The 72,089-nt window shown below is 42.4% G+C and overlaps 4 protein-coding genes across 5 annotated transcripts in view; 2 read left to right on the plus strand and 2 right to left on the minus strand.

Annotated features, from left to right (window-relative positions):
• Positions 1 to 6,101, plus strand: part of LOC308311798 (intermediate filament protein ON3-like) — a gene marked incomplete at its 3' end in the record, with an annotated part of 6,758 nt that extends 657 nt beyond the window's left edge. The window contains exons 2-10 of the mRNA XM_080758575.1: positions 942 to 1,016; positions 1,228 to 1,361; positions 2,605 to 2,665; positions 3,342 to 3,437; positions 3,712 to 3,876; positions 4,339 to 4,464; positions 4,831 to 5,051; positions 5,257 to 5,288; positions 5,941 to 6,101. Of these exons, the coding sequence (XP_080614701.1) occupies positions 942 to 1,016; positions 1,228 to 1,361; positions 2,605 to 2,665; positions 3,342 to 3,437; positions 3,712 to 3,876; positions 4,339 to 4,464; positions 4,831 to 5,051; positions 5,257 to 5,288; positions 5,941 to 6,101 (1,071 nt within the window). The remainder of the gene's footprint in view (positions 1 to 941; positions 1,017 to 1,227; positions 1,362 to 2,604; positions 2,666 to 3,341; positions 3,438 to 3,711; positions 3,877 to 4,338; positions 4,465 to 4,830; positions 5,052 to 5,256; positions 5,289 to 5,940) is intronic.
• A 5,273-nt stretch (positions 6,102 to 11,374) lies between these two features.
• On the minus strand, positions 11,375 to 12,703 carry gpbar1 (G protein-coupled bile acid receptor 1; the record flags this gene model as incomplete). The annotated part of the gene is made up of 2 exons (XM_080758701.1): positions 11,375 to 11,821; positions 12,110 to 12,703. 2 exons carry the CDS (start codon positions 12,701 to 12,703, stop codon positions 11,375 to 11,377), a joined length of 1,041 nt encoding a protein of 346 aa, XP_080614827.1.
• A 10,833-nt stretch (positions 12,704 to 23,536) lies between these two features.
• Positions 23,537 to 32,608, minus strand: aamp (angio-associated, migratory cell protein). Its single transcript, XM_080758697.1, has 11 exons — positions 32,327 to 32,608; positions 31,713 to 31,856; positions 31,173 to 31,292; positions 30,368 to 30,507; positions 28,545 to 28,689; positions 27,951 to 28,034; positions 26,447 to 26,562; positions 26,058 to 26,152; positions 25,842 to 25,932; positions 25,164 to 25,318; positions 23,537 to 24,767 (listed from the first exon to the last, which is right to left on the minus strand). The coding sequence occupies exons 1-11, from the start codon at positions 32,406 to 32,408 to the stop codon at positions 24,692 to 24,694; spliced, it is 1,248 nt and encodes a 415-aa protein (XP_080614823.1). The 5' UTR covers positions 32,409 to 32,608; the 3' UTR covers positions 23,537 to 24,691.
• A 615-nt stretch (positions 32,609 to 33,223) lies between these two features.
• Positions 33,224 to 55,133, plus strand: txndc16 (thioredoxin domain containing 16). Of its 2 annotated transcripts, none has more exons than XM_080758694.1 (20): positions 33,224 to 33,364; positions 33,694 to 33,881; positions 34,611 to 34,693; positions 35,666 to 35,739; positions 36,374 to 36,448; positions 38,114 to 38,235; positions 38,720 to 38,810; positions 39,411 to 39,573; positions 40,075 to 40,247; positions 40,340 to 40,400; positions 40,523 to 40,667; positions 41,332 to 41,478; positions 42,080 to 42,139; positions 42,531 to 42,744; positions 43,571 to 43,710; positions 44,125 to 44,209; positions 44,670 to 44,811; positions 47,290 to 47,474; positions 49,310 to 49,500; positions 53,284 to 55,133. In XM_080758694.1, the coding sequence occupies exons 2-20, from the start codon at positions 33,722 to 33,724 to the stop codon at positions 53,535 to 53,537; spliced, it is 2,565 nt and encodes an 854-aa protein (XP_080614820.1). In that variant the 5' UTR covers positions 33,224 to 33,364; positions 33,694 to 33,721; the 3' UTR covers positions 53,538 to 55,133. The 2 variants fall into 2 exon arrangements, with proteins under 2 accessions (XP_080614820.1, XP_080614821.1); XM_080758695.1 differs by having other exon boundaries at positions 42,537 to 42,744.
• Positions 55,134 to 72,089: the final 16,956 nt, after the last annotated feature.

The raw sequence follows: 72,089 nt of genomic DNA on the forward strand, positions 1-72,089 counted from the left end.
CCTTTAGGATATGAAATGGCACACAATAGGCTAGCTACAGTCAGTAAAGTGTGCGTGAAACTTTTAACCTGGGGGGGAGAGAGAGACACTGACGCTTCCTTGCCAGGAGCTCTGTCTGAATGAATATAGATCTATCTTTAGCAAAGGATGCTTTAGCTCAATTCCTCTCACAACCGCCTAAGGATGCATTTTGGTTGCTCTGGCGCCATCTTGTGACTACTCGCATAACTACAAGGTGTGGCAGCAGGGTTACTTACTTTATGCCTGGCTCAGTTAAATAAGGTGGTGAACATTTTTGGTTAAAACAAACAAATACAATTAAGTTAAAAAGTAAAAGTGCTATATTCTGATAGCATTAATTTCTTTAGATGTTAGATTGTTCAGTAATAGGGCAGGGGTCTCCCCGCATCATCATTAAACATACATTTCAATTTAATCCAGTCAGGAAAGTGTCAGGATCTTTCTTTCTCGACCCAAATAAAAGAAAAGCAGGAAAACTCGAGTCATGGACCCCAACTTACGTGCAAACAATGTAGCCCTATTTATTCTCCAGTCCTGTCTGTCAACGGCAGGGTTGCAAAACTGACATCAAACTCTCAGTTACACTCACAGGGGACACAAGTGAAACTCAACCACAAGCAAGTTGAATCAACACAAGGGCTGACAACTGACAAGACAGGCTTGACAACAAGGGCAGACAGGAAGCACTCGAGCACTACAAAATAAAATACCCCGAACGTGTTAATCTTGTATCCTCCTTTATGACTTCTCTCTCTAGATTGGATGAAATTGGTATCCTGACCTGAACATGTATTGTCTGGTTACTAAAGAGCTGGAGAGATGGGAGACCGCTGTTACTGAGACACTCTGAATGAATCATTACTATCACAATATAGAGCTATTTAACACTTTCTCTCTCCCCCTCCCTTAAAACAACTCAGAAAAAGAACTTGGAGGACAAGAACAAGAAGTTGGACACCAAGCTGAAGATCCTGCAGGAGCAGGAGGACTACAAGGTGACTACTATGATGATTTTATGATTTTGTATTTTTAATAGAAGTGTACGTCTCTAAATGTTCTGATTAATTGAAAATGGTGGACCCTGTTGTAAACAAGTGTTAGTGCTTTATCATGTTACACAAGTAACAGTGTTTGTATTGTGCTTTTGTTTGAAATGTATGTTCTGCATATTGTGAAATAACATTTTCAATCAATCAATCAATCAAGGGGAAGATCGACGACCTGGTGAATCAGATGGAGAACGAGCTGCGGCAGCAGATCGACCAAGTGGACCGTGACCGCGTCAAGCTGGAGGCGGAGCTGGTGAAGCAACAGGACGAGGTGGACCAGACCAGGCGCCAGTAAGTAATCTGTAGCAGTGGTTCTCAAACGTTTTCATGTCTAGGACCCCCAAAATAATATGCCGGCCTATTTAAAAAGATAAAAACTAAAAGTTTACATCTGTAGCCTAGCTGTGAGATGGTCTGCATTAGCTGCTGATACTTCAGCACTTTGGTTAGAAAGGCTTCTTCCAGGCTATAGTCAAAGGTACAGCCGACCTCGAGAATGAACACCTCTATGGTTTTCATTTACAACAATGACATCAGGGGTGTCACGTGTCACGTGTTGTGTGTGTGTTTAGGCCAGTCCATTGTCTCACTAACTGTACAGTTTTGTCAGTCAAATCACGTAGTGACTTTCGTGGAACATGTACATTGGAAAATAAGTGTTGTACTTTGGCTAATGACAGGCTGACTGCCTCCAGCTGCCTTCATGATGAGTGGTAGGTGCGATGCATGGATTGAATCAAGTCTGCTGGAGTACTCAGAAATGATCTCCTCGACCTGATCTTTCCACTCACCTGCCACATTAAACTTGGCCTACAGATGACAGATGGGCGGACTGTTTTAGTCTGCTGTTGTTGAGGTTTAATAGATCTGAACAAAATCAAGAAGAGAAATGAACATACAGTATGTTTAGGCAGTGTGGACAAGGGAAATTATTCAAACACACACACACACACACACACACACACACACACACACACACACACACACACACACACACACACACACACACACACACACACACACACAATTGCACATTCTCACGCCACGCTGATTATATGCGCTCGTTCATTTATTTTTCACCACCTGTTTTGCTGTTCCTGACGACGATGAAAGCAACATTCCTCAATCATCCTTACATAAGTCTGTGTGATGTGGGGTTATGCATGTACATGTACATGTACACACACCCACGCACACACACACACACACACACACACACACACACACACACACACACACACACACACACACACACACACACACACACACACACACATAAGTTCCATCCATCCAATACTGGTTGTTGAAAAGATTACATCTGGACCCAACTGACCGGGTCTGGATCAGCTCAGCAGTCAGCATGAACACATATTGTAGGTGTGTGTGTGTGTGTGTGTGTGTGTGTGTGTGTGTGTGTGTGTGTGTGTGTGTGAGTGTGTGTGTGTGTGTGTGTGTGTGTGTGCGTGTGTGTGTGTGTGTGTGTGTGTGTGTGACCAAGGACACCAGGGTTAATGGGGATAATGTTGTGTTTCAGGTATGAAGACGAGTTAATAAAGAAGAACGAGGTGGAGAATGAGTTTGTCTACAACAAGAAGGTGAAATGTCCCGTCTGCCTATCTATAAATGCACTGTGTGTGTGTGTGTGTGTGTGTGTGTGTGTGTGTGTGTGTGTGTGTGTGTGTGTGTGTGTGTGTGTGTGTGTATTGTACGCACGTACGTGTGTAGTGCAGTGCCCGGTGTCGAGTCTGTCAGATTGCCGGTTGTCCAGAACCAGCACAAAAGCCTCTGCCCGGGAACTGGACCTGATCACCCATCTCCATACAGTATATGGAGCTGGCCTGTTCTGACATCACATGATGTTCTGACATCTGCATAGACTCCATATTTGGGCATGCCTGACAAAGAACTCCATATATGGGCATAAAAAGGGACACAGCCATAATAACTGCACGAGGAAGGGACTGCACACTCCAGGAGACAGTGATTGGCCAACTTACTATTGCATAAAGTGATTTATTACCACGACGCGTTTGGCTGTTAGCTTCGCCAGGTGCTATGTGCCATGTATATATATATATATATATATGAACATCTATGAAAGGGATTTATAGTTAATAGCAAAGCATAACATGCGATAACTACAACAAGACAGCTTTATGATATTATGACAAGATTAGCTATGAAATGCGAGTGTATTCATGCATGTGTGTACGTGTACTTATGCATGTCTATTTTGTGTGTGTGTGTGTGTGTGTGTGTTTGTGTGTGCAGGAGGTAGATGAGGGCCACCTGGGAGCAGTAGAATTGGCTCTGGAGCTGGAAGATCTTATGGGAGAGCTGGAGTTCCTGAAGAGGGGTTATAACGAGGTATAAAACCACATAATTTATTTATTACTCAAGTCTTTTGATTGACTGATTGATAGAGGCTACTGTATGTGCATGCATAAAGTGCCAAAGTGAGTTTGATGTCGTTTAACGTGGTTTGATGCAATCAGTTAGGAGTTTTCTGTTTAGATGTATGGGCTGTCAAGGCCAGAAAGTCGGGGTTTTTTGCACAGTTGCATTGTGTTATTTCTACTTTTGCTTTGATTGAATTGAATAATGTCTTGTTTTCCTGCTCTCCGCGGTTCCTCGCATGCAGGAGATCAAAGAGCTGGAGTCTCAGGTCCAGAACGAGACCGTGATGATACGCGAGGACAGCAAGCGCTCGCTGGACATGGACGACATCATCGACGGCGTCAAGGCCCAGTACTCCAACATGGCGGCCCAAGCACGGGAGGAGGTTGATCAGTGGAACCAGAAGAAGGTGGGCGACAGAGGAGGAAGGGGCATTGTGTCTCATTGACACCTCAGTGTGCAATTCAGCCAGGGCAGTCGAAAAACTAAAATCTAATCCAACTGAGGAATATTAAAAAGCAGTCAATAGGATATAGTAATGCCAGAGTCAGAATCACAGCTTCTATGCCTAGAATACTGTTTGTATGCAGTACTGTATATGACTTTTGTTCTCTTCCTCTGCACGATTCATCCCAACTTGTCCAATAGTATATATCTTTCTTTCCCTACAAATGGATGGTTGTAGTTGTGTTGTTAATTTGGATACACGTGCCCCTACATAGATGGATGGTTGTAGTTGTGTTGTTAATTTGGATACACGTGCCCCTACATAGATGGATGGTTGTAGTTGTGTTGTTAATTTGGATACATGTGCCCCTACATAGATGGATCTTGTAGTTGTGTTAATTTGCGTGTGCTCCGCAAGATACAGATGGATGACTTGATGCAGACGGCGGGGAAACGAGAGAGCGATGTGCGAGACTTGAAGAAGGAGATCGCAGACCTGGTGCGACTCATACAGAGGCTCCACGGAGAACTGGAGGCTCTCAAGAAGAAGGTACAGTGTACAATGTGTCATGTACAGTTGTACACATGAAGTAGAACAGCGATTCCCAACCTGCGGACATTTTAAGGTTTTCTCACTAAAGTGCAATTTTTGAAAGATCACCAGGACAAAATCAATTGAATGTACTAGACACGCTTTGAATGTTAAGCCATGTTAAGTGCTGTGCTAAGATGGGTGGGCCACAAACGCTTTCAATATTTTCAAGTGGGTGCTGATCCAGAAAAGGTTGGGAACCGCTGCAGTATAAAATATAATATGATTGTTCATGGTAGCATACATTATGAACAAGCCAAACAAATACACAAACTTCAACAAAGCCACCTGACTCTTGTCTGTCGCTCTGTGTATACCGTGCAGAAAGACAGCGTGTGCAAGGAAATCTCCGACACGGAGTCGGAGGGCCAGAAGAACCTGGACGAGGCGCGGGAGAACATCGCGGCCCTGGAGGAGGCCCTGAGGAGAGCCAAGCAGGACATGGCCCTCCAGCTGCGCGAATACCAGGAGCTGATGAACCTCAAGCTGGCCCTGGACATCGAGATCGCCACCTACCGCAAGCTGCTGGAAGGAGAGGAGCAGAGGTGAGCTCCAACTTGACAGAATCTCTCATCATATGTAGCCTGGGTTCCAGCCTGATTTGCTGTGTTCCGTGTGAGTGACAAAACAAATCCACGGAACGGATCAGCGGATCAGGCTGGAAACCAGGCTGCGTCATAAGACCTTCTATGACGTGTCTGTCGAGTAATATTTACACAAACTGACGCTCTCCCATGTCTCCGTTTACAGAATGACTGACCACATACGCCAGCAGCAGTATGGTGAGAACCATGTTATTCCTCTTGACATATATACTGTAGTCACTGTCAGTGTTGAATGTAATCAGCATCATGAAAGATTAATATCCGCCGTCCAGGTGAGTGTTAAAAAGAGCTTTGTCAGCAAACATTGATTATATTTACAGACAGAGCTCTTAATAGTTTGACAGTGGTTCTCAACTTGAATGGGGGAAGTAAAATCCCAGAAGAGTGTTTACAAATGGGGCCAAATGGATCCATCCATTGTATTTGTTAGTTGTTACACACGTCTGAGTTACCGTAGATTAACACTAGTATTTACTTACGTGAATTGTAATCATGTTATTATGGATCTTAATTTGTCCATGGATAGAATTAAATACCAGTATGGAGTATGCTCTCTGGCTTCCGTGGAGCAAGGTTGAGAACCACTTTTTGGTATTTTGCTAGGTTTAAGAATATACACGTTGTTGCAAAATGATATGCTTATATAGGTAGGGTTGATGAGTGGCTTATTCAAAAAATAAATGACAGTGAAAGGTTCTATAATGTTGATTTACACTCCCATGATTTGATTTAGTTTTATTTTATTTTGCTTTTCCACTAAAATCAACCCTCTCTTTCGCTCAGATATGTAAAACAAACCAACCAATTCCAAGTCCTTGCTTGCACGCAGACGATCATGCGCCGCTGAAGCCACAGCCAGTGACCAAATCCCTCTCCAAAGACCACCACGCTGCCCCGCCCACAAACCACAAGAAACGCCTGCTGGTTCGCGTAGAGGTGGAGGAGGGCAGGGTTGTGTCGCAAAGCTCCCACTACACCGATGTCGAGTGACACACACAGCTCTCCGTCACTTCTTTTTGTCAACATAGCAACACTATACCAAGGTTTGAAGTTCGAAGATTCAAGTCAGATCCTGTATGTGAACAACATGACTGCATTTGCACTAAAGGGCAATTTTTGGAAACACTGGGACAAATTCAATTGAATGTAATACCTGTGCAAGGACCCCCCCCCCCCCCCCCCCCAGCCTCCCCTGCTATGCCTATTGCTTCATCTGGTTGGACTTCAAGCGTGCGCACTGGGCCATTTTTGGGGGAAACGTTGTTTTATCTTCTGCGTTCCAGGGTTCTTTGGGGGAGTTCAAGGCAGGGATGCCTGTTAAAGTGATCTTGAAAACGTGTATATCCTTGTTTATGTGTGTATGGGTGAACGCAAGCCATGTCTGACCTCATTGACATTGTTATCAGCTTTTCCTTCAGTCGTTCTCACATTGTAGGAAACATAGGGCATGGCAGTGGCATCCGGACACCATCCATAGAGATTTCCCCCCCCAAAAAAATATTTAGATCAATTATTGTAAGCCTAGAATCAAAGCCATCCAGGATCCCGGTGAATCATGACCATAAAACAGCTGTTTTCAATTTTTATTTTTCACAGAATCAAAGGTTTTATGGTCATGATTCACCAGTATCACATGCACGCACACGCACACACACACACACACACACACACACACACACACACACACATTGACCACTGCAACGCAGACGGCACACGCACGCACGCGCACACACACACACACACACACACACACACACACACACACACACTTCAGACAGGTCAGACTTTTATTTGAAATCTATATGGGAAAAATGGGAGTCTGGATCAATGCAACCAGACAATGACCGCCACCACTGCTATGCCCCATAAATGCAACCAAAGTTTTTGTTACGTGTTTCTGTATATTAAGTTTGAAATAAAAATGGGGAACTTAGCAGTATCGTATGTGTCTCTGTCTGTGTGTGCGTACGTCCTCTGTTCAGACAACGTACGGTACATTTTGTTGGCTGCTGAAGATCTTAGCTGTCTTGGAGGCTATAAACAGGAATGCAGTATCATAACATACATAGATATGTTTCCTAGAGCCTTAGCAGGCCACCCAATTTGTTGTGACACTAGAAGCCAAAGAATACCTCTTTTATATATCCACACAACGCATCAGATCACATGAGAGTGTAAAGCAGGGTGTGGGGGCGTCTGGGCACCAGTTTTGGGCAGAAAGATTAAGTATAGTGGAATATTATTACTTTGCCCCGTGATGAGTATAGTGTAACAGAAATTAAATTACATCAATTAACCTATTAACCTGAGTAATTTGGCATTACTAAAAAAACAATAATAAAAAAATAAGTAAGCCTCACAGTTATCACTGACAATTTCACTGGGCGATTAGTAACCTGGACCACTTTCATTACATCCGGGTGGGGCAGAGGTTTGGCGGTGCGTCTGGCCACATGAAGATCTAGCATCAGCAACAGTGAGGCCTCCAGCTTTGCTGATGCGTTGCTATATCTGCTATCTGAATGTTTAGACCTATATATGTAACTGTAAGCAAGTCTGCACGAGGATGCACAGCTGCACGTGTGCTTGTGCCAGCTTACACACACACCACAGATTTATCAGCATCAAATAATGCCGGTAATCACAGCTGAGCTAAAACACATGGACATTTATCAGAGTAACAATGCTACAACTGACCACGGACTGTTGAACTTTTGGCTCGAATTCAATTAAAACTAGAACTGCACTCTGTCGAGTGCCAAGCTGAGCGCGCAAGTACTGTCGACCGCTACGAACTTTCAAATCTCAGCCTCTCTGTAAAACATTGAAATTAAATACTAAAGTCGGGTTATAACTGGCTGTCAATGGTGACGTAATTACGATATGTTTCAGGTTAGGTAACAGTATGTATGTATACATGTACGTTGTAAAATAGTCTATCTATTTTGGGGCCTTTCTGCCTTTATTGATGTGTGTGTGTGTGTGTGTGTGTGTGTGTGTGTGTGCGTGTGCGTGTGTGTGTGCGTGCGTTATTTCCCAGTGAGAGAGAGACTTTTAGTTGTTTTTTCCTGAAGCACATTTTTGTTTAATAAAAAGCCCCGGCCACCGGCCAGCTGGGACTGCAGCACCCTGTTTGTGTCTGTCACTACACCTACAAAACTATCATACACAGCCCTAAACCGTTATTGTGTTAACGCATTGACATATAAATACAGTAAACAAAAATGTGTTTTCGGGGTAATCACTCAGCGATACTTGCCGTTTGGGTCAGTACAATGGGACATGGGACGTTTTTGTCGAAGTAAACTCACTGGTGAACATAGGAGTGAGTCGTGAACAGGGCAGCTGGGGAACTGCCCACCATTCCCGTCCTGTTTCCATTCTTGTCTTCCTCTTTCAAGCAGAGAAGACATTCATGATTTATCTGACTCAAAAGCACGCACGCACGCACACACACATGCTTTTGACCCCATGTTGATAATCTATCTCTCTCCACGTCATCTAACTATTCTGACCATGTGTAGTTTCAAATGGCTGGTTTTCATCCCCAGTTGGCATGTGCAGAGAGAAAACTATATGTTTGTATTTCATGGTTGGTGTTGTAAATGTAGTTATACATTCATTTGTCTCTTTTGCTCCTTATACGGTTGTCAAATCAACTTGAATGCAAAGAATGCCTTTTCTCTGAACAAGAAAATAATGTTTATTTTTACATCGATGCACTCAACTTTGGGTGACTTAATAAGTCATGTCCGCTCTTGATTAATTTGCTCGTTTCAGACACCACTTTCACTCAGTGCACCTGTCTTGGGCATGTCATAATTATGGAGTGTGATTGTCTCACACCTGTCAAGCGCCAGGCTATAGATACATACAGTACTGTGTATCACAACGTGAGGCTAGTGTCTATCATGATGGTAGCATTTCTGTAAGACACTAAGGTCCAGAGGGACTGAATGACGTCAAAGCTTGAATACAATTGATGCTGCTGAGCGAGAGCAGTGTGCAGGATGTTTCTTCATGACATGATAGATTTTCTATCATGATGTGATCTACAAGATCACAATGTGAGCTCCTATTTTCTGAAGGTTTTATAAAATGTAAAACAGGGCTTAGGTTGTAAAAGCAAAAAGAACACTCAATGGTCTTGATTCTTGACAATATGCATTGTTGTGATTTATGAAGCACTGTGATATGATTATGAATTATGCTATTTATGATTATGTCTCAGACAGCAGTCAGTCCCAAGTACATTGTTTAAAGCTCTGTTCCAGATAGCAGGCCTGTGGCAAACAATGGCAAAGTTGGGTATTCTCTACAAACTGAAACTGTACTGGACATCAGAGCAATCACTATGTAGCTCTGCTCTGTACATTCAGTGTCATTATTGGTGTTGTTTATACTGCTGGAGTGCAATATTGCAAGATGACACCATCATTATAAATAAACGTAGCCTTATGAGACTATTTGTCTAGGCAGCATAGACAGTGGGACAGGTCGATGGCTAAGTGCCAGTCGCTTCAGCACAGCGGGAGATATCGTCAGAACCTGTACATCCACTGATAAGTGCATTTTCGAGGGTATTACAGTAGGTGTAGGCCTGAAGTGTCTTCCACCTCGCCATGGGACGTGTTTTGAGGAAGTTACGTACAGTAAGCCAGTCTTTGAGGTGACTGGTTCGTTTAGTTGCCCACCATGCTTCTTGGTCTATACCAATGCCATGTAAAAGCGTAGGGCCCCACGTTAAGTTTGGTATGTTGTACGACTCTGGACCGAGATAGTAAAACAAACAGTGGTCTGTTTTGGAGAGTGTAATGAGTGATGAGAGGAAAAACTGCAGTTCTGTTTATGTAAATCACCTGACTTTGAACGCTGCCTGGTCTCATGGATGGGAAACCAAACACCCACTGATCATTCAGAGGACTGGAGATTCCGCTGTGGCCAAGGTTGTCTACTCTACTGTTTTCAACCCTTTTCATATCAAGACCCATTATTTATTCTGCATTTGAGCCACGGACCGTCTCATTTGATGAGATTTATCCTCTCACACACAAAACTTTGAATATTTTATTCCATGCTGTATTGAAGTTGGTACCATGTGAGAGATAACAGGCACGCTTTTATCAAAATAACAATCCTTCTACATCCTCTAATTGTGTAGACTTCTTGTAAATTATCTGATGCAGATTAACAATAAATTAACCAAATGGACCCATAAGGGTCCCATAAGGGACCCATAAGGGTCCATGTGGTTTCATTTTACGCTCTCAAGAGTCAAAGATCCAGGGTCCATTTGGTTACCAACTCTCCATCATTTAGATGGGGACCACCTGGAACCTCTGGTTGGACCACTGGTTGAAAACCACTGCTCTACTACATTCAATCCCCATTGGATACGCGATCCAGGTCATGGCAACGACCTGGATTCAAACTCAAATGATCTCCTGTTGAAAACAAAAGGGGAATCTCCTGTTGGGAGTAATAGGTTTCTTGGATTCAGTCCGGGTTACTCACGTCACCAATGACCATTTCCTCAGAGCAGCTCCACGTCATCAATTTGTTCATGATAGCAATGTCCTTGCAGTGTTACTTTTGACGTGTCTGTTAACTGCTGCGTAGCAAGCTGCGTCACAGTGTCACCAAAAGCCATGAGGACTTCCCACACGCCACACCCACACTTTCTGATTATGAACAATAAGGCCATCACATGGCTAGCACTTTGTTATAGTGTCCGCCCTGAAACTGGGATGTTGGGGTTCGATCCCCGACCGGGTCATACCAAAGACTGTAAAAATGGGACCCAATGCCTCCCTGCTTGGCACTCAGCATCAAAGGGTTGGATCGGGGGGGTCAAATCTACTAATCAAATGATTCCCGAGCGCGGCACGGCTGCAGCTCACCGCTCCTTGGCTGCGGCTCACTGCTCCAAGAGATGGGTCAAATGCGGAGAACAAATTTCACTGCGGTAACGTGTGTGACAAATTGTATGACTTTTTCAATATAACATGACACTAATGATCCCCTGTATCTTTCAACCTCATGCCATCCGGACAAATATACAGAACCGGTATAGGAGTTTTGTCCCCTCAGCCATCGCGGCACTATAACAAACTGCGCCGCTGATAGGATGGTTCTGTATACAGTGGGGACCTCATCGTTTTTTGGCATTGTCTTGATGTTTTCTGTACTGTGTTGTTTTGTTGTGGGTGTGAAGATGACTATATCCTTCTGGACAACAAAGATTATTATCATCTTTCGTTAACTTAGAGCGCAACTTCCGCCGCTGCCTGCACCCTCCGTCTCCATCGGTCCCGGAGCTTCTGGAGGAGTTTGCGCGCGGGCTCCGTGTACTTCCTGTTGGCCAGGCCGAGCACCAGCGGCACCACGGCCATGCTCCCGATGCCGCTGCACGACAGCACGATGTGCGTGGTGGAGCTCCAGCGGGACTCGCTCAGCAGGAACGCCACGCACACGTGCATGTAGATGATGTAGGGCACCCAGCAGGCCAGGAAGGTCAGCGACACGGCCACCACGCAGCGCGTGTACCGCAGGTTGAGCCGCTGCTCCCGGTCCGACCCGCCCCGGCCGCCCCGCTGCTCCACCGAGCGGTGGAGGCGGCAGATGTCCCTCATCTGTCCGCGGGTGATGAACAGAACCCGGCCCGTCATGCCCACGATGGAGACGATGGCGGGCAGCAGGACGCCGTAGACCTCCAGGTAGATACACAAAGATCACAATGTTTCTATACAAAATACAATGATGTATGGAATGGTAATTGCAACAAAAAAAATATATATATATATATATTCTACGACAGCCTTTTTCACATCAAGGCCCATTATTTACTCAGCATTTGAGCCACAGACCACCTGATGAAATGTAGCTTCTCAGACCCATGCAAAACTAAAGAAGATGCCCTGTTCCTTTCTTTTCTTTGTTTATGCTTTTTCTGTCCTTTTTAGTTTTTTGTTGCAAAAATACAAATATGAACTACATACCTCCAGGTAGATGAAGGCGTTGGGGAAAACCCGGCGGTAGGAGCAACAGGTGGTGCTGTTCGCCGAGCAGTTGGCCGGAGGCGCCGCCGCCGCCGGCAAGCTGCCGCCCAGGCAGCAGCCGTCCCACTCCGTCCCCGTCCAGTTGTTCCAGCCGAACGCCGGCAGCGCGGCGTAGAGCAGCGGCGGCGCCCAGACCGCCAGCAGCGCCAGCGGGAAGCTGCGGTGCAGCCACAGGCTGCTGTAGTGCAGCGGGCTCACGATGCACATGTAGCGCTCGTAGTGCACCATCACCAGGTTGAAGAGGAACGCCAGGAACAGGAAGTTGGGGAAGACGTGCACCATCATGCACGAGCTGAAGCTCAGGTGCCGGTTGAGGCCCATCCAGGGGATGAAGGGCAGTGCCACGCCCGTGCACAGGTCGGCCACCAGCAGGCTCAGGAAGAAGTAGTTGGGCGTGTTGTGGAGCTGGCGGTTCCACGCGATGCCCAGGATGATGACCAGGTTGGCCAGGATGATGGAGGTGGACAGAGGCACCGTGATCATGTAGATGAGCTCCTCCTCGGACAGGAGAGGCTGGGAGTCATTGTAGTCCATATCGTATAGCTGAAGACCACCTCGATCACGGAGCCTGAGGTCCTCTTCTCCACTCCCATCAATGATGAGCTACCCTAGTATGGATCACAGGTGAGAGTTGTCAATGACAGCAATGGCGGTAGGTACAGTAAATAAAACAGACATATTCTTGATTGAAATGCTTGTACCAATTAAGAATTGATTAACCACTTTGTTTCATTGTTTCTTTTGCTGCAAAAGAAAGAAAAGCGTGTGGATCTGCTATTGAAACTTTTTTTACATGACTTTCACCTATAAGGACATACCCAAAATAGGTTTGATTATTAATCGATTATTGTATTAAATTATTGATTATCAATAAACGTATTTTATTTATTAAATCGATTAGTTTGATTAAATGTTGCACCCCAAAAGGGAGTGGTTTACAGATGGCTAGATTAGATTATTACATTATTTCAACATTTCTTAATACGCACTGATAGCAATAGCTCAGTGTCTAAACAGGATTTTTGATGTTGGAAAGAGTCAGTTGGAAATCTCTAATCTTCAACAATTTACAATGTACGCATTTAGCAGACGCTCAAATCCAAAGCGGCATAGAAATAGTCATCTAAGATCATGATGTAAACCAAGTGTATGTGTGTGTGTGTGTGTGTGTGTGTGTGTGTGTGTGTGTGTGTGTGTGTGTGTGTTTGTGAATGTAAATGATGCCATTTACATATTTAATGATTCCATTTACATATTTAATGATCCCATTTACACTCCCAGATCTTCCTCAGGTTGATGATGTAGTCTGGGTTCCAGCCTGATTCGCTGCGTTCCGCGGGTCTGAAATGTGACTTCGCAAGTGACATTTCAGACCCAGGCTAATGATGTACAGTTTGTACAACATCACATTTTCTCTTGTAGATGTATCGCTCCACCTGAAGTCCATGTTGGTACCTCCCAGGTGGGTGGAAGCTGCTTGGAGTAGGAACTTCAGCACATCCACTTCAACACATCAACTTGCGAGGTGTTGTATTGTCCCTGTTGTACTGTCTAAGGCTAAGCCACCATATATGGCAGAGACTTAAGCCTATAGTCCTCCTGACCACCGTTGTGTGAACGAATAAGGCTAACAAGAGACGCTAGCTGAGTGACATTCGTTATTGTATCATGATTCTAAGATGCGTGTCATAAGTTTGATTGTAACATAACTGCACGCGTAATGTTTGTGTCCTTTTGTATTTCCTTTTGTGACATAAATACATTCTTAAAATGTAAATGATACTGTGTGTGCTTGTGTGTATATGTGTGTAAATATTGTAAGTAGTCTTGAATGTAAAAATCTAAAATGTTGCGCGTACATTCATATGAACGGTTGTAAATGTTATAGGGTAAACCGACATGTATTAAGGATAGGCATTAATAAGCTTTGAGCTCCAGCCTATGCCTTTTCGACCAACACAAAATAAAAGTTGGATGTCATGTTAAATGTAATGATGTGTTGATGATGATTGAAATAAATTAAACTAAACTAAAAAAAGAACCTGCCTATAAAGGTGCTTTTTGAATGTAACTATTTATCTACCTGCGGATAATGCTATCATTTTTCTTATATATTCAATTGATCTTTAGATATCTTTCACCAGCGTGGATGAAACACAACTTCCTACAACTAAACAGCTCCAAAGCAGAAGCCATTCTCATCGGCACCCCCCACACCAGGTTCAATCATCCCCCATCACAAGCTCTGGCCAGGACATTCCACTCTCATCTCAACTACGAGGCCCACATCAAACACCTCTGCAAAACATCATTTTTCCATCTCAAGAACATCGCCAAACTCCGTCCCACCCTCACTCTACCTGATGCTGAAAAGTTGGTCCACACCTTTGTCTCCTCTAGGTTGCACTTCTCATCAGGATCCCTACAAAATACATTCAGAACAGCGCTGCTAGGGTCCTGATGAGAGTGCGTAAACACGAGCACATCACACCCATCCTCCGCTCACTCCACTGGCTCCCCATCTCATTCCGGACTGAATACAAGAATACAAGATTTCCCTGCTAACCCACCAGTGCATCCACGGCAACGCCCCCCCCCTACCTCAAGGAACTTGTCACCCTTCAATCCTCAACCTGCTCCCTCCGCTCCTCAAACACCAGCAACCTCCTCAAACCCACAAAGACCGACCTACGCACCATGGGTGACCGGGCTTTCTGCTCGGTCGCCCCCGAACTGTGGAACGCTCTCCCCGCCCACCTGAGAGCCCCACAGTCGGTAGACGCTTTTAAGAGAGGACTCAAAACTTTCCTTTTTACCAAAGCATTTTTATAGCCTTGCCCTTATGTTTTAAATGTTCCTGTTCTTTTAGATGTTTGTAATGGTGTGTTGTTTCTTTTGCTTTTATTCACTGCTGTAGCACTTTGAGATTCTTGCGAATGTAAAGTGCGATATAAATAAAATCCATTATTAATATGATTATGGCCCTCATTGTTCATACAGTACTAGTAAGGCTAGGATAGAGACATGCGGTGGATTCATGTCCATTTCAAGGGTCCAGGTGGATTCATTGCTTCATTTTTCCTGACAGGGGATATTCAGTTAGAAGAACACCTGCAGCCATGTAATCTATTTCAGTCAGTCTCTCTCCCTATCTCTCTTGTCCTCTCTAAAATTAACTGTGTGCTTTAATATAGTAAATAAGCATATCATTGTATTATACCAGTAAGACGCGCAAACGCGGGAAGCGAACGCAGCTCGTACATATTTGGGTTTTGGACGTATAGCTGCTTTGGGGACTCCTTATATGGTTATGGCTGAGTCATGGTGACGTAATCACTCAGCTCCATATATGGGCACAAAAGCGGGACAGACACACACACACAGACAGACAGACAGACAGACACACAGACAGACATGATCTGCTAGGTCTCATAGTAAGAGCTCACTGCGTTCGCAATCAATGTTCCCCACCATGCAGGCAACAATGAACAACAATGAACAACAATGAACTGATTACAAAAGACATGCAAGACTGTATTGTCAATGAGAAAGGGTGGATTTGTAAAGGCTGGTGGGCCATAACGGCAGTGAGCTCAGGATGGGCAGCGGTGAGGTCACAGTCAGTCAATAATAGATGAGTCTGGGGTTACACACCTCTTTGTGCCCATTATATTTTGGAGTCAGTTTACTTGAGTTTCTGAAACTAATGCTGCATCTGCAGCAATTGTTGAAGATTCATTTTTAGATATGGGTAGAATTTAAAATATAAGTACAAAATACAAGTACAAATATGTACAGTATGTATTTATTAAACATAAATATACCCATTTCAAAATGTCGTTTATGATGGGTGTTTTTTGCACTGTTTATTGGAATGTGACTGATAATACGAATGTAGATAAATGGAATATCTGAATAGTTTTATTACATTATCAAATCAGAAGTAGCCTATAGTAATGTATTCTACTGTATGTTCAGAACATTCGAAATTCCAGAATTCACTTTTCTAGAACTTCTGAGAATGCAATTGAAACAGGTTGACACCTACCTTTCTTGGGATGAGTGATTCATTTCACCTGTCGATGTCGATGGACTGAAGGAAATTCACAGACAGACTTGGTATGAAATGTCCACCATCACAGACACAGACACAAGCACAGGTCCTCATTCTTCTTCACAGGAAAAGATCCCTTTGTGGAACAGTGCAGCACAGATGCTCCTGTAGACATACAGAGAGAGAGAGAGAGAGAGAGAGAGAGAGAAAGAGAGAGAGACTGAGCAGTCCAGTGCAGGGGTCTTCCTCTTAGTTGGAAACTCTTAAAGGGGAAGTACACACTAGAAGTGAAGGAAGTGAAGATGTCTGGCTGCCTGCACAGACTTGTTGGTCAGAGGGGAGACAGGGTGGGGCCCGTGGCCGTGGGGGTCTACTGGTGTATATGTTCCTGATGACATGCCTGTTTGGAAACAGACGGCTCAACGGCCAACAATGCATGACCCATATTCTTATCTAGTCGGTCACTGTGTCACGTCATTAGCTCTTTCTCCAGGTTAGACTCACTTGCCACGGAATTAGAAACATCTCATATTTACATCAGTACCCAAAGCTTTTGAGCTCGAGAGCCGATCCCCTCTCCTCCATTTCACACCTGAGTATGATGGACCACTTGTAGCATGCATTATTCACTGAAAAAGGCAAACCCGAAGCTCACAATGCACCACATCCATGCCGAGTTGGATGCAAATAATATTCAAAAATATAAAAGATCGGGGCATCAGAGACAAAAGCTAGGTCTGTGACCTAATGCATTTCAATTTGACAAAACAAGGTCAAGAACCACTTTGTTGTGAATTGAAAGTGAAAGAGAATCCCTTTTGTCATTCGGTGCTGTTCCCATATTGAACCCCCATGTCTGTTCTTCACTACCTCTTTGCACCCAACAAAATGCTCAGTCAATGTCATATATATTTGAATACCCTTCTAGTTCAGCATTGAGATACATTAACACCCTGGATGCTGTGCATATGAAATGCCTCTTAAGTCTTAACTCACTCCAGCCATGCTTGACAAGTGTTTTGTCAAGCCTTCAGCCCCACTGCCTCAAACTCTATTTGTAAATACTTTTAACGGTTTGTTTGAACCTAAATATGCACTCGAGGGAAAAAAAGCCTTTTGGCCAAGATTCACATTGGAGCCACACGGTCCCATGTGGATCCCATCACATAATTAGATTTTTCTTTGGAATTTTATGAGCTTGGTAAAACCTACCAAGTAGGTTTCCAACAAACTCTAGGAAATCTTTGCGGCCACCAATATCTGCTTGGGTCTGTTCCAAACATGCAATCCTTGACGGCTGTCAAACAGAGCTCATGTCTGTTAAAGAAAATATATAAAATACCTTTAGATAGATAGAGGACTGTGGTGTTGCCAGAAACTGAAGAAACAGCTCGGGGCTTCATGGGGGAGATGGACGAGGTCCTGCAGAGATAATGGGACTGGAGTAAATATAACACATAATCACCCCCAGCTCCTTTGTCCGACAATGTGCAGGGCAGGAAACGCTGCTCACTTGTGGCGTGATAGGCACTTTGTATTTGGCAATCATCATCTATTTATTTTATGTGCTCATGCAATTGAATTAATATAGTAATGAATAACATTTAATCAATATATTTACACAATGTAATGTATTTTGGTAATGACCATTTGGCTCCTTTCTGACCTTATCAACCAGAACTAAAGGGGAGCACGACTGAGTGCAGTTTATGTCTCTGAAAACATGTCCTTATAGGGCCTTATAGTATTTGGAAAGTGGCCCATATAGGTTGCAAATGGGGCCTCATAAAGCGTTATAATATTTTAAATGGGGTCGTATCGTTTACTGCACATCAGGACAATGTGAGTACTCCAGTATATTTATTCTAGTAATCATTATTAGGAAACGGGTGTATTTTAAGAACCAGCCCCGACAGATGGGTTTATCGTGACATTACAAACACATCAGTCTCGGCATAATGGGATGTCTGTCACCGCCACGGTAGCCCCTGTTGAATACAAGCTGCTATTTAATAGGAGGCTTTGGCTTACACAGAGCTTTCTCTGACTGATACATGAGCTGATTCAATCTGCTTTTTGTCCAGGTGCTGACCTTTGAGGCCAAACACTATAGTATCCAGTGACACACGAGGAAAACATCCAGAGCAAACAACAAGGCCTGCGAACGTCACGCAGGTCACAGGTGCTGCTTTCCCTTGGTCGCCGTGGTTAAAGGGTTAGTTCAGATTTTTGGACTTAAAGCTGTGGGAAATAATTGCCATTACTATAGTGGTTGCAAAGGTATTAATTGATTCCTTGAGTCCCGTGGTGGGAGATCTGGTCTTGTTTTGGTGAATATGAGGGGTGTTTTGTGACAGAGGGTTGAGAGTTTAAAGAAAGTTGTGCTCTATGGTAGAAATAGGTCAACAATACAAATGATGCTAGTTTTGTGGATTAATTTATCTTTAATGCTTTCCCCCCAGTGAACCCCCCGCCCCCCAAATGCCCGGTACTACATAATATTCACCAAAACCAGACCAGAACTCCCACCACGGCACTCAGGAAATCAATTAATAACACTTTGCAACCACTATATTAATGGCAAGTATTTGCAACTACTATATTAATGGCAAGTATTTGCAACTACTATATTAATGGCAAGTATTTGCAACTACTATATGAATGGCAAGTATTTCTTAGAGCTTTAAGTCCCAAAATCTGAACTAAGCCTTTAAGCTGTATACCAGCTGGTATGGAGGTGGCCATTGTACATAGGAAGGTAAGTGGGTATAGGTAGGAAGGTAAGAACTGTTTGTAGGTAAGTAAATACATAGCACTTTTCTCAAGAAAACATTACTGCATCAAAAGTAATAAACAATCTACACAGTATACTAATTTATAAAAACTGGTAAAAAGAATCCCCAGTTCACTTCAAATAATGATTATTTATTTTTGGGGATCACGACCTGAAAAGGTTGAGAAGCACTGCTGTGTGTGTGTGTGTGTGTGTGTGTGTGTGTGTGTGTACAGTATAATATGTATGTGTGTGTGTGTGTGTGTGTGTGTGTGTGTGTGTGAGTGTGAGTGTGACCCTTAACAGGTCACTAGAATATTGTCTGAATGAAGGTCCTGGGCCTGGTGAGAGCAGGAGTGGACCTGGTGAGACATAGGAGGGGCCGGACAGGAGTCAACACAGAGCCTAGTCCTTCCACGCGCCAGAATCTGGTTCTTCCAGTCCCGGCAGAGTAGTTCCGAAGCAACCGATTGTGTGGCCTTGCTCATTCCCTGATGGACTGATCGAGGGTAGCTATACTGGGACGTAAGTCGGGATTTGATCAACCCCGGCTGGGACGCCTGAGTGAGGGGTATGATGTTGGTAGACCCCGTTGACCTCAGGATACATCACTGAGTGAGGGGTATGATGTTGGTAGACCCCGTTGACCTCAGGATACATCACTGAGTGAGGGGTATGATGTTGGTAGACCCCGTTGACCTCAGGATACATCACTGAGGATGCGTCCCAGGTGCATCCATGAGATGTATTTTTAGTTACTGTCACAACCCAATGTATGACATAATCATGTGGAAAAAATGTACTGTATGTTGGAGAGAAAAATGCAAACACTGCAAGACACACTGTAGGCTAAACACTAGTATGTAAACATTGACACAGAACACAATACTTCACTTGAATTTACGGGTCCAAAGAGGAAGCACTTGTTGCACAGGACACTTGCACAAGACATTTGTTTTTCTGGCCTCCAAACGACAATGGAGAGGAATGTATGGAAGCCAATTTCCTTCACCGAGCACAAACAAAGAGGCAACATTTTTATATTGAAGATGTGAAGGTGGAATTGTGAGGAAAAATACTCACAATTTGTATTTTTGTTGCTGCACGTATTCCTATGGATTGGGGTGGTGCCCGTCATCATATGGGGATGTTGAATGGGAGGAATAGGACAGAGGCGCTACGTCCTCACGGCGGGGGCTCCTCACTGGTAGGCGAGGCAGAATGGGACAACTGCAGTGGCAGCACAAACATGTGCGGGGAGGAATAATTGGCATGACAACAAAATTGGGAGAAAGTAAACCTTTAAAGAAATTAAACAAACAAATACCTGTTGCATTGCCGGGAGCTGAGAATAGAAAACAACAAATTCTACAATCCCTGGGCAACCAGTGACTTCCAGGAAAGTCCGGATGACAACCGAGGAAGGTTGGTGATGCTGGAGAGACAGCTGACCTCCAGGAATGACTGGTAGGGTAACAGGGGCCAGCAACCCCTGTTGCAGCACTCGCAAGAGGGCACCAAGCAAGCTACAGATTGTACAAATGAGCAATAACCCCAGTCTCCTGAGAGAAGGGGAGGACGAGAGACTCGCTATAGGACAGATTCAACGGCAACAAGGACAGTGACAGATGCAGAGAAGCTCAATTAAACCACCTTGACTCAAAAACACCAGAGTAAGGCCAAGCGTGGACAAGGATAGACGCATGCACACCGCACAGATTTATAGTCTGGTGAGATGTAGGAGGACCCAGGAGGGAAACCATAGTCCTAGAGACCTCTCAGTGCCTGTAATCCCACAAGAACACACATGGCAGAGAGAGCCTCCTGTTGGCTCTGGCATAAGAAAGGACAATAGCTGGAAGCCTGGATGAGAGGGGCAGTGATTTGGCCAATCACTGCTGACCCGCCAACTGGAGTGTGTTGTGGTTAAGGGTCGAAACACTTTAAGAAGGTTGGGGACCACCTGGCGACCTCTGTTCTAGGCCAAGGCTTTATCCATTATGGCTGGATTATAATTGCATCTTTGATGTATTTACAAACTGTAAATCTGTAAAATGCTAAACGCTGTAACCATTTCGTGTGACAAGCTTCGATTCTGACACCACTAATGTGTGTCAGCAAACACATTTACTCAATTACTTGCGCTCGTGCACGCACGCACGCACGCACACACACACACTGCAGCTCTCTTCTGGCCGTTTGGGCTAATTAAAAGTGTCGGCATAGCAACGAGTTACAACCTCTAGTGGTTTAAGTCTTAATGTACTCTACCGTATATCCTGTTTGGAGGAAATACGAGCAAGACCAATAAAATGCCATAAGCAGCGACTTCCACAAGGACAATGACACCACTCGTGTCATTTCGTAGAGCGTAATGGCCCAGTTACTACAGTGACCCATAATATGTTATATCCTATTTAGGACTGAGGCTGCCTTTCTAAAAAGAAAAACACTTTCTAAATGTTTTCACAGTTTGTAGAATGCACAAGTCAATACAAAAATGGCTACGAGGATAAAACCATAAAAAGCACTACGACTCGTTTACATCTGGTTGCATCAGGGTCCTCCATTTTCAATTGATCAGAACATTTGGAGAATAAGTGCAAATATACACAAGAAAGTAAAAAAGTTTTGGTGACCCCATTACCATTTGTTCACATTGACAAGTTACCTCAAATCTATCTAATGGCACCCACACATACTGACAACTGTGTTCATTGCAGCATCTGAGCCAAGCTGGAGGCACCATCAGGAACTGAACCCGAGTGTCTGGGTGGTGAGTGAGTGCTTTACCACCAACCAGACGACCTTATTTTCATGTTATAAAAGTGGAGAGAGGAAGCGAGAGGAAAATCTGGATTCCCCTCAAAGAGCTAACACACATGGACCAGCTATAGGGTCTGAAGTCAGGGTATATAGAACATACACACCCATTTAGTCTCTCCCCATAACTTTAAAATGGGATGAAAGCCTTCAGAGCTGGACTTCTTGGCAGCACACCTAAGTATGAGACATTTTAAACTTCCCGAAAGTAATCATCCTAAAATAATGGCCTGGTTTAGTCAGATCCAGCCTGGTGACTTTGGTGCCAGACTGTCTCACTGATAGTCATAGAACCAGGAAGGAATGGCTAGCTTTGAGACCATGACCTCAGTCCACTAGTGAAATGAATGCTGAATTATTCATCTGCCTCTGCCACCATTACTGTACATGTTAAGAGCTTGGAACCATCAGGGCTTTTAGAAAACGAATGCTGAAAACACAGGGAATTGTGGCCAAACAAACTGAACGAGCCAAGGAAGTACATGAGAGAAGAATAAGCAGTTTGGTTCTGTTGCTAATTTGTCAAAACCACATTATGTTATTCTGCATCATAAGCCCCCCAGTAATGGATTAAATGTGGATTAGCCCACCTAGTGTATCCATGTATATCTTGGCGCAGCAACATCAACAAACTCTTCCATCATCATTGGTTGACTCAGCAACCAGCCTCACTCTCGTCTGACTGCCCTTGAGTATAGATGAGATGAAACAAAGTTTCAAAGCTTAATCAAAGACGAAGTCTAAACAAAGCAAGAGGCCACTTAGACTCATTACCAACCAAATGATCGTTTTCATCTCAGAGGATAAGATAATGGCATCTCAACATTTAAAAAAAATGAAACATCCTTCAGAAAAAAAAGAATCCGCCCTCATTGAATTGACTAAATATATGCAGTGTGATACATCCTTGTCTTATCCATAATCTTATGATTAAAATAAAACGATATTTAAACGACGTTTCCTCTGTACTGATGACGGTAAGTGGGTTTTGTTGTGGATGAGTAAAAGGTCCATTCAGTTGAAAATGAAATTTTAAGAGAAGAGAAAATGACATTAATATTGAGGTTTTACATCAATGTTTTTGACAGGACTGAATGTTTTGTCTGGGCATATGAACATGGCACCTTGTCTGTGATTACCGGTAAACACAAAGCGATTTAAAAGGACAACTTTGCCGTTTTCTTTTTACCTGAATCCAATGGTTCTGTTGTGAGGACAGATATACCATTGATATGGTTGACTGTACGCCATTTTCTTTTCAGATGTTTTCCATGAGCTTTCTATCATCTTATTCTATAGTATGCGGTGTCACTGAGCAGTATGGGTCGGAGGGTTGAGGGATTTCTTTTTTTTTTTGTTTTCTATAAAAGAAAAATGTATTTCATATCATAATGTTTGTGTAACAATTTATAATATGTTCAATAAAACCATTTGACAAAAAAGATAACCTCGCATCAATCTAGCAATTTCCAAAGCATTCTGTTTCAAGAGCTTATTCTCAGAGGCGCTAGCAGGCAGGCGTGGGGGGGACTTTTTATAGTTTTAATTTTAGTCTGGCTTGTCTTTTTGTTTTGTTTTTCAGTATGTCTTGTTTAAAAAAAAGAGAGAGATTCTGTAAAATAAATCTAAAAAAAGAAGAAAAAAACAAACTTCAGCAGCCTATTCTGTGTAAAATGAGTCGACAAGAGTTTAGTTACAAGAACATTGGCGATTCTCGTTAGAAATCAAATCAGTCCGGTTTCCTTTTATTACGTGGCAACCATACCGGGTGTAACAATTAATCAGTTTGTAGAATTTCAGTGTTTAAGTCTTGTAAGGATTAGTGTACAGTAGCACACATAAGGAAGTACATCTTGCATTGAAAATTAAATCCTTAAGCCTGTTCTGGAGAACGGGAAATGGGAAGACTCTACACAGGCTAGATCCGCAATACATAAATCCTTCTACCACAAGAAAACCAATAATCTAAATGACAAAATAGACTGTGATCATGCGTGCCAAGCGCCATCAGACACAGCTGATAAAGCACGAAACACACTAAAGAAACTGGTAGGCGAGGCGGTAGGGACAAATTGGGAGAAAATAAAAAATCATACAAATATAAATAGCAATGTCTGTTACATTGCTGGAAGGTTTCATCTACAACTGATGAGAGACCAGAAGAGAAATCAACCAATTCTACAATAAAAAGCTTCAATTCTGTTAAATACATGACACACAAATGTGTGCCAGCAGCAAACAAATGTACTCACATGCTTACTAAAAGAATGTTTGTCACCCACTATATTCCTCTAAAAAGCATGGTCACACAGGCAGAGACTCACTCACGTCCACCATAAGTTCCCACTCCAGATTTACAGTATTATTTGTCTTTTTTAGGTTTTGAAGAAATTAAAAACAAAAGTTAACTAAGGGTTCATGACATTCACACGTTTGATAAACAAGATAATCTCAAGAACCAACAATCTTTTTAGGATGTTTGTAACACAAGCAAAAATGACCCTCTTCCTTCCTTGGACCTTTAAACTCGACAAATGGAACTAAGTGGAGCCTTACAGATCTATTTCGTTCCATTTCTACACTCAAGAGTTCTGGGGGTTCTTGAAATTAAAACGTTTGAGAACCACTGTCCAAAATGTGAAACTCTCATACACTGCATACGTCAAAAGCCCTATGGGAAAAACAATCATTTGAAATCTAGTGAGGGAATCATGGTAGGCTGCAAAACACACTCCTACTACTGACTGATCATTGGCTGCCATGTTTGTGGCCTGGGGAGAGTGGGGCATGACTCAGTCCATCTGTGGCCTGGGGAGGGTGGGGTGACTCAGTCCATCTTTGCAACATCTCTTTAAAGTCTTGTCTGCAGCTTCTACCGGTCAGGACTCTGCAGGAGGAAGACTTTGGCCTGGTTGTCCCCAGAGGCGGTGATGGCCAGCGACGCTTCTCTGTAGATCCATGCGAGACATAATTCTTTACTTGACTTGCGGAAAACCAACCGACAAAATACTTCTGGTACAACTCCCAATATTGGGATATGCCACTGTGTAAGAGGACATTCAATGACACTCGGCCACCGTAGTGAGTATAGCGGCTAGGGCTCATGGAATAAAGCTAAATAAAATCTCATGACTGAAAATGTGATGATGTTTTAGGTATCATCATTCTAAAACTATGGTGTTGCTGTTCTACAAACTAGTTGAAGAAATCGCAGGCTGAGGCTTTAAACTTATCTTTTGTGTCATTTCGTCTTTATGGATTGGACGATGCTTCTAAACATGTATTATATTGCTAGTTTGACCACTTCAAATACTCTTTAATCTTAAAATAACTGGGCTGCGTACCTGTTGAGGGTGAAGTCTAGGATCTCAGCGTTGTGGCCGTGAAACTCGGACACCATGTTGCCCGAGCGCCCGTCCCAAAGGCGCAGTACTCCATCCAGACTGCAGGTGGCCACTACGGAGCTGGAGTCCTCCCACTGCATGCGCACAATGGGAGCCTGGACCAGACAAAAAATGCAAACACAGACAGACAGACAAAAATGAACACAAACACACAGGAGTCAGCATAGCCCACGCACATGGAGATATGCACATCAAACATATACACCACTGATGTAAGACAAGAAAGGAATGTGACGGACAAAATGTAAAATAATACTTATAATAATAAGAGTAAAGTATTATAACCACTAAAACATATGGCAGCGCATCTGGGGCTCTATTTTGGTCCATGCTTATACCTTATCTCTAAAAGATTTTGCCTTTTCTTTTTTTTTTACTATTTTGAAAAACATTTTTGAATAGTTAAAATAGCTAATCTGAGCTTGTAGATGAGTACAATGGGTGAGTACAATGGATGAGTAGGGAGACCACCTCCAGCGACAACCACTGCAAGATGTGCTAGTTTATGTTGTATTAAGATACTCCACCATTACAGATTGGTTAAAATAACATTTATTAGTTCAAATAAGTCCTGGATTGCAGCTGTAGGTGCTGAAAATCAAATGAAAAGTGTCTTACTTTGTGTTGGCACTTGTGTCTCAGGGTCTGCGTGGAGAGGTCGTACACAGCCAGGGTCCCATCCAAGAAGGCCACAGCCACCAGGGGGAAGCTGCAACAGAGGAGACGTACGGTGAAGACAGATTTTTATTTGTTTTTAAATCCTTAAATGGATCAGCGCCAGTTTATGTTTTGTAATTATTACAATAATTACAAAAGTTTCTCTGTAGTACTCACACGCTGCAGAATCCCACTGATTCCACAGAATTGGTTTGCTCCTCGTCTTTTGAGGACTTGGCTTTTCCTCCGTCCACTGAGAAAGTTCCAAGGACCTTTAAAAAAAACCCCCGCAAAAATACAGATAAGTGCATGCATACACCGTTTAATTTTAAACACTGCAAAATGTGGAGAATAAAATATGTTATATTATGTGACTTTAAAAAAAAAACACCACAACCCTAAGCACAACTTAGGTTGTGCAGGGTTTTCAAAATACAAGTACATGAAAGCATTACCAGCAAAACAACCATGCACGTATCTTACTAACAGTGATTTTAGGATCTCTCCAGCACCTGTGCTAAGCCCATTTCCTCTCCATTGTTTGTCATGGCGAACCGCTGCCTTACCTTTCCTGTGATGGTGTTGATGAGCTTTGCTGAGCCATCCACTGAGCCCGTCATCACCAGAGAGCCATCCTTGTTGCATGCCATGCAAGTCAGCACCGCCTTGTGGCCATCCTGACCTGTTTCAGGAGATGTATGTATTTGTGGCATGGTGTCTCAAATGAGAGACTGAGAGATTTGGTAGTTTAGACAGTTTGGTGAACAAAAAAGAAAATCAATCATCTTGGGGGGCTATTTTACATTCTCTAATTGTGTAGACTTCTTGTAAATTAAGTAATAAAGATGTTTAACAATAATGTAACTCTTGTAACTCTCGTAAAATAAAACCAAATGGACCAGTATGGGTTAATTTGGTTTCATTTTACACTCTCAAAAGTTAAAGATCTATAAAGGTCCATTTGATAAGCAACTCTTCATCATTTAGCTGGAACCCCCTCAAGGACCACTGGTGGTCCCCGGACCACTGGATGAAAACCACTGGCCTAGTGGTTGAGGCGCATACCACATAATAGGCTCTAATGCAGCCTGATTGCGAGCAAGTTCGATTCCCGAATCCGGCGATCGTTGATGCATATCATTCCCTGTCTCAGTCCATTTCCAGACACTGTACAATCCAATGAAGGCCGCAAAAATATCAAAAACAATAATACAAATAATAAAGAAACATACAAGAATCCTAATATGACATTAAATCATGTGTACTATGAGGTAGTAAATTATTTTTCAGCTAGTCATTTATAGCAGCAATAGTAACGATGAGAAGTGCTTAGCAGAGTAGAACCATTTATCATCTTTAATATTTAACACAGTGTCACAGAATAGTTTGTTATGTAGCGTACTAGTAGGATATTTTCTTGTACATCCCTTGTGAGCTCAGCCTGCTTATCAGCAGTCTATTGTGTTGGAAGCCTGGATGAGGGGCCCGCCAACTGGAGAGTGTTGTGGTTAAGGGGCGAAACCAGCCTAGGGATGTCCCGACTCCCTATCATGTTTTGTTTTTGCTCCCGATCCAATTCTAATCATTTGATTTTGAGTATCTGCCGATACCAAGTTTTCCCAATCAGATATTTTTATTTTTATAGAACACGTCACTTATGCCATATCACCATAGCACAATATCCAAAATTACAGACAGTCTAATATCATGATATGAATATAATATTGATACTAGGGATGCCCCAATCACGTACTGTATTTTTTGCTCCCAATCCGATTCCGATTATTTGAACATTTCCGATCACGTGATGGGATCGAGACAATGGTTGAAACCCTAGTTGAACACCTGATGACTTCTGAATGACTTCCGTGCCGAGGCTTCCATTACAGATGGATGATAATCGCATCTTTGATGCATTTACAAACAAAACTGTTTGGAATGCCGATTATCACTGTACCTGATGAGACACAATCTAAAGACATTACAGACGTTTCAGCACCGTGCACTTACCGTATCATTACTCCCCTTAAATAGCCGCCATGCGGTGTCAAACAATGCTTTTTAACTCACCCTTGATGACGTGGATAGCGTTGCCCTGTTTGAGGTCCCACAGTCGTATTGACCCGTCCTCATAGCCCACTACAGCTTTTTTACCTGGTGACAAGCGTGTTGGTCATGTTAAAACCATTTTAACTGAATACTGCACCTTGAATAATGTCCTTATGTATATATAATGCACAGTACACAGCAGCTGCTATGCATCTTCATATAATTTATTCTTTTTGAATATTTAGATTTTTATTATCGTGAGAACGATGGCTTCCATTATAGCATAGTAACTTTTCAGGAATAGAAAGCCTGCAGTTTCTATTAGCTTGGATTCCCCAACGATGTTGTCACTGGATGAGGGGTTTCTGAACTGCCCACAGCTCTCCTATTATATGAGGACGTGATATTTTATCATGAACATTAGTGAGTACCAATTATATGAAGATAGGTTGGAAAGTGGTGAAGTCAAACCCTCAAGGCTTAGTAAACTGGACCCGAGTTGATTCTGTACTTGGACCACTTTTTCCCTCTACACCAAATCTCTCAACTAAATATTACATTTTCAAATGGTTTGAATGGTTAAACTGCACTGCGATTGTCATTGTGGTTCCTCACCGTCTGGCAGGACCTTGCCGCTGGAGGCCTGGCACCCAGGACCCTGGAAGGTTTTGCAGTCACCAGACGGGATCTTCCACATCCACACGTTCCCGTCTGTGGTTCCCGCTAGCAGCACAGGTGCACAGGGATGCCACTCCAACCACTGGTCCAACGCACATGATGGGAAACACCATTAAAGATTAGATTTCTGTATCTAGATAGGAGTAGATGTAGATGTCGGTGTAGAGGAGCACGGGCAGAGAGACATGGGAGACATGGCGGGAGTACGATTTAAATTTGAACCCCTACAACTCACAAGGAGTTATATGGTACCGTTGAGCCACCAGGCAGACACCCCTTCATGATCCATTAATCTGTTGATTATTGTTTCAATTCATCTAAGTACGTATAACTTGAGACCACTATGAAATAATAATTTACCCAGCAATTTACCCAGCAGTCAAAAATATTATGTGACTAAATTTGACTGAGGGACTGCCATTGGATTTTTTTGAATTTTCGTTTTTTTCATATGAAAGTAGGGAATCATAGCTTCAAATTGACATTGGTTGTTCAGTTTGACCCACAAGGTTTGGAGAGTGGCTTATAGAGTAATGTCTTGCAGAAAACAGCGAGTTGAGAAAACAGGCTAGAAAAGTTCACTTCTGTGGTCTCTAACATTACACCTAGCTACATCAGTGTTTCCTGCAGGAAAAAGCTTTGGCATGGTGCTGGGCGTGGGGGGGGGGCTTATGGCGCGCGGCCAAAGGCCGCGCGTCGAAAATTTTGATTAATTAATTAATATATTATTGCTCTTGTATTGCGATTGGAGACACTGGGGGGACACTGGGGGACACTGGGCAGGCACGGGGAGACACTGGTCAGGCACTGGGAGGCACTGGGGAGGCACTCAGGGGCACACTGGGGAGGCACTCAGGGGAACACTGGGGAGACACTGAGGGGACACTGGGGAGGCACTGAGGAGGCACTGAGGAGGCACTGAGGGGACACTGGGGAGGCACTGGGGAGGCACTGGGGAGGCACTGGGAGACACTGGGGAGGCACTGGGAGGCACTGGAGAGGCACTGGGAGGCACTGGAGAGGCACTGGGGAGGCACTTAGGGGCACACTGGGGAGGCACTCAGGGGGACACTGGGGAGGCACTGGGGAGACACTGGGGAGGCACTCAGGGGGACACTGGGGAGGCACTCAGGGGGACACTGGGGAGGCACTCGGGGGGGGGGGACACACACTGGGGAGGCACTGGGCAGACACTGGGGAGGCACTGGGGAGATATTGGGGAGGCACTGGGGAGACCCTGGGGAGGCACACAGGGGCACACTGGGGAGGCACTCAGGGGGACACTGGGGAGGCACTGGGAAGGCACTGAGGGGACACTGGGGAGGCACTGCGGAGACACTGGGGAGGCACTGGGGAGACACTGGGGAGGCACTCAGGGGGACACTGGGGAGGTACTGGACATTTCATATCACACACACACCATGATTCACTAGCCCCCTTTTTTGTTATATGATAGCTTGGCATGGCGCAAATAATTCCAGGCATGGCGCAGCGCCATGCCAAGAACATTGTGCAGGAAACCCTGAGCTACATGTTTAAGCATTTATTTCATATTTATGCTTATGCTCTAAGTATGTGAAGAGTCTGCCTGTGCTGTGCTATTAACTTATTTTGGGGAAAAAAGAAAAAAAGGTTTTCCTCCTCTGGTGAAAAGCTGGAGTTTGCACGATGGCAGGCGCTCAGTCAAATCTGGTCACATATAGTAGAGGTGATATACACAGATATACACATTACCCACATACTGTTAATAAAGTTCTTACCTCCAGGTCGCCGACCTCGAAAGACCAAATCTGTACTTTGGTCTCCACCTTCCACACTTTGATCTCACCACTCATGTCACCTGACGCCACCATAGAGGAGTCATGGCTAAACGAGGCACACGTCACTGAGTCTTTGTGTCCTGTGGATACACATCCAAATAATACAGTAAATCGATACCTAATGCTGCGTTCACACGGGCAAATGCAAAAGATGCAAATATGTAAAGCTACACAGTGTATTTGTAGCTGTTGTTGTAGCTATTGCAGCAGCTACAAACGTTGGTCTATCTTCATGTCGCTGGCATCCATTGAAAATGAATGGTGGATTGTATCTTTGCATCTGCCCGTGTGAACGCAGCAGTACAGCTCACGACACCTTCCCCTCATTATTCTAAAACCTGGTTTATATTTTGTCGTGCGAAACATATCCCAACCCAAAAAAAGGAGATCCACAATGTGATGCTAGTCTGCTTTTTCCACCATGTGACATGTACAGTAGAGTACACTTTTTTAATAAATTGAGCAGAAATTATTTCCATATGACCAATTGGATACAACTATTCTCGGACTTGGCAACTGTTCAAAACGGCATTGGCCAATTTTGGCTGTGGTTGTGTGTGTTGTGCTGCCGCAATGACAACACTCATTACAACACAGTCTAAGGGTGATCAACAATGCAGTTTGATGGTACCTTCTCCCTCCGCAGCTCACACAGAGTATCTACATGTTCGCGGTACTGAATGAAGTGAGCTGTGTCGACACAGCGTTATTCATCTACATCTACTTAACTACTTTGGACACTCACCGGTGCACTCAAACAGAACTTCTCCATTGCTCACTGTCCAGACGTAGGCCTTGTCATCCTCACCGCCTGTGATGGCCATGGTGTTGGTGAGCGGGTCCAAGCTCACACAAAACACAGAGCCTGTAGGGAATGTGTACATGTACAATAATAACCACAATGGAGCAAACTCCAAACTGAAGCACTGCAGTAGCGTGTAAGTAAGGAAAGTATTTATTACAGTATTTGAAAATGTTTAACCAGCTCCATAGATTCAAATCTGAAAATGACCAGTTCAATTTGTATTCAAAAATGGCCACTGGTTCCGTGAAAGGTTCCAAAAATCGAGAACTGAACCAGTTCTAGAACCAAAGTTCTTTTGGTGGAAAAGGGGCCAGTGAGTCTCCATGGACATGGTGAAGGGCAGTAACTTTACCCCTGTGTGGTGCCCTGATGCCCCAAATAAGATCTGATCAATCGACTACACTTGTGTCTTGTATCGAATCTACTTTTTTAAATATTTGCTGGGAGTGCCTACAGTACAGATATTGGAGCGAGTGTTACCTGTGTGCTTAGAGAAGGTCAACTCGCTGTGATCTTCAACATCTTCCTCCATCTCATCTTCTGTCTCCCAGTATTCGCTGTTATTGTCATCATTGTTCCCAGCGTCTTCAATGTCCACGTCCTCCAAGTCGTCAGCTAAATCATCTGTTGGACACACGGATGGAGAGACAAGGAGGACACAGGTTGATTTTCAGCTAGTGACACCACGGCCATACATGACAGGACAGCATTAGGCTTTAGTATAGTAGTGTAGTTTTGTGACGAAATGTTAGTTGGCTTGTTTGATGTTATTTAATCCAGGTTCAAACTTTGAGTAGTGTTTGCCTTGGGCATGAATTTAGCCTTTTAACACAGGAATTTACAGTGTATGGGCAGTGGTTAGCCTTGGATCAAAACTATCATAGATGTATTTTATCAAATACATCATACATCTATCATAATCTTGATCCAAGGCTATAGGCAGTGCCTATAATAAGTAAAATTGAGTGGGAACTTTATAGTCATAATTCAACAACAGAAATAGGATTTCAGTAGACAACAAACACCACCACCACTATACCAACAACTATTACTAAACTACAACTACTACTACTAGTAGTACTAGTACTACATACCAGGCCCTGGCTCAGTTTCGTCCAGGTCGATCACTTCAATGATCTCTTCATCTCCGTAAATATCGATTACATTAGGATCCATAACGGTAAAGTAACAGTGTGTGTATACAGGAATAATATTAATAATAATATGTATAGTGACGTTATCTGCCCTCAGGGGAGGTAGGTGGGATTACAAATACACCGTCGGTCGAACTAGATCGCGATATAAAGTCTAACAGATGGAAACTACTAGTAAAGACACAAATGCTCCCATTTTTGTTCACATGTTGGTTGTGAGGAAGGATGAGGACACAGACGCGTAAAGATGACGTCATTGAACAGAGTCCTCTCGGGCGTCGTTCAGTTTTAATCCGCTAGATGGCGGCACAGTAAACAAAGAACTGCTACGACTACGAATGTAAACAGAGCTGCTACCTTTTAACACTGAGGGTTTTTTTGTATACTATTTAAATAGTCTTGAGGAAAAAATGCTGCTATTTGTCCCAAAGTGAAAAAAATGCTCCCCCTCCAACTGTATATACTTTCTCCATTTTCAACTGTTTTTTTTTGTTTTACTATGTTTTGACACTTGCTTTGGCAATGTAAACGACATACGACAACGTATGTTTTCTGAATTTAATTGAAACAGAACCAAAGTTACTTTGGGTGAGATGCAAAACCACGCCCACGTAACCGATACGCCAGCCCATTGGCCATCGCCCCGTCCAGACCCAAGAGATCAACTGACCCGATTGGTCAGCATGGAAGACGTATCCGCCTGATTGGCCGGTTGGAGCACGTGGCTTTTGTGTCAGGAAGAGAGACACTAAAACTACTAAACTAACCATCTTTCTTTTGATTACCATTTGATGAAATGTCATTGATTTGTTAAGAAATTTTATGATTTGAGCAAACAAAAGATCATGTTCAAATTAGAGGTGCACTCATTTTAATATTTCAGTGTTATAAATTCACAGTGTACATGACCCAGTCCACCATTGTAAAACCTCTGCGAATATTGAGGTTGGAAGTTGGAACTTGCCTTCACGATTCCAGGTAATGTATAGCCTCGGTCCCAGGCTTACTTATCTGCGAAAAGAAAAGCCTGGTCACAACGTAGCTCTGGTCCATAGCTCTAATGCGTTTCGGGGCAGAATCGTAGAAGCAGTAGAAGGCTATGGACTAGCTCTAGGTTCACATGACGCTCGTACTGTCATGATGATCATGACAGTCATGTTTCAGGGCTAGGTAATGTATAGGTCGTGAACTCGTGATGACTGACTATTGACTAAAATATTATTTTTAGTCTATCTTTTTCAATAACAACAAAGACATTTTCTCCAGCGTGTGTGTGTGTGTGTGTGTGTGTGTGTGTGTGTGTGAAGACAATAAGTGGACCTTCTTCAGGTCACCATGTCATGGATATGTGTGTTGGTGATGCTCATGCTGGGTCCAGTGCTGGCACAATGCAGAGTCTCAGGAAACACATCAGGCTTAATGGAATACACTGCAGCCAGCTTTAGTGAGAAAGCTCATTCTGGGAAGACACTCTTTGTCTACTTTGGGCATCAAGGTACAGTACAGTGCAGTCACATATAGCTTAGTTTTTTTTAGGTTGTACTGTATGTAGCCTGGGTGTTTTTGTTTGTTTATTTGTTTGATCATTATTTGTGAATTTTGGGCAGCATTCCTTTTCGGGTTTATGATCCAGTCGGGAGCGGATGATATCGTTATGTCTTGTTGTAGTCATTGTTTTGTAGTCATCAGGCCGGAATACCTTCCCAATAAAAGCGTGACTCGCACTACTTTTATTTGGAAGGCATTATTCTTCCGGTTTGAGGGAAAGGATGTTCTGGTTTAGAGGGTTCCGGCCTGATGACTACAAAACAAAGACTACAACATGACGTAACGATATCATCCGCTCCCGACTGGATCACACAGCAATTTAGTAACACAGACCAGGCTTTCCTCTGAGGTGGAAAGCCTGGTGACGTGAGGTTAGTGCCGCTTTGGTGCAGTGATTAGAGCATATGCCTGTCAAGCGGAAGGTTGTGGATTCGAACCCTGCCTGGGGTCGACGTCAGCAAGGGCATGCAACGGGTTCCTAACGCCAAATCAAATCAAATCAAATATGCCCTCAAATCAATATAATTTGCCACAGACCCCCATCCCATCTGAAATTTGTGCCAGGGACAGCGTAGTTGTGTAGTTAATATTTTTCTAAAATATTCCACATTTATTCCTTATTATTTTATTATTGAAAATAGGTCTTAACTGTCATGCTCTCCGTCTCTTTGTCCAGTGTCTCCTGACATCTCCCTGTTCCTGGTCCAGCTGGAGAAGTCTGCTGAGGCTCTACTCGATTATGGGATATCTGTTGCCAAGGTTACTTAGTTGAAGTCCTACTGAAGCCTGGCCTCAGAACTGAGTTTTATAGAGCAACTAAAGCCCAAACCCCGAACAAGGGATTACATTAATTTCGTTCCTATGCCACTAAAATGTGGAACGTCCTACCAACAGCCATTAAGACATTGTGAATCCCTTGAACCACTTATGCACTTATGGACGGCAGCAATTCAAACTGGCCCTTGTAAATTGAAACCCCCCCCCTCACCCTTTTTCCTCATACTGTACATGTTTTTCCCTTTTTTACTTTTATTTATATGATGATTTCCTGTTTGGGTTTTTTGTACGTCTTTTTTTTTTTTTATATTTTTTTATCCCACGATTTTTGTAACCCATTTTTTACCCCTGTGTCAATTATCTAATGTGATCCTGGGCTCTACAACCCTCTGCCAACCTAGTCCCCATATATGGGGGACATGGGGAGAGTAACGGACTTGAACTCATGCTTCCTTCATGCCTGAGTGTCCAAGTTGCTCCTTTACACTTGACAGGGGGGAGTTTCCCTGGTTGGATGTAGCGTGTGGTAGGAACACGTTATTCCAACCAGTTCCTTTCCCCTCCATCAGGCACCCCGGCAGGCCAGGGGGAGGCATTTTTGTACGTCTTTAATGTTCTGATAAAATTAAAAAGGTGGACCCTGTTGTGAACAAGTTTCGTTTTACAAGGTTCGTCCACAAAGTAACAGTTTTTGTATTGACTTTTTGTTTGAAATGTACCCAATCGGCATACTGTGAAATAAAAAAATCAATCAATCAATCAATCAATCAATCAGAGCAGGCTCTGTTATAATTACAATTGACCTATAAGCAACTGCCACTTTTTTCATGGTCTGGGGGCAATTTCCAGACTGGTTATAAAGCATATAAAGTTTGTTTCTACCACAGTAAAATAATTAATGGTTTGATGATGGATGGATGATGTTTTAGTATAATGATCGCGTTGTCTCTGCAGGTGAATTGCAGTAAAGAGCAGGTGGCCAAATTCTGCACAGGAGAGAAGTTGATGAAGAAAGCCTATTTATTCAGGTAAGTTGCATAGATATACTGTACATGGTGACGATCCAACCTGCAAATACCATCAGACCAAGGTCCAAGCCTTTCTCACTAGAGGTATGTATGAGGTATGCAGACTTGCAGAGGTCTCCTGTTTTACCTGTATTTAAGACCACGTTTGTGTGAGTTTTTTCAGCACTCTCTGGTGGATGGATACATGGCCTCATTTCTGTAGTTCAGCATGTATGCCTACTCAATAAATTCAATCATATCATTTGGAGGCAGGCCTACTCAATACATTTAATCATATCATTTGGAGGCAGGCCTACTCAATAAATTCAATCATATAATTTGGAGGCAGCCGCAGCACCTCTAATTTGAAGTCGGCTATTTTCAAAAGGCCAAAATTGATATACTGTAGGGCTGAAGTGGTTAATGCATGTTTTGTAATAATAATACAAATCCACAAAATAACTAAAAGTACAATATCTGTCTCTGAGATGTAGTGGAGTAGAAGTAAAACTATTGGAAATTGGAAATACTGAAGTATTTGTACTGATGTACAAATAGCTCAAAATTGTACTTGAGTACAGTACTTAAGTAAATGTAATTAGTTACAGGTACCTTCTTCCACCACTGGGTCTGTGTTCTTCTGTCTGTCTCTCAGGGGTGGTGAAGTACTGAAGAGCTTTGATCTGGACACTGTGTTCGATGTCGACGCTATAGTCTCTCACATCCTGTTGTAAGTTAAAACCCATTTTGGGCGGGAACCCCTTTTGGTGTTAGCATTATGTTACGCTTTAGCTATTGAAAAATAGCTGATATACAAGCTCAAGTTTGTAGGTCTGCTATTTTTGAAAAATCGAAGAACGACTGACATAGAAACATAGCTTTTTCAGAAAACTGTCAGGATTTAGAAGACATTTTTTTAATCTGATCTCAGGTCAGAATGGGTTAACTGGATTCAGATTTACACATTTACACTTTCATTCTCAACCTGTGGGCCTCTCAGGGCTCACGGCTGGGCCGTGACCAGATATATTACAAGTGGGCCCCCAAATAATAGAGACTAAGCACGTGACATCATCATCATACCCGGAATTTACGCAGGAATGCCTGCTGAGTGGCTAGGGGTTAGATCCGTAGTTCTGCGTACTACTTTCAGGGGAAAGAATCAAATGAAGGCCTATTCATAATGGTGATAAGGTGACCACCACTACAACATGATGTCATGCTGCCGCGTTGGTAAGCGACTCACCGCTCACCCCAACGCATCTCTCTGTTTTTACTAACCACCATTTTGGTGGTCACCTTATCACCTAAAACTGGATATGAATAGGCCTTTACGATACAGAGGATAAGACTGTGATGTTACAAACAGTCAGAAGTGTGTGTGTAGCCTGCAATTGCATGGGTTCAAGGGCCCCATGAAGGTCCCTGAAGCTGTTCCACATGGTGCTAGCTAGGGGAAAGGATTCCATTCGCTGTGTTTTGCTCAGTGAGGTTAGACTTCGAGCATGGCACTGGCATTGAGGCCCATACTCAATACACAGTATACTGTTCATTATACTGTGTAAGGCACACTGGATACTGGATAAAGCATCCTTCAGATGGCATATTATGTTCATGGTTCTATGTTGTTATAATAGTTATTATACAGCTGCAACCTGGGACTTATTTTAATTAATAAAATATATCAATATATATATATAGATATATATATCAATATATATCTTCCCCGTAAAGGGGAAGATATTGCGCTTAACTCGGGACACCTGAATCACTGCCCTCCTAGTCCACACCCTCCAGTCTAGCATCAGGGTCTTGATCTCTGCAATGTTGTTAGCGCCGGTGTCGCGTCGCAGTGCATCTATGTAGGTAATACCATATGAATAGGCTTCAGAGGGTCTAAAATATGGAACTCCCTACCTTTACATCTATGGCAATTGTCTTTTCATCAATTCAAGAAGGTTCTAAAATCACTTCTCCTAACCACCAAGAACTTCCCATACGGTCTGCTAAATTAACCTGGTGTACTCAATGTTCTCCTATAGTGGTTTTATTGTCTGACTATTATTCTGTCTATTGTGTTTTTTTCCCTTCTTTCTTGTTATACAGTACATTTCCGTCCTTTTACTGTCCCTGTACTTTATCTGTATTCTAATGTTTAAGATCTGCATGTTCAATATGATTGTTTTTTCTTTAAACTATGAATGTATAAACATGCCTGGAGAAGCCACTTACAAGCCCCTGGAGGGTCTTTAGGCTTTCTCCTTCACATTATTTTATTGACCTTGTGTATCATTTCCGAAATATCTTTGTACGTGAAAATAAACAAACAAAACTAACAAACAAATAAACCACGTCACACATCTATGTATGCGTCACACATCTGTCTCTGTCTTAGTGCCGTCCTGTTCGACGAGTTGAGGTACGTGCAGTCGGACGCCGACCTGCAGGCCTTGGAGAGGCCGGCCAGAGGGAGGACAGACATGGTGCTGGGATACATCCGCATGCTGGGGACGCCAGGTACAGAGCAACGATGGAGGAATAGGGCTGTCACTATTACAAATTTAAGTTGACGATTAATTGTCACACAAATATTTGTGATTAATGATTTAATTGTGTTAAATTGTAACGTTGGAACGTTGCAATTTGTATTTCCGTTTGCCATTTAGCCTTCGTATGACACAACTTAAATATACTTAAAATAAATCACTGACATGTTTAATATTTTAATAATAATCTTTCCAAAACGTGTTGTAAGCGTGTAGATCTGCTATTTTTGCTATGTTTGAAAAAGTTTTGAAAATGTATGGACGTTTTTCAAAATGGAAACTCATTCTCAAATAATTGCGATTACTCGATTATGTAATAATTATGACAGGCCTAAAGAAGAATGCTAGAAAGGCTGAAATGGTGTTGATTTGATCATGATGATTGTGTGATTATTATTGATTTTGGTTTGGTTTGAGTGTATTATTAATGCCCAGTGATGGATGGTTGTTATCAGAACACAGGTCGTTGATGGAGACCGTGTTTGTCTACGGAGCCAAATACCAGTTTGTGCTGACCACTGGAGGGCCCATCCTGGACCGCCTAGGGTAGATTCTGGTTCATTCTATACTTTTGTACTTTCACCCAATTGCATTTTGAATTCCGGACTTTTACTTGTAGCATAAATTTAGTATTTCTAAATTGCAGTATTGATACTTTTGAGTACTTTATCCACCACTGTGTATTTCTATTCAGTAGGCATGTAACGATTCACTCGACTCACGATACGATTGGATTTTTTTTTCCAGACAATTTTTGTTTCTTTTCTTACACAAATCCAGTATCGTCTTCTTTTTCTTTTACAATACAGTTTGTTTTCAATACTGTAGCAGATGACAGGAATTATTTTTTCATCATGTCTCTTCCACAAATCTCAAATCCTGTTTTTTAACTATGTATTTTTCAACATATGTTATTGCGATTTATAAAGTCGATTTAAATTGCCACCAGTTTATATCGATATATGATATATCCTTACATGCCTAGTATTTTGTTACTATTTGATTCTAGTCGACTTTACCTTCTCTCTTCCTCTCCTTTTTCTCCTCCATCCCTCCCGAAATTTGCTCTCGCTCCCCATGCCTCCTCCTTCCTCTCCCTCGCTCATGTATTGCCCTCTTTCTGTCCCCCCCCCCTCTCTCTCTCAGAGTGGGTTCGTCCGGAGTGTGGTTCCTCCACTGCAGGGTTCATCGAGAAGGCCTCGCGATCCCCACCGTGACCTCTGACCGTTGCCCTTTGACCCCCATGAGGAAGCCTCTGTCCACCCTCGGCCTCTACTCCTTCCTCCAGCTCATGGAGGCTCCACTAGTGGTAGTAAACCTCACGGCGGAGTGACCGCTGCACCTTGTATCGTTTGTGCGACATACTCCTGTATAAAGATATTACAAAATCAATGCAGCTCACTAATTGAAGGATTCAAGAGTGGCACTGCACAGTAAAATCGGAGTGTTAATTAATTTACTTCTGAGAGTGTAAAAATTGACCTGTGACTCGCACAGTCAGGATTGTACTGTGAGGTCGAGGATGATGAACAAATGTTTGACGAGTAGTGGAAATAACCAATCTACAAACATCAGATTTCTCTTTTGGGTCACGGGCTAAAATGTTTTGGGAAGCACTGGTTTAAACGATTCACACTTGAATTTCCTCCGTCTCGACCCTGGGCAAAAGAGCATCTGAAGTCTAATGACTATGTTTCTATGTGCCCTGCCCTCCACCCAACCCATGTCATCACCCCTCCACCCAACCTGTCACTTTCCTGTCATCACCCACCCACCCACCCAACCCATCACACCCCTGTCCTCACCGCAGTCGGAGGTGTACGAGGACCCATCCTCTCAGGTCCATGTGTCCCAGGCCCCTCACCTCCACACCCCCCTTCTCTTCCTGTTCTCGCGGCCCAGCACCGAGCACCTGGACCTGGACACGGCCACCACTCTGGCCTGGAGGCTCCGGGGCCTCGCTCAGCTTGTGTTGGTACACAGGTGAGGGAGTACGGATAGACACACACACACACACACCTAAAATTAGGGGCCTGTGCTATGAAGCTATAACTTGTGTGCGTGCGTGTTTCCAGGGAGAGTCCTGCAGTGAAAACTCCCCAGGAATATAATGCTGCTTACAGGCTCCCTGGGCAGGTAAAGTTTCTCATTTTCCATAGACGTACAGTAACTGTCCGCATGTTTAATGTTTTAAGTACTACTCTGCGTCATTATTAACATGTATACCATCCGCAGACTGTGTGTTCCTATTCCCCCAGGGGTCAGAGGTGAAATATTTGACATTGACAAACCTTGAGGAGGTCATGGAACTCTTCACAGACCAAGAGGGCGAGGAGGCGGAGCTACACGAAGAGGAGGAGGAAGAGGAGGAAGGAGAGGAAGAGGAAAAATGGTCAACGATGGGTAAGACTCGAGGGAGAGGAAAACCTCCAAAATATGTACTGAAAAAAGATTATTGTTTGGAAAGATTATGTTCTATTTAGTATTACATAATTTCTGTGTTGACAAAAACTGTTACAGATTACAGAAACGGCAGCATATGAAGAGACTGTATTTGTCTGTCTTTGTCTATCTTTTTTTTTGTAAAGATGTATTTGTCGACAGTGTACAAAGTACAACCATCCAATTAATATTTTTAGGCATAAATACAGGAAAAATATAGAGACAAAATAAAAGCAAAAAGACAAAAAAGGATAACAATCCTTCCTCTTAGCCCTCCACCCACCCCAGAATGGCACAATAACCAACTTGACTTAAGTTACGCAGGAACGGCAATTTGTTAATGTTGTAGCATCACCTAAGAGGACTCAATGAAGGCAGAGCGTCGAGAACGGAGACCCACTTTTTGTTGAATGTTTCAGGTTTTCTCCTTACATTATACATGATCTTGTAGTACAATAAGAAGAAGGTTCATTCAACCAGAATTTCCTGATTTCCAGTTTACAACGATATTCTTTTTCCCCAGCTGTGCTAGTGAGTAAAATAAAACATCTCTTATGAATGTTCATATTGAGTAAACTGACATATCTCTCTCTGTTTGTCTTTATGTCTGTCTTTCTGTTGCTAGACATGTTGGACGATGAAGTGGGCGAGTCTGTCTACAGAGACAGAGGACATTCTCTGGACATGGACTCTGTTGTCCAGCTGACCTCGCACACCTTCCACGACGCAGTAGCTCAAAGTGGCCTCACGGTGGCACTCTTCTACCTCAAATGTAGGTCAGCAGCACAACTCACTGTTGTTGGTGATAGAGCTTGACATGGACAGTAGGGAATATAATATGGAAATTCTTGGCCAATACCGATGTTTAAGATAACAAATTACTAGCCGATACGGATACCAATATGTATTTATTTGTTTTTGTTTTTATTTCTCCCTTTTGTGACAGGAAAACAAATACATCAATACAATAAATAAATGTTCAGAATCTACAGCTTGGTAGGCTGTAGAAGTGCAGATAACCAACACGCCTAACCTAGCCAATGCTGTATGCTTATCAGCAACAGATAAATATCGGCTACTGCTATCGGTAATGTACATTTTATTTGCAGATGCCGATATGTGGCCGATATATCGGTGCATCCGAAATATCTGATATATCGGATATATCCATGCAATGGACAGTAATACCTGGATCACAATATGTTTGTGTGTCGTGTTTATTTAATTTTGTAGTTATTGAAATCTTAGGTGTCCACAAATTATATTTAAATGAAAATTTTAAAATGTATTAATTATGATTTTAAAATGAAATATTTATGTGTAATAGGGCTTTGTTGTAACGCTCTGACGTAATGGCTTCCTCTCGCCACCAGGGGATGCCGTTTCCATGGCTTTTCTCAGCTCCTTCGTTGAGGTGGCAGAGAGACTGGCAGGTAAAGATTGGCCACATGTAGAATCGTTATCTCTGCAGGTTTCATTTTGTTACTAATTTTCAAGACATGAGAGTGTATTTCAACTAATTATTGAACACCTTTTCTCATAGGGTGGCTGCTGAGCCTTAGAACACACTAAGAACCAGTTGAAAACGGGACTATTGTTCATTCATACAAATACATTAGGCAGTGGTTTTCAACTCTCAGGGTCCATTATTTATTTGGCATTTGTTATTTTGATCAACATTTGCCTGTTATCTCTCCTACGGTACCGACATCAAATCAGCGTGGAAATGTGGACGTATTCTTTAGTTTGGAGTACTCTGCAAATCTCGATTGATATGAAAAGGGTTGAAAACCACTGGCTAAATTGATGGTTCTCGTTAACCAGACTCAGAGGTTCCAGACGTGCAGCTGGGCGTGGTCGACTGCGGCGAATGGACGGACCTCTGCGCCGCGCAGCCCGGCGGCTCCTCCCGCCCCCCTGCCCCGTTCCAGCCAATCACGGCCTTCCCCAGCGTGCTGCTGCTCCGCCCCCAGGACGCGGCGGCTCAGCGGTACAGCGGAATGCTGGGCAGCGAGGCGCTGCATCGTTTCATAATGCTGTGAGTTCTGTGCTAACGACCACGTAAAGTAGAGGTGCTCTGATCCGTTTTTTTGGGACCGACCGATCTCGATCACTAATTGTTTTTCTACCGATCGTGTGCATAAGGGCGAAATTTGAATATTTCCGAGTCAAAACCCACGTCAAAACTGTTCCTGTGGGCACTGGGGAGGAAGGGGAGAATGTTTGGGGAAAACCTACAAAACCTGCAAAGATGCAAAACGATTTTATACTATATATCTGATTGACTTTTATACCACGTAAATGGTACGGTATGAAAGATCTGTTTCTCCAGATCGGGTAAATTGCTGATCACAGATCGAGTCATTTTGGAGTGAATATTAGCCGATCGATCGGACCACCTCTAACGTAAAGAGGTACAATGTAGTTTATGCATGAGCTAGACTAGTACCAGATTTTAAGGTCCCACTGAGATTACCAATGTTTTGTTAACGAAAAAATAAACGTCAATCTTGTATTTGTAGTTTACTTACATATAAAATTTTACTTCTAAGCAAATAATTAAATTGAACGTAGTACATACATTGCCAAAGCAAACAAGTAAACTCTGATACCAATGTCGAAAATGTAAAAAAAACAAGTAAACTAATTTTAGATATATCTTCCAAACCGAGATATCGGTCAGACTTAAACATGAATGCATAAATAAATGGATACAGACACAATGCAGATGAAAATGAGCTGTTCAAACAACTCACACATGTTTACGCTGGTCTTTCCTGTCTCCTCAATACAACTGGAAACGTGTGTTTGTTTGTATAACTACAGTTCATACTGTTATACAAGTGTGTGGTCTCACTCCTCAGGAATCGTTTGGCCTCTCCTGTCCTGTTGGCCTCCCAAGAGGAAGTGACATTATTTCTCCAGGAAGTGCCCCTACTACCGTACCTGGCTGACTACAGGCCTGACAGGGCACTGGGGCTGTTCAGGACACACACAGACACAGGTACTGTACAGGGGTGTGTGTGTGTGTGTGTGTGTGCGTGCGTGTGCATGCGTGACAAATTTGTTATGTCAGACCATTTCATTGGGCTAATCAAAGACGTTGGCATTGGGAACAGCCTGCTTTTAGAAGACAATTACACGGTTTTAGCAGATCTCAGGTGTTCCAGAGAGTTGAACTGCTATAGTGAATAAATGCACCGTCACCTGATTTAAATATTATTATGGTGGCTGATCCTCAAGTTCTTCACTGTAGCCCATCTACGAATTGTGAACTATTTTCGGCACGTGCACACCATTGTACGACCTCCGCAAGTATAAATCGGGTTTAAAAAGTTTTCGTCTCGTCACAAATCTTTGGTCCGAACTAGGCTTTTACGGTAACTTGATTGCCACTTCTGTCTGTCTGTCTGTCTAGATGTACCAGTCTTCATTGAAGCAGCTAAGTCACTAAGGGGAGAAGTGCTGACAGCTTTGCTATCAGATGGACTTGCGGAACGATGGTAAGAATAGTAATATGTAGCTTAACAAACGGCTGTTTGCACTCGCTTAACATGACCAGAATCCGTTTGATTCACTGCACAACGAATTGAGTGTTTCGTTTTGCAGCCCGCAAAGACACCACAGCCAGACAGACCTACAGTATATACCGTATAACATAATGTGAAATGAGATGGTACTGACTCTTTAAACCCATTACAGAGATTTAAGTCATTTACAGGGCAAGAAGAAAATGATGAACGACATACATAGTTATCGCTATAGTCGCACACCAGAATATAGCGATCTACAAGCTTATGTGTGGCAGCACGATCCTTTTTTATATTGTAAAGGTATTGATATGCGATTTTCTGTTCGCGATACACCCATGGTGTGTGTGTGTGTGTGTGTGTGTGTGTGTGTGTGTGTGTGTGTGTGTGTGTGTGTGTGTGCGCGTGTGTGTGCGTGTGCGTGTGCGTGCAGCGCCGTGGACCATGGCGTAGACCTTCCTGCGGTGCTGGTATTTGGATCTTCTAGGATACACACATCCCCCTCCTCCATCCCCATCCCGTCGTCTTCTGAAGAGCTGGCCACACACATACACTCCGCCCTGCTCCACAGCCTGGTACGTGTGTGTGTGTGTGTGTGCAGGGCACATGTGTGTTTGTGAATACCGGTATGCTCTTTTTGTTTGGATTCAAGATGCAATAGTTTGTTTGTTACATGTCATATAAGAGACACAACGAGTACAATTCTTTGGTTGCTGCTACAATTCATTGAGCAGTAATAACGCGGGCAAAAATCCTTGATTATGCGAGCTAAAATTCCTGATTACGCAGGCTAAAATCCTTGAGTTTTTCGATGAAATATACTGGTTTTTATGTGATTTTTCTGCAGTGAAATTGCAGGAAGTTGTGGAAAGTTGCAAAATATGCGGACAAATGAAGGAAGTTGAGTATGCAGGAAGTTTGCGAGATTATATGTGTGCCGTCTTATTATGAAAAGTGTCAGTGTGTGTGGTAAAGTATGTGTACAGTATGTCCATCTTTATGTGTGCAATATAAATCTTACACAAAGTGTCAGGTGCCTGTGTGTGTACGACATTGGTTCCCAACCTTTTTATACTGAAGTACCACCTCAGAAAATATTTGGCTCTCCAAGTACCACCATAATAACAACTGATGTCAAAATACAGGAGCGCATACCTGCCCTTTTTGTTCCATTCCTAAGCCAATAATGCTGCTGCTATTTCTAATGTGATTAATCCGTTCTCAAATCTTCTATTAACAGCTAGGTGACGGTGTGCTGTCATGCTCATTTCAGCACGACTGGATAGCCTATTTCAACTAATTGCTTGGTTGGTCAGAAGAACTACCTGTAGTAATATAAATATTTCATTCCACTTTTGACCTTTTTCTCCTTTTTTAGGCGACTCCTCTGTGTACTACCAGAGGGGGGCTCAAGTACCACCAGTGGTACTAGTACCAGTTGTTACTACGCTAGGGCATTCACTTCTAGTCATTTTTAATAGTTGACTAGTTGCCTGACTAGTCGACTAGTTGTTTAACTATATATATATATTCTTTTGGGAAATATAATATAATAATATTAATAATATATATATATATAATAATATTTGTACATTTAAAAACTGTTTTCTTTCTCTTATCGACTAGTCAACTAGTACCAACAAGTGTGGATTTACTAGTCGACTAGTTGCTTAATGTCCTAGTATACACGGTGTGTTTAACTACTTTACTTGACCTAGGTCTGCTTCTTTTTACCCATATACCAAATCTCTTCACCGAAAATAGCCGATCTACGAGCTCACAACACCGAATAGACGATATACAATAGCCAATCTACATTGGCACATTACGTTCGCAATGCCTGGCGGGCTCGTAGATTGGCTATTTTTGCCAAATGTTCACCCCAGAATAGGGAAGCTAGGGTTCATGTGGTTAAATAATATAGTGGACCTGCAAGCCTGAGTTACTCTAGTACCTACTAGTACTTTCAAGTATATCTGCCATGGTGTCTGATCATTTGAATGAATGGCTACTGTATGTTCTTTTTGGTTTAAACTTGAAAGTGGTGCTGATGCAAAAATAATTGTCCCCAAGACTCCCCATCGTGACAGCAGAAAGCAGAAGTCTCATGATCACATGCCTTGATTTCATGAGCTGTTAGGATTCTGTCCATATGTAAACAGACATTGGGATAACGGCCACATAAAGAATGTTTATGCAAGTCCCAGCAGGCTGTTTTGTTGTTGGCTCGCATATGGACGCACTCAGTGGTATGTCCCAGCTAACGAGCTCCATATGACGACTGACGGTGCACTCGGCACAAGGTTTCTCCAAGGTCAAACGAGTCTTTCGTCACAGAGGGTGGTGCACGTGTGTGTGCGCGCATGCTAAAGTAAACGTTCGCAGCTGGGTTAGCGGTGCGGAAAACAACGCCTTCAAATGTATCATTCTTCACTCTTTCTGCACCCCATCGTTCTCTGCAACCTCTCTCACTTATCCTGCTCTTTCTCTGACTTATGACCCTGCCCCCCTCTCTTTCATTATCCTCTCATTCCATTCTACATCTATCTCCCTTTCCTCCAACCTCTGATGCCTTCTGGTTGAAGGTATCGCAGCATCGGGAGTAAAACAGCCAGAGCTTTTCCCCCAAAGCCATTAGACTTTTAAACAAACTTTATCCCTATATGCTGCTATGGACTCCTGTTGTTGTGCAATATCAATATCTGTCTCCTATGAACTGATGGTGTTTTTAAGTGTATTTTAGGGGGATCCGATGGCAATTCCGACGGAGCATTAGTCCGACATGCGGGAACAGCGGTCGGGCTAGCGCTCGAACATGCGCTGCTCCCGTGCTTGCGATTATGGTTAGGTTATGGCTTGAGGTAGGTTGTCGGTCTAATGACTGTCGGACCAATAATAGTGTCGGAACTATAACCTGTCCCTGATTTTAGTATTTAGTAATATAGTATTTTAGCATTTCCTTTAACTATTAGATTGGACGCCAGTGAAACGAAATTTCGCATTTTACGTATCTGCTAAATGACAATAAAGATATCTATCTCCTTTATCTCCAGCCAGAGCTGACGGTTGGCAGCCTGCCCTCGTACCTCTCGCTGGGCAGACCCCTCCTGCTGCTGTTTGTGGGGGAGGAGGAGGACGAGCGAGGGAGGAGGGAGAACGAGGTGGCGCTGGAGGAGATGAGAGGAGTAGCGGAGAGAGAGGAGACGGAGGAGAGATACCTGCCCTGCTGGATTCACATGTGAGTATAGTCGTATACTGTATACTGATGAAGAATTTAATTTCAAGGACACTCTGAGAGTGTACAAATGGAACTAAGGCCTCATTTAGACTACAGTCACATCCGGTTAAAATCCGGATTTTCTCTCTTTTGGTCCGACCGTTCAAAATGCATTTGCAAGTGACCAGATCGGATCTGTTCAGACTGGCAGCCAAATCCAGCCTGAATCAGATCTGTGCCACATCCAGATTGGAATCCAATTTGTTTAATTTTGAAGTCTTTTAAAGTATAAACACAAACAAGTCACATGGAATCTGATTTAGATCCAGTTACTGCGTTCAGACTGAGGCGGATCTCCTGAAATCAGATTTGAAACGGATTTGAAACCACCTCTGAATGTGGCTCAAGTCACATTTGTAAACATCACACCTGAAGTGAAGTGAGATCACACATCATCTCATTCTGGCCAATCACAATTTGCGTCATCACTTTTCTGTCCTCACTTTTTATCCTCAATATGTACTTTTCTCAGCCAATCAAATCATCGCTATGGAGTTATCAGCCAATCTAATCATCGCTATTATTCACACAAACACACAAAGCTGGGCATAGGAGGGGCTAGACTAACAAATCGGATTCCAATCTGATTGTGGCACAGATTTGATTCAGGATGGATTTGGCTGCCGCTTCCATTTGGTTAGAGGACCACAATGGACACAATTGTGTCCTAAATGTCTGACTGTACCTCGTGCTGTTTTCATTTCTGACTAATAAAGTATTCAATCAATCGATCAAAAGGGGGAGAAAAGGAAGGGACCAAGTATAGACCCCTGGGGGACCCCGGTAAATGAAGTAGGTCGGGTTTAAGTGGTTTATGAATTGATGTTTTACTGTCGGACTGGTCAAAGTGCAAATCTTGACTGGACATCAATCTTGTGACGGTCTGTTCGTTCCCACAATGTCCAGATAGGCGGCCAAACAGCAAAGCCAATAGCGTAAAGAACAACTGCCTGCCTGCCGTCAATGTTTATATGATATTGCAATGACCTGTGCATTGCTCACACGGAGAACTTCCGATGCCAGTGACTATTTTTCACTGTATTTTATTTGCGAGGACCCGCTTAACTCTGAGAGTGTACAAATGGAACCAAATGGTTCCATTTGGACACTCTCAGAGTTGCAGACCTGTTGGTAATACTCATTGTGTTTGTCCATGACAAAAATTACATTTTGACAAAATAATTCCACCACAAGCCAAGAAGACCCCTGGTCTACACCCTCCCCAAGACTAACCAGTATGAGTTAATACAGTGAACAACTAAATATTTTCCCTTCTACTTAGGGATGGGAATTATCGATTAATGAATTATTGATAACCTTATCGATTGATTAATCGGGTGGTTGATAAGCCGTGTTTATCTGAGAATCTTAATTTCCCTCAATGTCTAACATAAAAATCTACATTTTGCTGATATACAGAAAGACCATATTAGGCAAAAGGCATATTATATTCCTCAATCAAATATTTATTTGACCATTTGAGATACAGGGCCAGGCAATGGCATCTTTTATGAGGAATAAATTGAAATGAAAAGTGCACTGTCTTGTCTGTCACATCACATGCAAAAGCCTGAGACATTTCTGTGGCTACCAAGGTGGGGGGGAGTTTTTGGTAACTGGCCCACATGTGCGTTCCTCGGCCACGCGCGCAAGCACAGACGGCATTCATTTTCACAGAAAACCGCCCAATGATAGAACCGCAGAATTGAACTGTTATGTTTAATTGAATAATTTCTTAACGGCCATTAACTTAACATCCCTACTTCTATTTATTTTCCCTTCTATTTCTTCCGTAGAGGCCATACTCCAGCTGGAGCCTCTGTCCTAGAGTCCTACCTGGGCTCTCTGCCCGCCCTCCCTGCTCTGGTCCTGTCCCATCTGTCTACTGGCCGGGAGCTCTACCACTACCCCCCTAACTCCCCCATAGTGGCACACTCCATCATCCAGTGGCTACAGAGGATAGCGGACGGGGTTGAACCACCTGCAGGTAAGACCGGGGGTGATGGAGGTGGGGGGATATATGCTATAAGATAAAGATAATAGAAAACATTCAGTCAAGTTCTGGAAATGAATGCAATTTTAAAAGGAAGGTCTAGAATGGAGTGGAGAAGCGAAGTTCACGTTGCAGGTTGCAGTTCATGTTTTACCCTCTAGGGAGAGGTAAAGTACAACTGTCTACTGTACAACTGTCATTGATGAATTTAATACTTATGACCACAACGGAATTGTGAAAAGTGTCCCCAGGCTTTTTTTGTTATCCTTTTAGCCTAAAAATAACATTTCTGACTAATAAAGTATTCAATCAAAAAGCAATGTTATTTATCCAGTGTTAAAATGAGCCCTGCATTGAATTGCCCTATTTATCTAATCTTTTCACATCTCAGGAACACTGGCTGTGTTTATGGATTCTCAGTTGAGTTGATTTATTCTGATAAACAGACAATGAGGCAATCGCTGATCTGTCTTTTCCACATTAACATTTGCGCTTTCTGGTTACGTCATTCCCTTAAACTTATAGGCAACCGCCAGATCTCTTAACACTTAGCTTACCAAGAAACGTAGCCTACGTTCATTGTTTACTCTCGGCAAGCGCCAATAAAGGCAAGTTGCGTTAATTCAGTTGTATAAATGTGTTTGATCCGATCTAGTCGAAAGGCTACTCATATTAGCTTCGGATGGCTATCTGTTGTTAGCCATAAGACTGGACTGCGCCATCTTGATTGCGCGTGCACACATGTGCGCACGCACGCACGCTTTCAGTCGCTTTTATCTCCAAATCCCCGTCCCAGGCGGCATTTCTGCTTATTGCACGGAGCCTGGCGGTCGCTGTAATGGCGCCAGTCTGTACTTGCATGCTCCAGGCAGAGATCAACAACCGGTTGAGACAACACACACACACACACACACACACACCATTAAGTTGACAAAACATCTGGTTGCGGTGTTTTGGATCTTCAAAATAAGAATTGAACGGGGGGCGTATTAAGAAAAATGTAAACACCTCAATTGGAATAGAATATTCCATTCCGGTCTGACCCGAATTTATCATTTACCATTTGATATATTTACCATGTAAAAACTTTATTCAGAACGCTAATGAGAATTTGGAATACATGCATTATTTTACACATGTCTGCCCTTAGTGCTGCTGTTAGAGCAAAGCACAATGCTTTGGTCATGCAAACGAATGAGGAACGAGGAATACTTTTATTCATGTTCCATGTAAACAGTTGGGTATACATTTCTGTTCGGAATGAATTCATTCTCTGAATGAATAAATATTGTCCATGTAGCCTCCAGCCAGTCTGTGTGCTGTGAACAACATCTTCTATGGTTCTGAGACACCTGTTCTCCTTAGTTTGTTAAAATATTTGTGCCCTGCAAGGCGTGCAAGCTCACATTGTTTTCATTTGCGCTGGCTGAGTCAGCTAATTGCCTAAAACCCTGGCCTACACTCTATACAGCATACAGTAAATCACCCTGGCTTTATCTCTTTATTTTACTGTCTCGTTCTCTCGCTCGTTCATTCTTTCTATCCTTCTCTCTCTCTCTCTCTCTCTCTCTCTCTCTCTCTCTCTCTCTCTCTCTCTCTCTCTCTCTCTCTCTCATTTTGTCTCTTTCTGTGGCATGAGCACATGCTGAAACTCGAACCCCGATGCAAGACAAATGCACCATTGACATATGTTAGCAGCAGGCCAAGTGAATAACTGCTCGCACATCAACAGATACAGCATGACCTCACTCCATCTGCAGGGATTTAGCCTATCTCACTGTGGTCACCTTGTCAGATTTGTATAGGCCTGAGAGATGGAGAGACAGAGAGAGTCTGGTGACTCTGGTCATCCAAAGAACTGTCTAGCAGGAAATACAGCAGGATTTGCTGTCCTAACATCTATTAGTTAAAACAGCAAGCGGTATCCAGTATGCTTTCTGGGATAAGCCAATGTGCTTTGAAAATGTCAGCGGGGGTCCCCTTACTGCAGAGAATGTGAAGTTGGGGAATTAGATTACCCAGACGCAGAAGGCAAGACTTGAAGTTGGAATGCACTCATTTCACAAGTAAAAGTGTATCTGAATTCTGAACTGCACTGTACTCATACCAGCATTCAGTGTATAATAAATTACCAACAGACAGATTTTAGGTTCTGTCATATTTTGACACATTGCAATTCATGTTACATTACGTATTGGGTTTTTAAAGATATGCTGAGTTGCATTCTGCCACTTGTAAACAACGTGGCAAGTTGTCCTCTCCTCAAGTCTTTGTCAGCGGGTGAAAGCCAACACCAGATATACTCTCATTTTGGAATGATGTTCTCTTCCGACACAAAAGCACTGTTACAAAGAATCAGTTTACTTTAAAGGCTTTGTTTTGAAACCGCACGCAAATCATTGTAAAAAGTATATAAATTGTCAGTCCTTTAACAGAGACCATGCACGAGAGAGAAAATAAACACAAAATAGAATATGCATAAATACATATATACACAGTACAATACAACAGCAGAAAATACAAAATACAGTAAAAACCTTGGTCAGTTAGTGAGTGGAGATTACGGTAGGTGGAAAGTATGGGGCAGTCTGTCTGCTATTTTAAGCTGGAAGCTAAAGCTTGTAAATGGCCTCATGTGGAAAAAAATTAACAAGCTAAATTACATTTTTACAACTAATATGAAAGGGATTTTACAGTGACACGTGAGCCTATAGCTGTGGTAATTTCCATTCATTAATCCAGTCATGCCAGCGTGCGGCAGTGTCTGCTAGTGCTGCATGATTCCTGCTAAAATGTGAATCTCAATTTTGCTCCACAAGAATTGAGGTCACTATTCTCATACAATTCTCATTTTTTTACACTGAGATTGTACAAACATAACCTTATTGACCCATAACGTCCATTTAGTTACATTTGTAATTTTGTACACAAGTTAAAAGTACCACCGCAAACTTTACTCTGTAGTGCAGTTCTGGATCCACTTGAACTATGATGACCTCACCTGAAGGCATTACTATGTGTGAAAGGAATGCGTGAGAGGTTTATAATTTAGGGTCTGCATTATAATTCTCTTAATAAAAGGGTCTCTAAGTGTTGCAGCTGCTACTTGATGGTGATGGTGATGATGATGATGGTGATCATTCAGTTAATTTAAGGTTTAACCTTTAACTCTGACCAGTTTGGCCACCAGTATAGTTGAAGACCTGAACACGGCAGCACCGATCTGGTTCATACTCGTCCCCTGTCGTTGTCTGATATGTGCCAGACCCTCCATAACCAATCTGTCACTATTACCAACAACATTCCATTCATTATCTCTGTTAAACCTCCACAGATGTGTTCTGTTCACCGCTTAGGCTCGATTAAGTATTTGCCAACAATCTACTTAACTGGCTTTATTTTTTGCAAGGAAAGCTTAGACTGTTTATGCCAGCCGTATACACCAAACAACTTTTTAAACGGTTTCACTGTTGCAGTCAAATCTTAATAAAATCAGGACAGGTGGTAGTTTGAGCCGACTTAACCATAGATCGAATTTCATATATCATGTTACATGTCGAAGTGTCCTTGGGCAAGACACAGAAACCTACATTGCATCCAATGAGTAGGTCGGTGTGTGAATGTGGGAAGTGAGGATACTGGTGTGAATTGTTTGCCGCTTCACCTCCCAATGAATGAATGAATGAATGAATGAACCATTGTAAAGCGCTTTGAGCTGCACTTGGAAAAGCGCTATAAAAATGCAATTCATTATTACCCGTCTGCCATAACCTCCAGGAATGATGGGCGACGAGCGCTGGAGGCCCGTTGCTCCGTTCTACGACTTCCTGGCGGTCATGGACCAGGAAGTGCCTGGCCACGCCCAGCAGCGAACACCACAGACCAAGGAGAAGAAGAAGAGAGGAAGGGGCGTGGCCAGAAACGACAGCGAGGAAGACGGAAACCACAAGGAGGAGGAGGTGCCGAGGGGTAGAGGTGGTGACGACAGGCGGTCCGATTCGTCCACAGCTCCACTGCACTCTGAGCTGTGACCGTGTGACACAGAACAAACACCACTTCTCTATGCTTTCTCCGCTCCTTTTTGACCGGTGCACACCGTCTCCTTTAAAGGGAACATGTCTGTCTGTTTGTTTGTTTGTCTGTTTGTTTGACTGCTTGTCTGCCTGTCTGTCCCTGTCTGTTTAGAGTAGGTCCTATTGACCCTGCTGTTTACAGAGTACGATCTGTTGACCTCTGCAGATGCCAGGCCACTCCAAGCTATTTACACACACACACCCACACACACACTGCACCGCTCAGTTCACACAGAGTGCAATTCTTTCCCTTACGCCACTTGTCAACAGAATAGACTGTACAGAGCAAGCTCACACACTGTTGTTGTGCGCTTTCTTCTTTGAAACATTACAGAAAGTTTTGGCCAGAACATGATGCCTTTGCAAAATGTTGGGTTGACTTGGAAACCCCTGAACCTTTTTATATCACAGAGGTCATCAAATTATCCTGGAAATTGGTTCTGATAACAGTCTGGATAAACAGTGTCAGAATATGACTTGACAGGATATGACTTGGCCAGAAAACTGAGAGATACATGCAGATATAGAGGAGAGAAGAGACAAGATGAGGGATGGAGAGAGCAGAAAAACACAAGCTGTCGCTACTGTGAATTTGTTTCATTTTTTATAGTTTTCTATTTTTTAAATACCATGGATGGATATATTTTTGTATTGATTGTATTTATAATATGTCGTTAATATGGCATTGAGCTAAATATGTTGCACATGCCATTCACACACACACACACACACACACACACACACACACACACACACACACACAGTGCAATTCTTTACCTCTACGCCATTTGTCAAGAGAGTAGCCTGAGAGTGCAAGCTCTCTCTCTCACACACACACACACACACACACACACACACACACACACACACACACACACATGGTTTTCCAGTACTTTTACTTCTACTCTTAGTTACTTTGTAGATTTTTATTATTATAACAAAACAAACATTAACCACTTTGGCACATGTGAATTTGTGAGCTTGTATATCTTCTATTTTCAAAGGATGTGCAATTGTGCATACATTTGAAAACTTGTGAAGTAATTTAACTTTTGGTGCTTTGAGTACATTTGGATACCAATACTACAAGTACATTTTGAATTTCCGAAAGTATTTCTTCATTGCAGTATTTGATACTTTTACTTAAGTACGACCACTGCTATATTCATTCCCTCCTCTTCAGTTTTGGCATTGTATATGTATAGAATACACCACACTTTAAAGTCATGTATTACCACTACCAGACAGGTACTTTTTATAAAAAGTGGATACTTCTTGACCAAGTTTCAATTAAGAAGCACAAGAACTTTTTTTTCTCCTTTCAGCATACAGTATACGTATCTGTAAGTGACATAAAATGACATACTATTGTATTACCGGTATTCACACTGGCTTTTCTTTATTTGTAAAGTACATCATTGAATGAAGAAATAAGACACTGGATTTATGACTTTGTGAAACATTTGTCAATGTCCCATCCAAATCTGATCTTTGTTGAGTGAATTTCCAACCATGGAAACACCTGGAAAATGAATATCAGCGGTCATCAAATTATCCTGGAAAGTCAATGGCTTTTTATATTTTATAATTATTCCCCAGACCTCAGAAAGCACATTCACAACCTCACCTCACAAACTGATAACACAGCCAGAAATGTCACTACTGCCACTAAAGCGGTAATGACTGTTTTGACCGGTGACTTTTTGCGTTGGAGTAGATCTATTCACCATCTCACCCACATAATGTCCTGGAAAGTGAAGGCCATCCTTTATTTTCCTGTCATCCTCAGTGTTCTATTCCAGAATGACAAAGTCACCATTGGAAACCATGCGTCAGGGTTCCTGGCAGCTTCCCGTGACAAAGATGAACTGTTCTGATTGAGCAGGTGGTTTGACACTAAGAGAAAGAGAAAAAGCAAAAGCAGAAAGCCTGCAACGCTCCAAATTAGATGACTGGTCTTATAGGTGTAAGGCTCGGGGTACAATGAAGGAATAGCCATGCAGCACACAAAAAATGTCCTTTTCACATGGTTTATTTACCTCTTGACGGACAACGGACGTGTTTATTAAAGCGATGGAGAGACATGTGAGACCTGTTATGCTTTTAAACCTCAGTTGGCCCTGTAGCACCCCCCCTCCCCTCAGGTTACACAGAATCTCTTTGGCAAAAACACTTCAAATCAAATCAAATCAATTTTATTTGTATAGCACATTTAAAAACAACTCTCATCATACCAAAGTGCTTCACAGGTCAAAGAAAACAATACGATACAGTGCAATACAATACATCAGTGAAACAATAAAATAACTAAAAAAATAGAAGAAAAAAAAGAGAGCAGTTAAAAGGCAGTACGGAGAACGTATCCTATAAAGTGCAAGAGTAAAATTAGGGGGACTGGAAGGCTTGAGAGTAGAGGAACGTTTTGAGCCTAGACTTAAAACTCAGTGGAGGGGGCAGATCTAACATTGAGTGGGATTTTAGGGGCTGCGACAGCAAAGGCTCGGTCGCCCCTGAGCCTCTTCCTTGTCGCTGGGACATTTAGGAGTCGACTGTCTGCTGACCTGAGGGTCCTGATGGAGGGGGAATATGAAAGGAGGTCAGAGATGTAGGAGGGGGCCAGTCCGTTTAGTGCTTTGTATGTGAAGAGAAGGGTTTAGAATTGGATTCTGAACCGGACCGGCAACCAGTGGAGAGAGGCAAGGACAGGGGAGATATAGTCTCGTCTCCTGGTGCCAGTCAGGAGTCTGGCAGCCGCGTTTTGCACCATTTGGAGACGAGATAGGGATGACTGGGAGATTCCGGTGTAGAGGGAGTTGCAATAATCTAAACGGGATGATATGAGTGCATGAATGACAATTTCGAGGTCGTGTGTGGAGAGAAATGGCTTCATTTTGGTGATGGAGCGGAGGTGGAAAAAACTGGTTTTGACTATGGTGTTGATTTGTTTGTCGAATTTAAAGGCAGAGTCAAAGAGCATCCCGAGGTTTTTAGCGTGGGGTTTGACAAGGGGGGCGAGGTCGCCAAGGTCATTTTCTATTTGTGGAGTCAGGTGGACCAAATAGTACTATTTCAAATTTGATCTACAATTGATCTACAAGCTCAGAACGTGTTGCGTTGTGACATTGTGAGCTTGTAGATCTGCTATTTTTGGCTGATATTCGCCCACAGAATATGGATGCTGGGGTTCAATTGGTTACAAAGTGGTCCTCACATGCTCTATGGGATTTTTTAATATACCGGTAGTTCCATTGCCCTTTCAAAACATCTGGATTGGCTGATTATGTATTGTTGAATGAATTCTGTATCAAATTGGAAGTGACGGGGCTCAAAACATTTGATTAAAGACCAGGCCAAGCTAATTGGCTTGGAATGAACCATGGCAGTTGGAACAGACTCCACACGGTCTGTGTTTGGATTTATTTTATAGGACCAAGTTTTCCACAGGAGCATTATTAAAAGATTACACTATGACAGATGAGCTGTTAGTTTCAGCCAGGCATTGTTTTTCCTATTTAATTTCTTTATTCAAAGGCCACTCTTCCAAAGACCGGTATTTGCATGGTTAGATGATCTCTTAATGACATTTTTTTTGTTGACCAACTGCCATCCAGGCCTATTATAAGTGCATGGATATGATCGAGGGAGTATTTAACCATAACATATCAGATTATCTATTACTATGAACTGTGCTGTTGAGTGGCATGCATCAGGTACTGATAACTTTGGTCTGTCTGTGTGTGTGTGTTTGTGTGTTTAAGGTCTAAATCGCACAAATGCAACTCATTGCAACAAATCCGTTTTACCAATGGAATTCCTTGCAACTGCCATTGGGGATAATGGTTTCATGCAACTACTCGCAAACGTTTGGTTGCAAATAAGAGGTTTTGGCCTAAAGCACTAATGATTCTCATAATTTCAGAGCATTTTGTGCTATGCGTACAATATATTATGCATAGCACAAAATGCTCTGATTTCCTGTAACATGGGAAAAGCTGAGTCAACATGATGCATGAGTGGGTGTGTAGATGATTATGCATAGGCCATGTGTTTGATTAGATTTGGCACTGGCTACACTCAGGCGTTATGTATGACTTTTATGAAAAAACCCTGCACACTCAAGACACTGCCCCCGCTGCCACCCTTATCTCATCTATGGAGCTGACCTGTTCTGACATTCCATTTGTTGTTCTGACCTAATCAAACCCATATGCTCCATATATGGCCAGTACAGAATTAATTCCATATATTGATCTGACCCCCCATGACAAAAGCGCCAGCACTCACCCAGCAGTCTTCTGTGATGATCCAGTCTTCTCCATGTATGGCTATCCAGGGTTTGATGAGGTCTGTGTTGTGATCTTCATATATGGAGACGGCCATATGTCACAAGGCGTGACGGACTGGGAGCCATATTTGGTGGTGTGACATGTCACAAGGCGTGACGGGCTGACGGCCATATATGGTGGCGTGACGAACCAAATGACGGGTTTTGCAGGTTTTCATATCTGCGACTTACGGTCGCAATAATCATAGTACCATCTTTAACCTGCCCACATGCTATAGCTTTCTTGTCTGAGTCACTTAAACCCTATGCATCGGTATAGAGGGTATGCGCATGCATAAAGTGAATGGCAGATCGAGTAGCGAATCTAGTGGCAAAGTAAATGTAATGTTTAAAGTAATTTAATGCAATCAAATAGGAGTTATCTGTTTGTACAGTATGTATGGGCTGTCTCTCAGTAAGCGTTCCCACATAACTTCCGGGTATGATGATGATGTCACACGCATAAATTGTGGCGAAAGCTTGTAAACTTGTCGGTGCATGGCTATTTTCAACCAAGATATTTAATGTAGAGTGAAAACAAAACCTACTAGCCCTCTAGCCCTGGGGGTCTCCGTTCAACGTGGCATGTAAGGTGAACATTTATTTATTTGTATTCATTATTGGCTCAGGCGGGTTACACATGACTAATTAAAACTAGTCTAGTAGTCAGAACAGTTATTTAAAAAGTGCAACTTTCCACATGCAGTTTCCTCCTAAAAACTGTTCCTGAATACAGCAGGAGTGAGGGGAAGGATCACGCAAGCCGGCTAGGTAACCAGAACATTTATATATTTTTATTTATTTATTTTATTTTAATTATTTATTTACATTTGGTTTTATATTTACATGATGAATGAAAAAAATGAATGAGGGGCCAAATACATAATATCTAATTTAAGGTCCAATACAGTGATATCCAATCCATCCACTCATTTTTTCTGGGATCCATTGGTTCTTCTCGTGTGTTAATTGGTCAAGTTCAGCAGCTGGTGAAGGTGCGCGCGCTTTTTTGTATTTTCTCTTCCCACAATTGCGGCGGTCACGACATGCACGCTATTGCTTTTGTTTATTCTTTTAATACGATTTTCAAACTGAAAAACGGAGCTAAAATATAAAAGAATGGTCCTTTTATTGACAATTAAGCACAACGGCTACAGGCTGTGTCAAAATGCTTGGCTTCCAGGCTTCCTCCTGGGCTCTTATTTACATTGAACAAATGCGAGACTTATTATGAAATTGACAAGGCTTTATGACATATTTGACCATGCAGAGGCCGGGATAGGTCGGCCATTGACTTTGTCAAAAAATAAAGTAAGTGCCACCATTGTATTTATTTCTTCCTTCCTTTGTATTTATTTCTTCCTTGCTGTTTGCTTTGGCTATTGGCCTATATTGTGTAATGGGATGGTATGCGTCTCTACTGGAGAGTGGAGACTATAGAGTGCCAACGCTTGTGTTTAAAAAAAAATTATAGCTTATTTTTTCTATTCATGCTCTCTCTCTCTCTCTCTCTCTCTCTCTCTCTCTCTCTCTCTCTCTCTATATATATATATATATATATATATATATATATATATATATATATATATATATTGTATTGTATTAGTCCGGCAGACGACAGTTTGTTTAAAGTGGGACATTTGGTATAGCCTACTTGCTGACCGGCTGTTGGTATTGGGCAATATTTTTTATAGGGGTTTCTTGTGACCCTACCACTATGGCAGGGGTTTTCTTGTTTCTGAATACATTCGAAGCATTAGTTTTGCACAAAACACACTCCTTGGGCTAAACGGCCATAGCCATCTGTTTGCAGTGATGCTACCGGTAGTCCAACATAAACACAACATTTTGTATGGAGAACACTAACATTGTTTAAAAATAAGTTTTGAAAATGCTATATCTACATGCTTTTGTCAGCAAGTTTGTGTGGCTATCTGAAAAAACTAATGTGCGGACTTCCCTTATGCTGTTTGTGTATGTGTTTGAGGACACATGGGGGAGTTGTCAGCTTTGTCAAAGATAAAAGGTTGGTCTCTCAAATTTAGTTGTGTCCGTAAATTGTTGTTTTTCTCCATTTTTAATGTCACTTGCATGAAACATAGCCTATAGTCACTAGGCTATATGTTTCATGCAATACAAATAAAGTAATACACACTAGGCCCTAGTGTGTATTACTTTATTTGTATACTACTTATTCCCAAGTAGTAATTTAAAACAAGAATCTCCATCGGAATCTGGTCAAATAAAGGATAAATAATACTTCAGTTCATTTGACCATGTAATTCACCTATAGTCATGTGTGTGCGGCGTGCGCGTGTGTGTGTAAGTCTGTGTGTCGAGTTGTCGACTCTGCACACAGACATTATGATGGCAACCATAATGAGAGTATTGGAGTATATGGAATCATGATGTGAATCAAGTTGGCATGGGATTTGTGTCCATGCGAATACCAGCTGCTCATGTGTGGGAAAATAATTCAGAGTCTGCTAATCGATTATCACCATAATTACACTGAATGAACTCCCACTGGTGCATCTCAATCGTCTCTCTCTCTCTCTCTCTCTCTCTCTCTGAATAAATAAACTGCCGGTTTAGAGTATCTGGCGGTCACATCCTGACCACAATCATGATGTATTGAGTTTGAAACTGTCATGTGCTGCATGTACTGTAGCCTGTATTTATTTATTTTCTCTTTCCTGGCTGTCTAATGGGTGTATCTAATTGATTATTATCAACTTTAGCTGGAATCCAAATGCCACTCCTCCATCAGAGGTCGGTTGATATTTACACTTGAATATTTAATTGCCTCTGCAGGGGGATTCTGTTCGATCGTGTTTTAGAGCAGTGGTTTTCAACCTTATCACATAAAGGCCCATTATTTATTTGGCATTTCAGCCACAGACCACCATTTGATGAGATTTAGCCTCTCCTCTCGGACCCAAAAGATTTTGTCCACAATTACAGTACATGCTGTATTCATGCGTCTTCCGTGAGGTGCTGGGAGTCTGGTGCAACGCACAGGTGCTGGACCTGGTGAGAGCAGGACAGGAGTCAACCCACAGAGCCTATAGTCCTTCCAAGTGCCACATTGATGCGATCCTCCCGCATACCCAGTCCCGGCAGAGTAGTTCAGGAGGAATGGATTGTGTGGCCCTGGTTTTCCCCTAATGGGACTGATCGAGGGTAGCTACTGGGACGTAATAAGTCGGGACTCGATCACCCCGGCTGGGTCACCTGAGTGAGGGGTTTGATGTTGGAAGACCCGAAACCCCGATGACCTCAGGATACGTCCCACTCGTGCCAGCCAGGTGCATCCATGCAATGTATTTTTGTTTTTTAGATGTTGGTACCATAGGAGAGACAACAGGAAAGGTTTATCAAAATAACAATTATTCTACATAATTGTGTAGACTTCTTGTAAATCATTAGCAGATGTTTAACAATTAACACACTGTTCCACTGAAAACCACTGTTGTAGAGTCTAGACGGCTTGTTTGATCTTGGCCTTTTCATACTGTAAATGTACAGACGGAGGGAGGGGGAGGGGGGCTGCACCACAATCTCCAACCCCACAGCCATGATGGCTTGAGGTCAGGACACCCATCCTACCTAGACCCATACAGACAGACCCTAGACCCATACAGTAGCAACTTCTCTAGGAATGAGCTCTCAATTGAAGTGTGTGTGTGTGTGTGTGTGTGTGTGTGTGTGTGTGTGTGTGTGTGTGTGTGTGTGTGTGTGTGTGTGTGTGTGTGTGTGTGTGTGTGTGTGTGTGTGTGTGTGTGTGTGTGTGTGTGTGTGTGTGTGTGTAAATAAGTCCGTTGGATGAGGGCTAGGTGCACAGAAAAATGACATACCAAGAATTCGCCATTATTGCCAAAGATTTATTTTGTAAATCAATTCCAAAAATAATGTTCCAAAAAATGCCTCAGAAAAAAAATACTTCTTGTACAAAAATAAAAAATATAACTCCAAAAATGAAAATAACAAACTTACATGATATATGCTTAAAGTCAAGCACCCAGTCTGGACGTTACCAGTCCTAACACTGTCTTAGGGCAGAGCTTCCTGCATTATGCCCACTCTCCCTCCATGTCTCACCATGGACTGACTACATGCAGTCTAACTCAGGCCTCTCCCTAGTGGCCCGTACCACCTGTCTAGAGACAGCTTTCCCCAAAACATTCACTTACTTTTACTAGTGAACATGTAACACAGAAACATTTCCAAACATGTACAGTATAATTGTCAATCCAAAATGATTAACAAAACCAGGTTTTAAATAACCCGTCCCGTTGCAATCATATTAAAGAATGTATTGCCAGAACCCGACACCCCTGCAACATGGTACAATCCAATTCAACCCTCCACCTATAAAAGGAGCAGTGGATGCAGTAGTGCCTCTTTTGTGACCAGGAAATGAGGATGGTGTGAGTAGTGGGTGTTTGACAACATAGTAATGGTAACTTAAACTGTTTGACTGTGAAAGAAATAAATGTATGTTGACCAACCAATTGTCTGTCCAAATGATTATGAAATGAAATGAAATATGTATATAAAACTGTAAATAAGCCAAGATCCACTGATTGCTAACTTTAGCCGGCATAGTTAGCAAACAGTGTGTGATAATGACCATTGACTGACAGGTGGGAATATTGAGTGTGAAATGAGGGTTTGATAAACAGAAAATGAAATACAATTATGCATGTGTGGCTCAAGAGAACATGTCTTTATCACTGTGTGTGTGTGTGTGTGTGTGTGTGTGTGTGTGTGTGTGTGTGTGTGTGTGTGTGTGTGTGTGTGTGTGTGTGTGTGTGAAACCCAAGGCCTTTTCCATAGTTGCTAAATATTTTATTGTATTTATCATTCCTGGCAGGCATGACCACAGGTCACTGATAATATTTGGCCTGCCCTGATTGATGGAAAGTCACGTTACCATGGGGACCATCATTTCCTGCTTTTTCGCCAATTGGAGAAACGGACGACGGTGACATCGCCAAGAACCAAACCCGAGGCATAACGACACTGGCAAGTAAGTGACGGAGTAGTCCAACTACAGTATGTGGGATTGTGGATGGTTTTTGTATGAAGCGGGATAGTACCAAATACTGTACATATTTACTATGTACTTGTGTTTGCTATAGGCCTACTGTGCGTGGCACCTTATTATGGATCCCACCGTAGTTCTAGGAAAGCCCCGCTGTGATTGGCCTGTGATTGACAGTTCTCGTTTTTGCAACGATGTCTGAGCCTAACCTAAACCTAACCTCAGTAAAACTATAGCTAAACCTAATCTTAACCCTAACATCAGTAAATTTATGACTGCCCGAGAGCCAATCAGACGCATGGTAAGGTGGGTCGGCTAGAACAATGGTGGGATTTATAATCACGCGCATGTGATACCATAGCTTGCTGTCAATTGTGTTTTTAGATTTTCTTTTTGTTGATATTATACAGTAGGTGGCTAATCTCTTATTTGTGGTTCAGAAAGCAGTGTATTTTTGTTAAAATCAGGCTTGAAATCTTACTTATGTTAAATATGCTGTTGCCGTTAATTGTGTGTTGTGTGTGCCGTAAGTCCTATTGAGGCAAGATGTGAAAGTACAGTTAATATACCAGTATTGGTGGCGTCGTGTGGAGCCTGTGCATGCTGTACAGTATATCCTGTGGCAGCTGGCAGGTGAAAAAAGTGATTGTGGTTTTGGCTGCAAGTCAGTGCTTTATTTTATTATTATTCTTCCACAAGTCCGTGCCCAGAGGCCTATTCTCTCATAATCCGCTCTCTTAGCTTTCCTACTGCCTCTGACTGCCTAATAATTAAACGTGCTATGACAATGAAAATAAAATATAAGTAACATTATTGTTGTCTCTAGGCTATACAGTAAATGTAAGTATAAATAAATGCTCGTGTCATTTTAGGAAATATTTATTCAACATTGAATTCATTTTCTCAACATTCAAACCTTTTATCATGGGTTTCGAGTGAATTGCCCTGCTGCCATAGGAATTGACTGTACCAAAGGGAATCTATAGCAGTCTCTCTCAAGGAACAAATGACAGAGGTCATTTCCTCTGTGACAGCTTATCACTGCTCTGGGCTTTCAGGAAGTGAAGCACTATGCCACACAGTTATAAAACCATTCTTGGCCAAGCCCTTTGTCATCAATGAAACACCAGGGAACACATTACAAACGTATACTCATTATTTATTTAATATTTCATGACCTTGCATAGGAAATTGCTATGACTGGCAGCATCCCTGTTGGTTATTCCAGCCTTAATTTAGCTGTCGCCCAGGGCCATGGTTAATGCATAATAAGTTAATAATCAAGCATGGAGCTCACGTACAGTAGATCTTCACCATTGCAATCACAAAACGATATTTTTAGGCCTGCTAGCAGTGAAGCTCCAATTACTGGTACTGTAATGTCAGTCATTAGGAATGTTGAATGGTCTGTCCAGTGTATAGGGCTGAAGTGGTTAATGCATGTTTTGTAATAATAATCAAAATCCACAAAGTAACTAAAGTTTTCAAATAAATGTAGTGGATTACAAGTACAATATTTGCCTCTGAGATGTAGTGGAGCAGAAGTAAAATACTGTGAATTGGAAACACTCAAGTAAAGTACAAATACCTCAAAATTGTAGCCTACTTATACAGTACTTAAATATACTTCCTGGAGTATGAAGATGAACCCTACTGGTTCTGTGACCTCTTGGCCTTTCCTCTAAGTGCCATCCTTGTCTGTTTATTCATGTATTCAATGTAGTAATAGTAATAATAATACTACATTACTATGGGGAATAATACTAATGGGGAACTTTATTTATAAAGCACCAAACATTTAGGGGCAAACAATTCCAAGTTCAGCTTTTCTGAGCTATTGATGAGCCTGACTGAGACAGGTCATTTCAGAGTCAAGGGGCCCGGGCTGTGGTCACCCCTTTGTCTTCAGCCTCCCCTCAGGAACAACCAGGTTCCTTCCTGTCTGAGGACACACATTAAAATAAGCCCAGGTTTGTTAAAATAAATAAATAAACACAAAAAAGTCATTTGGACTATAGATTTATTGGCATCAGAAATGTACTTAGGTCTACAGTCTACTCTACTCCAGGGGTTCTCAACCTGGGGGTCCCGAAATTATTTTGGGGGGGTCCCCAAATTATATATATATATATATATATATATATATATATATATATAAAATAAAAGTCTTAAGCAAGACTCTGAACCCCTAATTGTTCCCGATGAGCAGGTTGGTGCCTTCCTCGGCCTTCGGTCTGTGAATGTAATGCACAATCTATGTAAAGTGCTTTGGATAAAAGTAATATGTACATGCACCATTTCCTTGGCTCTCTCTCACATGCTTAAGTTGCTTAACTAACTTATTGCAAGACTCCATTAATACCTTCTGCCGTTGGTATTGGATCTGAAGCCCTCCTACAAAATCACAAATTAATATCATCAGTGATCCAAGGATTTAACAGGTGCAGAAGTTATCTAAAGTGTGTGTGCAGTAGATAAAACATAAATAAATAAATTGATCAATATCACAACGTTGGAATAAGTTAACATTAGCCAGAAAGTAATAATTTTAAAAAGCAGTGAGTTGGATCTTACCTTTTCCTCATGGTGTAGTAGTGAACAAAAGTGATGGCGTGAAATGTAAAAGTAAACATATGCTTGGTCAGCAACATAGCCTATAGAGTATAGAGTATTTATCTTGTGAATCTTATGAGCCTTTTTCATGCAATAAAACGGTTCACATTCTTCTTCAGTGACTCGCTTTAGTCTTTTACTGCACTCTTTAAAGCATTCTGCTCACTGTGCGGTATCCATCTGCAACTGCAAGCACAGTGCAGACAGCAGTATCAAGTATCATTCCAAATATGGTCATAAAACAATAACGAAGGCGCTTTCAATTGAGATTGAACTACATTATACGTAAGTAGCCTTGGGAACCAATCTTTCCTAATTAAGCTATACAGTATAAGTGGACCCATAGGACCCATCTCCTCTTTCTGTAGTGTGAGGCGGCTTGATGTACTGTAGTATATTGTATGTAAGTATATTCCCCCGGCCATGATGTACAAGTACAACCCCTGAACATGACTCTAGATTATGTTGCAGGGACGTACCCCCAATCCAACCCTTGATGCTGAGTTGGGTCCATAAGAGTTATATATAAACTATACAGAGTGGACTGCCCCGCCCTCAGCTATTCATTTCAATGGAAGTTGATCACTGGCGTTTGAAGCACCTGGAAGATCGCTATACTTCTGCATTTACTTGATTTGATTTGGTTCTCTGTGTTAGGGTCAGGGGCCTGGTTGGGTCCCATTTTTATAGTCTTCATTTAGTATGACTCTGAGCCAGGGATGAACGCACACTTCCAACCTTTTTACGTTGTACGTCAAGGAGCAGAAAATTGCAGATCTACAAGATCAAAATGCATTGTGCGGTGTGGTGACTAATTATTGATATAGCAATTTTTTGCCTATCTTTGCCAAATGTTTGCCTCTTATGATTTGCCCATTGCCCAGAATAGGGACGCTACAGCTGGGGTTAATTAATGGGGCTAAAGATTTGACCCTTTACTGTAGGTAAAGTGTTAAAGTGTGTTTCAATTAAGCTCTTTATTGAAAGTAAAAATAAGAACCTCTCAGGCATACACACTGGAGACGGGTCCAGGTTTGAATGGCCACTGCAGCTAATGTTTATTGACCCCCAGTCCCCACTTGTTCACTTATGAGTCATGAGTGCTTACCTTAAATCATTGTGAATTATGTGAAAGCATAGCAGTGATGTAAATAGGTTTTCAATGTAATGAGTCCCGGGATGCAGGGATGGTCTTTTAGATGAGTCCCAGGGACATTTTATGAGTCCCACTTCAACGACGTTAGGAGTCATATTTTGCCATTTTTACAAATTGCAGCATTTAACTCCCATTTCATTTGATATGGTTATAATGTGGTTATATTCTTGTAGAAAACAGAAGAAGAAATGATTATTATAACTAAAGCTAGCAAAATAAACTCTAATAAAAAACAGTAGCCTACAGTAGTGCACCCCATGGATGCAGAGGTCGTTGTTTTATTGCGTCCCTTAACTATTAACTGCATTTTGGGATGCAAAATGCACCCTATTTTAATCCCTGGCATATCCAGTTGAGAATGCCTACAGTATACTGTATATGAATAATTTATTGTAATTTTAGTTTAAAGCATTTTCATTTAATTTCTCTTTCTAATCTTATCTCTCCATTGCAGCTGTAGTGTCCTTGAAACATGATCGTCTTGAAACGAGGCTGATCATTTAATTTGAGTATCCATGTTGGCGTTTGTTCTTGAAATAAACAAAATGACTGGTTGAGATTAATTGGTTTTTAAATGAAAACTGCCCTGCTAAGGGGTATTCCCATACTGAACACACACACACACACACACACACACACACACTGTGAAAACATCAACATTTTAGGAAGGCACATTTCTAAATGCCATTTCTTTTAACTTCATTATTGGGCCAAACGGCACCAATGCAACTACTTGCAAGTGCAAATCCTTGCAAAAATCCTTTGCACACATACGCGCACGGGAGTGTGTGTGCGTGCCCACAGATAACAGGACCAACATGCAGATGAACAGTAATCAATCACACACACTTACGGTATATATGCAGACCAGACCTTGATGACATCACACACCGACGCAGGCAGGCATGTACTTACCGGTACAGTACACACGCACTGATTCGATGACGTGAGCTGACCACGCACGCACGCACGCACACATGCCCGCACGCACGCACACACGCACATACACACATACTCTCACTCACTCAGTAATGGGTTCTTTATTGCTGTGGTTACATTGTCCAGAAAGCCTGAGTGTGTATACTGTAAGTGTATGTTTACATGCCTGTGTATGGCAGCAACATTTCACCTGGTAAGATCAAAGGAGGTTTATAAGAGTTGTTCAAATCAGTCGTGTGTGTGTGTGTGTGTGTGTGTGTGTGTGTGTGTGTGTGTGTGTGTGTGTGTGTGTGTGTGTGTGTGTGTGTGTGTGTGTGTGTGTGTGTGTGTGTGTGTGTGTGTGTGTGTGTGTGTGTGTGTGTGTGTGTGTGTGTGTGTGTGTGTGTGTGTGTGTGTGTGTGTGTGTGTGTGTGTGTGAGAGATCTACAGTAGGAACCTTTTTAATGGGTTTGCTACAGAGCAAAATTCTGGGAAGAGAAACACAATAGTCTGGTCTGGATGGACCAGCAGATGGTAGGAAAAGGATTTTGTGCACACGTGTGTTTCTATTTGTGTGTGTGACTGTGTGTGCGAGGATGTGTGTGCGTGTGTGTGTGTGTGTGTGTGTGTGTGTGTTGCAAATGCATGTGGATGACTTTTCCTTAGCTCAGAACAAAACCTCTCTCCATCTTCCAGGATTTATGGTCTTTTTTTTTTATCCCAGTATTGCATTCCTTCTAAATTACCTGATGTTACTTGGTCCTTGCCCTGGCACAGTGGTTGCTAGAATGTTGGCAGCCTGATTTCTGTGTTTTAATAGATTGTATGGCCATATCTACTTTATTAGTAGAGTGTAGAGAAGAGACACAGGAAACTGAGGTCAGAGAGAAGAGAGACGTGCAATATATGGTGGGAGTCTGGATTCAGACTCGCAACTCACAAGGAGCATGTGGTGGTGCGTGGCACGGTGGCACTAACCACTTAAACCCTATATTTAGTTGAACATGTGTGTCCACAGTACACCAGGGCTGTATACAAGGGATCCTCCTTTTTTCACTCTGCGCGGTATGCTCTCTGAGAATAGCCGATCTACAAGCTGACAACGCGACGCTATTGGCTATTTCTGCCGAATGTTTGCCCCAGCTGCTATAGGGTTGATTGGCCAACCCACCACAGTCGGATTTTCGGACAAAGACTCGAGGTTCAAATCCCAGCGGGGGAAATCTGGATGGTGGGAATAAATGTGATGCGCTCTTCAGTCCCCATGTGAGCTCAAGCAGAGCTTTGTCAGTGGCCCATGAGAGAATATGGTGATCATAATGCGTGCATACAGTATGTAGTCATAATGTAAAACCCCTTATCATTTTCAGTGGGCTACTTCTGCATGCGTACATTATTGTTATAAGAGTAGTTCACCCAAAAAAGAACAAACACCCCATGAAGTCTTGAATTCATGCATGGAGTCTCTGGTAGGAGACTCCATTGAGGCTCACCCGGTCATTCAATTGTTGGCTTAGGAATGCGACAAAAAAATCTCCATGAGTTCAAGGCTTCATGGGGTGTTTAATTGGTAGAAAAGAAGGAATTTTTTGGGTGAACTACTCCTTTAAAGGACTATTACCTGTGCCAATACATCATTTGTCATTGTTTATTCACAACTTCAGCTATACATTGTAATATATCAATTTACAATTGACAATTTAGGTATTTATCAGATGCTCTTAATCCAGAGCGACTATAAAGTAAGCAAGAACAACACATGGTACAAATACATAGAACTAGTCATCAAGGGTCATAAGCAAGCTAAGAACCTAACATCCGTCTAACAGTATAGTCCACTTGACAGAATGTGAACCCAGGCATGTTGAGTACACCAACGTTTTATGTTAGAAATGTTGAATATGGGTCCCCAGCATAGAAACTGCCGGATGCTAACTTGCATAATTATGTTGAGCAATTTTCATAATTGGCATAATATGTGACCATACCATTAACATATAAAAAATGTCATCATGCTTTATTTAACATAAAACCTTGGTGTACTCAACATGTCTGGGTTCACAATGGGGCTCCATGGGCTGGCAAGTAGAATAGCTGAATAATGAACCTATGAGTATACACTATGTCTACAAAATATGCTATCTAATTGCATACATTTTGCCTTTGCATATGCCTGTAAGGTCGTCGAGGCTAGTGCTAGTGCTACGGCAAGTGCTACGGGCTAAGATGGCTAAGATACATAAACGAGCATTGTGAGCTTGTAGATCTGACATTTTCGCCCAGAACGGGGGCGCTATAGGGTTCATGTGGTCAATAGTGGATCGAAACCAATGTGCGTTTCATGTGCGTGTCTGAGAGTCACATACCGTATAGCTCCATGTTTGCCAGCAACCCTGAAGTTGTCCATCTTGAAGTGACCTGTGTGTTGTTGTAGGATAAAAGTTAAATAGGTCGTGGGCGTAGTTTTTCCTTGACCACAATAACAGGCAGTCTGAGGAAATTAGTTTCCACCTCCTGAACCCCAGCTGCTGCCCATGGTCAACACCTAAAGGTATTAGACTGGGAACAAAAGCTGTGTGCGAGCGTGCGTGCGTGCGTCCGAGTGCGCACACATTATGTCCATTAAAGCTGGGACCGGCATGTTTTGGGCTACATACAGTAGTACGTACGCATTGTGGTTCATGGTCAGGAATCCGTGTGTCTGCCTGCATGCATGTGTTTGTGTACTGTGCGTGCCGTGTGTGCGTGCGTTATTTTGTTTGTGTGTACATGCACAAGAGTATCATTTGAGCAGGCAAATAAAAGCTTTGAGAGAGCTACAGGAGACGGAGAGAGTGAGAGTCTGTTATTCACATGAACTCTTATCCAATCAAATATTTACTGGACTTTTCCACTTTGACTCAATTGAAACGGGAATGGATATTTAATATGTTTAATAATGAGGAACAAGCGTAATACAACCTGCACACACTCACACGCTCCAATATGTTTTATTGACCACGTTTGGAGCCTGGGCTCTTGGTCAGGTCAAGTGGTTTGACCCGACGACAAAGAACCTGGGCTCGAAACGTAGTCAATAAACACAGCGATTCCCAAGCTGTGGGCCGTGAGGGAGATTGCAGGTGGGCCGCCAAATAATTGTCAAAAGATTTTAATGATAACATAATACTAACTATACTACTAATAATAATAATATTTGTTTCCAGTATGTTCCATCTTTCTAGTTATTGCAAAATGTTTTGAAGCAAGTATCAATGCTGTCATTTAGAAATACTCTGTTTCAAGTAAAAGTCCAGAATTCAAAATGTACTTAAAAGTACAAAAGTATTGTCATCAAAATGTAGCCTACTTAAAGTACCAAAATTATCATTCAGTCATTATGCAGAATATGTGCCAATTAAAAATAAAATGTTTTCAAATTTATAAAAATCTTTTGAAAATAGCAGATCTACAAGCTTACAATGTGTCAGATCGCGGCACATTGTGAGCTTGTAGATCGGCTATTTTTAAATGGCCAAAATGTATAGGACTGAAGTTGTTAATGTATGTTTTGTAGAGAAAAAGTATTTGAAATTGAAAATACTCAAGTAAAGTACAAAATTAAGTAAATGTACTAAGTTACTTTCCACCTCTGGAAACCGCTACAATAAAATGTATTGGAGCTTGTGAATGGGCAGGTTGATGCACTCATCTTCCTAATCGTATTTTAACCCAGCACCACAACAAGTGATTGCATATCAGATTTATATACTTTTTTATATAATTTTCACTAGTATATGGTGTACTAGAGCAGTGGTTTTCAACCCTTTTCATATCAAGGAACATTATTTATTCTGCATTTGAGCCACCGACCACCATTTGATGACATTTAGCTTCTCAGAGCCAAAACTAAAGAATATGTCCACAATTCCATGCTGTATTATTGATGTTGGTACCATTAGGAGAGATAACAGCCAGGCAAACGTTGATCAAAATAATACTTATTCTACATCCTCTAATGGTGTTATGGGGTAGACTTATTGTAAATTAAGTAATCCAAATGGTTAACAATTTAGTCTACTAGAGGAGTGCATTCCTTGATGGCTATCAAGGAATGCATATTTTACAGTCTTGTAACAGCCACCAGGTGGCGTTTTGAATCTGACATGCACTTGGAAAGTCAACATTTATATAATAGACTTTTTTAATATATATTTTTTATCCCACGATTTTGTAACCCATTTTTCACCCCTGTGTCAATCATCTAATGTGATCCTGGGCTCTACACACCCTCCACCAACCTAGTCCCCATATATGGGGGACAAGGGGAGAGCAACGGACTTGAACTCATGCTTCCTTCATGCCTGAATGTCCAAGTTTCTCCTTTACACCTGACAGGGGGGAGTTTCCCTGGTTGGACGTAGCGCGTGGAAGGAACCAGTTCCTTTCCCCTCCATCAGGCGCCCCGGCTGG

The sequence above is a fragment of the Protomyctophum bolini genome, assembly GCF_963924005.1.
Source record: "Protomyctophum bolini genome assembly, chromosome: 24".
NCBI lineage: Eukaryota > Metazoa > Chordata > Actinopteri > Myctophiformes > Myctophidae > Protomyctophum > Protomyctophum bolini.

Bases quoted from the DNA above. Each gene is read 5' to 3' on its own strand.
- aamp (XM_080758697.1), bottom strand. From the start codon at position 32,408: ATGGATCCTAATGTAATCGATATTTACGGAGATGAAGAGATCATTGAA. The intron at 30,508-31,172 runs GTGAGTGTCCAA...GTGTATCCACAG, and splicing joins AGTTCTGTTTGAGTGCACCG to GACACAAAGACTCAGTGACG. The intron at 26,563-27,950 runs GTGAGTTAAAAA...CTCCTGAAACAG, and splicing joins CGCTATCCACGTCATCAAGG to GTCAGGATGGCCACAAGGCG.
- txndc16 (XM_080758694.1), top strand. From the start codon at position 33,722: ATGTCATGGATATGTGTGTTGGTGATGCTCATGCTGGGTCCAGTGCTG. The intron at 38,811-39,410 runs GTAGATTCTGGT...TCTCTCTCTCAG, and splicing joins CCCATCCTGGACCGCCTAGG to AGTGGGTTCGTCCGGAGTGT. The intron at 42,140-42,530 runs GTAAAGATTGGC...CTCGTTAACCAG, and splicing joins GGTGGCAGAGAGACTGGCAG to ACTCAGAGGTTCCAGACGTG.